We start from the raw sequence: 72089 nt of genomic DNA, 5'->3' as shown, positions 1-72089 counted from the left end.
CTGCTTGTATAATGTTTCCATGGCAGTTGTAGTTATACCAACTTCAATCATCTTTCTTGATATTTCCGAATTTTCAGATAGATTTACAAGAGCTTGAGCTGCAGGTTCTGAAATCTCCTGAAACATAGGAAAAAAATTGAGTAGCCCATACATATATTATTCTGAAATTACAGAATGAAATGGGCACCTTATTTTCAGCCAAGAGACAAGACAGTGAAGGAAACACAATCTGAGAATAGTACGTAAGAGCTTGCAATCCATCTTCAGAACCTGTCAAATCTCTCACTATATCAACAGCTCCCTTCTTTACCTGGAAAAACATAAAAATGAAATTCAATTAACAAAGTAAAGCAACAGAAGAAAGACAATAAAAGATGTGTTCTTTTTCATGGTTTTTGTTGAAAAGTGACAAGAGAAGAGAGCAATATGGAAGTTACTTGTGGAGAAGGGGAAGAAAGAAATTGAAGGAGTTCTTCTAGCTCAGTCGCCATTGGCAAAGAAAGGTTTTGAGGTTTCGACAATACGCGACCCAGGTTCAAATTCACTCAATCGAAAAGTCAGGTTTAGGGCATTACCTAGGTTCCACGTAGGTGCCATTTAGGGCATATAAATATGGTTCAAGATTTTTCGGACGGAATGGGTGGACGTCCGGCTATTTTTTATTTCGATAAAAAGTGGATATTTCTGCTTCAAACGTGTGTTTGGCGTGTTTTTAAGTTTTTCGTTATTTTAACTCTTGATCTCTCGCTAATACACTATTTACGGTTTAGCACCCAATTGAGAAGTTTTTTATATTTGAGGTGTAAAAATCACCCCCATTGGAACTATGGCATATAAATAGTTCAAGATTCGAACGATTTGAAAGTATATACAAATTTATGTTTTTTTTATTTGGGAATTTCTCAAAAACTAAAATATTGGACAAAATTCCAAAGGTTATAAATCACAAACTATGGGTTACGTGTTACAAATAGTTAGTTTTATTTGGGAAGGACTAATATGGTAGGTTACAAATATTAGTTTTCGCAATAGAACAATACTAGCTAATCTGCCTGTCTATGGCGGGCTGTATTAGGTTTACTATTATAGAGATGTCATAAGTTCTTACAATGAAATAAAAGAATACAAATATAAATCGGCATGAATAACCTGGCCATATGGTGTCCAAAAACATTAAGCCATTTTGGCTTCATATAGCCACTTTTATCATCGTCATCGACCATGATCAATACTGAATGAGCTCTTCTTATCGATCAAACACCCCAACCCCATTGTTCCTATCGACCAACAACTACGGGGATGCATTACATGATGAAGCAACGTTCTATCTTGAGAAACTCAATGCGAGTGTTCTTGGTATGGAGCATTAATAGCATTCCTATGTTGAGCAAACAATCGGTGTGAGTGTGTTTTCGGGCAGCTAGAAGATTGTTCAACATCTGCAAGACAAAACCGCCAGAGAACTTAGTTCGGATCTGAAATATTATGCCAATACCGAGCACCAAAAGCTCTTGCAATCTGAATTCTTACCTCGTGTACAAACAACACCGTTACGAAGTTACCCAAGCAAAGACGTTAAGCAATTTACGGTGATGTTATAAGTATGTTTCGTTTGCCATCGTCAACATACCTTCTATGACTACCGCAACACTTCCCTTTCTTTGGTTTGGAGAATTGCGTCTTACGTAAGGATGTGAACTTCCATCTATCGACTTACGGGTAAATCCTACTTCACAAATCCCTCTTTCATGTCGATTCAGAATGGTCCATCGGCCCCGTAAGTAGATGCTCGACCTCGTGTTACGCTCCTAAATTAGTGTCTTTATTTGATGGTAATATGTCCATTTTAGTGGGAGATTCCGTGGCATTCATATCTTCATTTTAAGCTTTACTATTCTTGTCCAGTCATATTGAAGACTCCGTGCGGGATTATCTTTAAGTCGCCATTAAGAAACTTCGGCAAATTCATAATCATCACTATTCATAGTTACCCAAGTCCTATGTTCATGTGGAGCTTCACTAATAGCGTTAGGTAATCCGGTGAGTAGTAAATTCCAAGCCATTCATACATTTCGGGGAGCATCTTGATCACCACTACTGTCCAAGTCATTGGCCACTAAGTAAGTGATTTGGAAACCCATACAATGTTTATGAGAAAACATCAAATTATTCATTGCATGACTTATTTTCTTACGTACATACTTTCTAATTTTATCTAGAATTTGATGATTCAATTAGAAGTGATAGTGTACATATACACTTACTATTTTGGAAGCCTTAAGCGATGTTCCTTAGTATTACTTTCCTCTGCTATTCCATACTGGCAATTCAGACCAACGGAAGTGAAAAAGTGACTTCTGAATAGCACATCCAATTTCTAGCTCTCATTGCACTCGAAAGTATCAAGGAACTGATCCCGAAGGCCGATAACGATGGAACAGTTTGAATGAAGATCCACTTGTGTTCAATCCATGGAGATGGAAGGTTGATCATTGAACTCGATACATTTTTCTTTTTCTCCTTTTTTTTCACTAGATGGAAGGTTGATCATTGAACTTGATACATTTTTCTTTTTCTCCTTTTTTCTTCGCTGTGCAATATCACAATTACATTGCTGCTAAAAGATATTTGCAATTACATTTACTTTTTTACTCTTATTGTATACTGGGTTCTCATTTTGCATACAATCATATGTTTTATGCAGGGAATGGAAGTGAATGGTGGTGTTTCTAAACATTTCATGGGTTTTGGAGGCGGTCTGAGATTCTGTGTTGGAACATACTTTACCAAGGTTCAAATCCTGTAAGATGTCAACTTTGTGATCGTCCTGGTCACACGACTCCATTTTGTTATTTTAGATCGATTTGAAGGTTGTTTTTGGCTTACGGTGATCCTCCAACCGCTATCACGTTCTCGCTCCATCAAATGATCCTAATTGGTACTTTGCCTCCATTTGTCACTTTTCAAATGATTGACGACATGACCCAACTCTTCATTGTATTACGTCATCCGATGCTTATCGAAAGTGCAGGGTATGAAACAAACATATAACATTATAACGATTGTCGGATGGGACAATCGTGAAGTAAATCCTTCAAATCTAACGGCTTAAGTAGAAAAGTAAAGCGGTGAAGATTTGTACATAATTTGAAATGAAATATATTTTCATTCATGTTGAACCTACCGGAAAGACTTGTTGCAATCAAGGTTGAGCCATGGTATCGCCACATTGCAAAAAAATATAAAAACAGAAGTTACTAATATCATCTCACATGGTAAAGTTGATGTACATCCAGTAAAATAATCAAGAACATATGATTTCATTCGTGCTATAAATTTCTTCTTCTAAGGTCTTCGAAGTGCATCGTTATAATACCAAACCAACTTGACTGCGATCGGATGAATCAAGCAAAAATATACATAAATCGAATTGAAAATCCAATTACTTAATTGGTCCAGGGGAAGAACTCTTGACTACAGGTGACAACAATCAGTGTCCACTTGAGGCTGATATAGTCACGTCTTTCAGCTCGAGGCTGATATAGTCACGTCTTTCAGCTCGACGTATTTTCGTTTAAGTTTTACAATTAAGTGAGTAGATCACAGCATTTCGACATTGTTTGACATGTTTAGAGATGTTAGGCTGACCTAATTTTTCGTGGGGAGGAACTCTTATATGAGGATATCATCAATTATTATTTCGATAACATCTCTATTTTGTCAAAATTGAAAACTAATCTCCAAAGGAACTCGCTAACATTGATGATTTGTATAATAGTACTAAAAATTCTCCGCTCTATATTCACAGCAATCTCAAGGATAATCAAAATGGGGATTAACAAAATGATTAATATCAAGTTTCTTTTGATGATTAATATCAAGTTTCTTTTGATGATTGACAATCTGGTACTGAGTAGAAGATCGAGATTGAGCGATCGAGAGATTCGAGAACGATGGATTTTGTTCTTCACTTTGTTGAAAGCTTAGAGAAGGTTTATGAGATTGAGAAAGAGAAGACATTGTGGGTAATTAAAAGGAAGAGGGTTTTGTTTCTGTCAAGAATACGAATGAGAAGAAGAATAATGCGCGTTACGAAGGGTTGGGTTTTCTTTTTTTTATATTTCATAATTACTAAAATAGCCCGGCCAAATAGAAATAACGGGCGTAGAATTGAAATAACGGACGTAGTTTTATTTTATTTTTTTTCAACACACATGAAAAGACAATTTTAACTTATATTAAATTAGAGAATACACCAAATTCAGGGTTAGTTTGGTAAGAAGGAGAGTAATTATTTTCTAAATAAGGACTTTTTTAAAAAATATGCTGACGTGGCTCACTGTGAGCATATTGGGAGAAACTGATATTAATATAGGTAGGATTGGAACAATGGTCCTTCGATCCCTAACTCATTCGGCTATTTACATTAAAATCAAGTAGGCTGAAAAAAGTTTTAAACACAGAGATCAAAATAACACGATTCTTTAATAAAAATAACAAAAATTTACATTTCCATTTAAATCATGTGTGGTCAAGCAAGTTCCAGTTGGAGTCCTTACAAATAATGAATTTCTTGATTTGCCTTCCAACTGACGACCGCAATTAGGTCTTCTCACATTGTGTTATTGGTACAAAATGAAAATTCACCAAGATTATTCAAATCCAAAATAAGACTGATGTTGTCCTTAAAATCAACTGACTGCTAATTTGTAAAAGTTAATATCCCCTTAAATAACAATCATGAGAGTCACAAACGTAATTCAAAAAAATACCTTACTTTGAAATATTTAACATTATAAATAGAAAAACAATTCATATCTTAAAACTAATGGAATCGTAAGAAAAAAGGAGGCATTAGAACTCTTAAAAAAAAAAAAAAAAAAAAAAAAAAAAAAAAAAAAAAAAAAAAAAAAATCTCTTAAAAAAAAATGAATTATAGGGAAATAAGGGGAATCGAATTCGATCAGAGGGTTTTCGTGGGCACTTGCACGCCTGCTCCATCTAGAAAACGTAATACATATATATTATAAAGCACAATGTAGAGAAAAAAGGTTAAAATTGCTCAATAACAATGTAATTATTTATTATAAAGCACAATTTACTTATGGAAAGTACCAATGACAATGTAGAGATGTTGTATGATAGATTGCCTCCAATAATTAATTGGATACTCTAGAAAAGTTTTTTTTCGTGAAAAAGTAATTGTATATAGAAGCTCCATAGTCCACATAGCGTGACACATTTTGCCATAATATTATTTGAGATGTCTGCCTGTATAGAATGACTTGTATGTCTACATATGTCGAGTGGGGGTTTGATAAAAAAGACCATGTATAAAGAAAACCAAAGTAGGTTAATGTGTTGAAATGTGGGGTAGGGGGGTGGGGGGGGTGTTTCCTTTCCCATTCTTAACTTACAGATTGTCAACGCATGAATAAGTTCTAGGTTGGCATTCTAAAATGGAAGGCATGTCTTACAATAAAATGATAATAAGATGTAATCGAAGGTAATAACAGCATACAGAGTAGAGTGCAACTACATCCTCAACCTAGTTTTAAATAAATACTTATTCTATTAACTATACAATTAACCATTTATCATTTATCATTACTGCCTCCTCAATATTTGTGGCAGAAAGGTTACTTTTAGTCATTGTGCCATGAATCCTTTTCACTTAGCAGCCTCTATCACCTTCAGCATATCATAGACTTGTTAATTTCAACTTACTACATAGTGTATCACGTAGATGTTAGAGATTAGCAAAATATGACAAAGAAAACAATATTTACTAAATAATAAGGACCAAACACATATATAATTTTTCATAGATCTGGTACAATTTCTAGTAGACAGTAAATGTTGTAAATAAACTTATGCAACATACTCTATAAACATTAATATAAACTACTCAAGTTTATATAAACATTTGGAAACCCTATATATTTCATAGTACAAACTACAATGGACTCAAGTAAGAGTATGTGTGTTAGGCTGAGTCCAATGGCTCCCTATCCCTTTAAAAGTAGAGCTAAAGTCAACAGATTTTACTCTCTATCATTATTTTTCTATGTATATATATAAATGATTCTACTCTCCATCTCTATTTTACTCTCTATATATAGAGAGTAAAATAGAGATGGAGAGTAGAATCATTTATATATATACATAGAAAAATAATGATAGAGAGTAAAATATGTTGACTTTAGCTCTATTTTGTTGACTTTAGCTCTACTTTATTGACTTTAACACTACTTTTAAAGGGATATGGAGCCATTGGACTCAGCCTTAGTAGCTAGTAAGGTGATATGTTGTTAAAACGTAGCATGACTTTTTTTTCCTATAACACTCAAAATCTGTTGGGAATTAATAAAGTCGGTAAGTCATGTGTGCTGTAATGGAAGACAGGAAGAGTGTAAAGGTGATAAAAAAAACCTTGCAAATATATATGCGCATATAGTAATCTCCATGTGAATGAAAGAAGAGCAAGCCCTTTACAAAAAAATTTGCACAGTCACACAAAATTAGTTACAACATTTTGTGCTTAAAGAAAAATATCTGAGAGGGAATAAAATTTAGTAAGACTAAAATGAGGAATGAAAATGAATTCCAAGCTACCGATTCTGTCGGACCAAAGAAAACCATCTCCATATTTGACGTTAAAACACCTAAGCATAGAGTGGTGTAGAATCATTTTCTTATTTTTTGAGATTTTGCAATGTAGCTATTATACAAAATGTAAGGAGCAAGACACGTTGACACCAATAAAAAAAATATCAAAGACAACAGAGAAAAACCTTGAGATGCAATGAACAATCTCCACATGTTATTCAAAACACACACTCGACATACAATACCTAGAAATTGGAGAAGACACAAAAGCCAAAAAGGAAAATCACATCTACATTATAGGATCCAATTTTTAGCAAATTAAACGATTTGATACTTATCATAGTTCCATTTCAAATTAACTATGTAAAATAATATGAAGCATAACCATTCCCTGCCTTCTGATCAACTTGTGAAAATGAGAAGCATTTAATCATTATCATTAAATTAATAATTTTAAAGTGCTATCTCTCACTTTCAACCGGTTCACATAGTTAATATGGTGATAATATATGACATTTATTACATGATTTCAAAAGAAATCAATGAGTAAAATGATTTAAAAAAGACTAACTAAAAGAAAATTTTATTTGTTATTTGTCAATCAACTTCTTTATGGTAAACCATTAACACCCAAAATCAGTGAATAGTACCATATTATGTTTTTTAAACTATTTTGATATCCAGACAACACCAAAACTCCACTTGATAACAAACTAAACACTGTAAAACAATAGAAGCTCAGTATACGCTCAATCGTAATTCCACAGAATGGGAAAATAGGAATAGAGTGCTATTGTACCATCAAAATGCATTGTACGAAAAAATAGGAACAAAGAATCTCGTGCTAATATAGAGTGAAGCATTCTATGGAAACAACATAGCAACATAATTAATGGTACTAATTATAAAATGATGAAGAACAGAAGCAATAATAGTTTGGCAATCCATTAGTATGCAGAAACAAAAATGTGTCCTAGTAGCAGTCGCTAAATTTTTTTTGCAACACATACACTTAATAAATATCGGACTGTGGATAGTCATAAGGATGTGCCATTTGGATATATTTAAAATTAGTGTTGGAAAAAGTAAATATACGGTATTACATTCGAAGACAAACAATTAAAAAAAAAATGTTCTTGAGAAAACCATGCCTTTGCGTTCTAGGGTGCAACTCCGCCCTGAATCACACAAACTATTAATTTAGTGATTGGGGACAACAGACCTGCTGAAAATGAACATCAAAACAGGGCCATATTTGAAGAACTAAAACATTGTTTTTCATTTAGGAGATGAACCGTGAGAAACAAATAATCGGGTGGGCAAATGGGTAAACTGGAAACCAACCAAACAAAAAGTAATCTAACCAGAAGAGCCTTCCCAAATGAATGCAGAATACCATTTTTTTTTTTTTTATCATCTTTCTTTTGTTTCTTCTTTAAATTTGGAGAGTATTGAAATGGTGGGTCGTTGGGGGTGAAACTTTCCAATGTGGAGAGGCAGCATTTCGATTAAACGGTTGTAAAGTATGTCCAATGACCAACATACCCTTTCCCTAAAAGCTTTCCGACAATTTAGGGGGTGAAACTTTCAGATACCCTTATGATTTAAAACTTTGGTTTAAAACCGGTAATATTGGGCCTAATTAAGAAAATCAGGTTTTCGCATTATATATAAGATATATAAACAACTAGATTCTATGAAAAGAAATCATCTGAAAGTGAGCAATCTTAAATTACGGTCAAATCACTCAACACCAATAGAAAATTGTCAACACACATTGTTAATAGTTAGATAGAGAATAATCTCTATATATCGAACAAAAAAAAAGAACAAAAAATCCTAATCATTTCGAAAGGACTTGTAGTGCAACCTTGTTGTATGCACGTTTGTCCTAATCATTTGTAAAACTCATTATTATTATCAATAAAATTTTCACTTTAAAAAAAAAAAGTTGGATAGAGAGAATAATATCCTAATAAAGACTTTAAGTTTTGGTGAACTAATAGTCAAAGGGACACAAGGATATTGTTTGACATCATAACTCACGGTCTTTCACATAGTTTTCAAGGCAATTGGTTAACGTTTCAATTGCTCCATCGAGTTGCAAGTAGAAAAAAAAAACACTCATAGATCATATATAACAAAAATAACATTACTTATAATGATTGTAAATAGAAGATGCAGATGGCACTGTATATACAAGATGATTTTATTAAAGTAAGTTAATTAAGAGTAGTCTTTTTTTTCTTCGATAAACCTACATTTCCATTACTTCAAAATTTGATTAGAGCATTGTTCTCTAAAGATGGTGGAGGAGGCATGTTACAATCTTTCATGAGTGCCCACTTGGCTAGACTATGGGCCTCTCCATTAGAATTTCTAGACAACCAATTACATTCAAGTGAGTTCAAACTAGAATTAAGACTTTTAATAGAATCCAAAATAGGTAAACTGATCCAATCGATGGTAGTTTTCACGATTGATTAATGTTATGACATTTTTGTTATCTCTCCGGATCTCCACTTTTTGTAAGTGAAGTCATTGTGCTAGTTTCAAAGTCAGTCCAACAACAATGAATTATGTTGTTTCATCACTTGAAACTTTGAATCTTGTATACCAATGTAAAAGATATGTGTTGCTTTGCGAATGAAATCTTTAGAAGAGTTTAGGTTCATAACTTTCATAACATATGGAGAACATCATAATGACGCTTGCTTTTAAAATGTGAATTTCTGAAGTTGGTGAATCTAAAGATAATTAGCTAGTCATATGTTGTTTGATAAGCTGAGAGTGATTGACTAGTTAGCTAGGGTTTATCCGGCCTGTAAAGTTTACTAAAATTCCATCGCATCATAAATTAATAAGACAATCTTGCGAAACTATATAGACTGAAGGGCTTTTTAGAATTATTTTACTACTATGTCATAGTAATGTTGAACAAACCACAAAAGTGTTGCCTACATGCAATCCTACTCCTATATATAGACTATATATTAATTTTTCTTCCACATTTTATCCACAAAAACTGCCTCTGAAAGCATCTCCATCTATCTCTCTTTTCACACTGTCTCCACCATTATCTCCAACATCAATAACACACCAAATACAACTTAGATGAGAAAGATAGAACAACAAAGCATGTGGTTGATGAGTTCAAATTGGAAAACTTTTATACTAAACTAGTGCATGGGCGTGATCTGAGTTTGTTAAGTACAAAGCAGTTCGCACAAATTTGTTGTTTATGTGGCTGTGATTACGTACGCGGATGGAAAAGTATGGATCTTCACAAAGTGCATAAAATGGTGTTGAGCAATGATAGAGATTTTGAGAAGGTGTTGGCTGAAATAAGGCATACTGCTCCATTAGTTCTTGATACTGCTTATTATCGAAGAGTCTGTAATGCTGTTATGACTTACCTTTCTCAGAGGGTTTATTTATGATATGATCAAAGGAGTAGATGTTGTGTTCTTTTGAGGGAGATTGAGCCAGAAGATATGATAGATGATATATATATTTCATTTCTTGGCCCAGTTATAGCAAATGAAGATATTCGAAAACTTGCAGCTGGAGAGATCGTTTAGACGCCAGTTTTAAAAAATCATTTTATCTTTTTAATATTTTTTGTTGACATAAATACGAAACTAGAAAACTATTTCCATAGATACATATTAACATATGTAATCGATCGTATGTCGAGTTGTTGCTTGTGATGCCTTGTGAGGAATTGAAAGTGAACTGTAAAGTATCTACTTTATAGCCTTTTTGTCACATTTTTGTAAGAACATAATAAACAAATTAATTATCATATTCTTTCCGCAATGGCAAGAGATTTACTAACTATTCATGTTTCTTTTGTTCGTATAGATGCAGCATTTACCACTAGTGAGTAGACGTTGAACGGTTTCCACATGAATTGAACACCACTTATTGTGGAAGCTGCATTATGCTTGAAAGATTGGTTTGAAGCTGAAACAGGATCACAAGATGCAAAACTAGATGAACTTGAAGATATGATGAGAGATTTGGATTTAAATTTAGATTTAGATTCTGATTGTGATCTAGACTTAGCTAGATTTAGATGTTTGATTATGTAAATGTTGTATATTATGTATTATGTTGAAGGCTGGCTACTAGACAACAATTCGAAGTTGAACGGAGTTTTGATGAAAGCAACTGATCGATTATTATCATTTTAATGCTACTTTTGATGTTTTCCTGACTTTTTTAACCTTTTATTTATTGTTTAGTCTTAACTGTTTTTATTTTTTTTATTTTCCCTCATTTATATCAATTTATTTATTAGCAATTTCCTCCTCAACTGTTGTGCAGGCGATGCAATCAAATAAAACTTGGTAATGAACCTGGTTTATGTGGAACAAATTTTAGAAATGTGGAGCGTTGTTCGGCAAATGGTTTCAAAACTTTTTTGGGAAGAAAGGTGCATTAAGAGAACCCATGTATGATCACTTCTGTGTTATTAAGCTCACATAATTTGACCTAATTAATCATTTTAACACTGTGAAGTCAGATCCTTTGCAAGATACTTGATGAAGATAATTGTTGTCATACAAACTTTGTTTTCTTAGTCCGGCCACTACCCTTAAATGTATTAATATACCTTGGTGAACTTTACATTCACTTAGACAATACATGAGAAAACATTAAACAATGGATAAAGAAATTCCGGATTACCGGCTCTACCGTCGTGCCATCCAAAATGAGAACATTCAATAAGGCAAAAATATCATCCACTAATTTATGTGGCTTGTGCCAAATCTATTTGAGTTAATGACTATTTAGTACCACGAACTTTAACTTTTTTTCTTAAATGGTACCCGAACTTTGTTTCTCGCCAATTCGTACCACGAACTTTCAATTTGTTTTAATTTAGTACCTCAAGACATTTTCCATCCAATTCCGTCCAATTTCACTAACGGCGTTAGCATTATTCACGTTAACACTATTCACATGAACAATGTTTTTCACTATTTACGTTGCCATTGCCACCCCTATCGGCGAGCACCGCCGCTGACCACCACCGCCATCGCCACCGGTCGATGCCTCAGATCCAATTTTTCCAATCGAGCGCCTTGATGCCTTGGGCACAACACGGTTCGCCCCCTACTGTCCCTGTTAATCATTATTCATGTGAACAGTGTTTTTTTAAAATAAAACACTATTCATGTGAACAGTATTTTTTCACGTGAATAGTTTTTTTTTTGTTTTTAATATTGATTTAAAAAAAACACTGTTCACATGAATAATGATTAACAAGGACAGTCGGGAGCGAACCCTGTCGTGCCCGAGGCATCAAGGTGCTCACTTGGAAAAATTGGGTCCGGGGCGGCGGTGGTCAGTGGTGGTTCTCGCCGGTAGGGGTGGCGGTGACAATGTGAATAGTGAAAAACACTGTTCATGTGAATAGTGTTAATGTGAATAGTGCTAACGCTGTTAGTGAAATTGGACGGAATTGGATGAAATTGGATAGAAAATGTCTTGAGGTACTAAATTGAAACAAATTGAAAGTTCGTGGTACGAATAAGTGAGAAATAAAGTTTGAGTACCATTTAGGAAAAAAAAGTGAAAGTTCGTGGTACTAAATAGTAATTAACTCAATCTATTTTGGTACATACTATATATATGCTAAGAAAACTAGCAAATGAGTTTATGGAAAACTCGCATCATATCACAGGCATTGTATGCACGTGATTCACATGAACGACAAGCAAGTCATCGATGTGGATGTTGCTTGCCCAAAATAAACTTTGGTAATTTAATATCACAACCTCCTCCCAGCCCCTCTCTCTCGTGTTTATTATATTGATTTTATTTACATGACATACTGTATCTTATATTTTACTTAGGGGTGTTCGTTTTTTGCTATTTATAAGTGCTTACTAAATATAAGGGGTTAAATGCATAGATGAGTAACGAACTATATATGAAATCAAACATTTATGTATAATTTTTTTTCAGCAAATTTGGGTAACGAAGTGTACCACGTTTTTCAATGTTGGGTTATGTTTCATTTCCGTCCAATTTTTCAATACGTGTCAAGTTTTTTTATACGTGTCAGATTGTCACTAGATCGCCACATAGGAAAATAAGTGACACATAATTAGAGGGGGAAAAAAAAACTTGACACGTGTGAAAAAAATGGACGGAAGTGAAACAGAACCCAACGTTGCAAAACGTGGTATACTTCATTACCAAAATTTGCTAAAAAAAAATAAAAATAAATTATATACCGATGTTTGATTTCATGTATAGTTCGTTACCCATCTATGCATTTTTTTATAAATATAAGTGTTTGCTACTTATAAGTTTATGTAAGTCAAGTTTTCCCACTTACACTTTGAGTGATGCTACACGAATCTACTTTTCAGACCTACAAATGCGACTCACTATTTGGATAGCGTTAGTATGTCTGTGTATCATTACTGATTACACACTTTTGGCACTTCTAAGTCGCAAAAACATATACCAAATTAAAAAAAAAAAAAAAAGTGGTTCACCACTTAATCTGCTGCTAAATCACCTTCGATTAATATTGGGCCAAGCCCATTGGATCAAAACTCTATGGGCCCGGATACCCAAACCCATTACTCTAGATAAAACATATTTTATATAACAACCAATGAAACAAGAAAGCAGTCTTTCCCTCCATTTCAAAAAAGAAAGAAAAGAAAATGCTCTCCACACTACAAAACCCTCGTTTCTTCATCCTCAAATCTCCATTTCCATTCAAAATTTCACCTAAAACTCAAAACCCATCCTCAAAATCCAATCTTTTTCACTTCTCCACTATCAAAAACTCCTCACCATCATCACAAATCCTCAAAACTCGTCATTCTCTACTAAACCATGAAAGAAAAGCTGTGGACATTGCAGAAGAGTATTTAAGCCGGTTGAAAATAACAGAACCGACCATTAGAAGTTTTCTACATGTGTCGGAAAATGTAGTGAAAGAAGCTGAAGGGATTGATAGGAAAGTTGAGAGAAAAGAGGAGTTGGGATGTTTAGCTGGGGTTTTAGTAGGGGTTAAGGATAATATTTGTACTTTTGATATGCCGTCTACGGGTGGTTCGAAGATTTTGGATGGGTATAGACCGGCTTTTGATGCCACGGCGGTTAAGAAAGTGAGGGAATGTGGTGGGATTGTTTTTGGGAAGACTAATTTGGATGAGTTTGGTATGGGGAGTTCCACTGAACGTTCCGGTTTTCAGGTTAGAGGTTTGAGTTTTATTGGTTTAAGTGTAGTTTGTTTTGTGTGTTTTTAGCTTTGTATTAGCTTTGGAAACTTAATGTAGTAGAATGGAAACTTGTTTTGGTAGAGAAAATGAGTAGATAGTTTAATTTAATCTGCTTTTAACGGCTCGGTTGATGTTGTGTTGCGGTTTAGTCTGCCATGTGTTGAAGAATTTAACTGCATTGTCATTGGGGACTGTACCCTTTTCTTGATCATATTGTGTTATCAAGTGTTTTTCAGGATATATTAGGGAAATGGAAGTATAGAACTGAATGGGTAGAACTAAAATCTAAGAGAATATATGTAGGCATAATTTAGGTGGTTTGTAAAAATGAGGTGAGAAATGCGCCAAAAACAAGAAAGATTGTAGTAAGCAATGGAAATTGGATAAATACATACATCTAAATTAAATTGTGGCTCTTTCTTGAGCTGCGTGGAAGGCATTAGCCTCAAATTGGTTGTTGTGTTTTGTGCAAGTTGTGTTTGCCTTGCACTCCGATAGTCCTTTGAAGCACTGGGCATAAGCAACAAGTCAATTGATTCCGTATATGCTTGTTTTCATTAAATGTGTTTAGTCTTTCAATGTAAAACTTAATATAAGCTGCTTCCTTTTTTTGTCACAATTCACCAAATGATGACTTTTTGTAGGATATCTTAGCATTTGTAAGCTGACTTGCTGTTGTTTAATAGGAAGACAAGAAAGACCTTAGTGTTTTTAGGTAAAAACCCATCCTCAAAATCCAATCTTTTTCACTTCTCCACTATAGAAAACTCCTGCTCATCACAAATCCTCAAAACTCGTCATTCTCTTCTAAATCGTGTAAGAAAAGCTGTGGACATTGCAGAAGAGTATTTAAACCGTTTGAAACTAACATAACCCCACATTAGAAGGTTTCTACATGTGTTGGAAAATGTAGTGAAAGAAGCTGAAGAGATTGATAGGAAAGTTGAGAGGAATGAGGAGTTAGGATGTTTAACTAGGGTTTTAGTTGGTGTTAAGGATAATATATGTACTTTTGATATGCTGTCTACGGGTGGTTCGAGGATTTTGGAAGGGTATAGACCGGATTTTGATGCGACAGCAGTTAAGAAAGTGAAGGAATGTGGTGGGATTGTTTTTGGGAAGACTAATTTGGATGAGTTTGGTGTGGGGAGTTTCACTGAACGTTCCGGGTTTCAGGTCAGAGGTTTGAGTTTTATTGGTTTAAGTTTAGTTTGTTTTGATTTTTGTGCTTTTAGCTTTGAATTAGCTGTGGAAACTCAATGTAGTAGTATTGAAACTTGTCTGGTATAGAAAATGTGTAGATAGTTTGATTTAACTGCTTTTAATGGCTCGGTTGATGTTGTGTCGGGGTTTAGTATGATATGTGAGGAAGAATTTATAACCTAAATGACTGCATTGTGATTGAGGATTGTACCCTTTTCTTGATCATATTGTGTTATAAAGTGTTCTTGAAGACAGATTACTGAAATGACTTCTGTATATGGTTAAATTTGTTAAATGCGTTTAGTTTTGCAATGTAAAACGTAATATAAGCGGTTACCTTTTTTTGTCACAATTCATAGATGATGACTTTTTCTAGGATATCTTAGCATTTGTAAGCTGACGTGCTGATGTTTAATAGAAAGATAAGCAAGACCTTAGTACGTAAAGGTTTCCCCACAAGAGCTCAATGAACTCAATGAAGGGTCCTAAACTCAATGACTTTTAATTAGAGATTATACTCCAAATATATATATCTGTTTTGAGAAACTCATGTTGTCTTGGTTAACAATCATTTGAAAAACGCATCAAAGCTTTGAGGAACAATGCCTCTGTGAGGCTTGAGGCGAGCAAGCCTCAAAAAAAAAAAAAGGTGAAAAAGTGCCTGGAAAAATCTAGAAAATGTAGCTGTAAATTCAGAAGAATGAAAAACAATATGCCATATTAATGAAGTTACTAAAGCATAAATGAAAAGTAATGAGACTAGGTTTTACCTTGTTGCAGATCCATCACGCTCGGATCTGTGTATGGAAACCTGAATATAAGTCTAAATACATATCCAAATTGATAGGCAAATAGCAAAATAGCATAGCACACTACTAAAACAGAATTACTAGTACTTAACTAGTCAAATAAGAATATAAGATATAGTCACAAGTCATATCAATAAGATAACTAAAGCGTTCTTGTGGACAGATTAATGGAATGGAAACATAGAACTGAATGGACATATGTGTTGTCGTGGACAAATTAATTGAATGGAAACATAGAATTGAATGGGCAGATGTAATGTATAAAAAATATCATTAGGCATAATTTAGGTGGTATGTTAAAATGAGGTTAGAAATGTGCCACAAATAAGTAAAGATCGTGAGTAAATTCTGGCAATTGGATAAATACATTATATGTAAACTAAATAGTGGCTCTTTCTTGAGCTGTGAGATAAGGCATCAGCCTCAAATTGGTTGTTGTGGCTTTGCAAGTTGCAATTTCCTTGCACCCCCATGTTTCTTTGTGGCACAATGTGTAAGAAACAAGTAAATTGACTTCTGCTTCTTTCTCTTAGATGCGTTTAGGCTTTCAATGTAAACCTTAACATAAGCGGCTTGCATTTATTTTGTTTCTTCTTGTCATAGGTGATGAATTGTTTGAGAATTTCTTTTCATTTGTAAGCCAAATTGCTGATGTTTAATAGGAAGACAAGCAAGATCTTAGTACATAAATGTTTATGTAAGAAGAATTTATTGACCTTCCTTGAGTCAATACATTTTCTACTTCCTAAACCCATTGATTATTAATTAGAGAGTTTTTTTGAAATATGTGTACTTGTTTTGGAGAACTTGTGTTGCCTTGGTTAAAAATATTGCATCCTTTTAACCTATGAAAATTAATATATGTTGCATCTTTGAGTGTGCTTTCCTCTTTGGAAAGTCTTCTTGGTCATTGCGTTAGGCTGCTATTGCGGGTTGGGGAACCAACAGTATCTGACCTAAGGGGTGCATTGGGTCGTGATTTGGTCTTATAAGTGCTAGGACCCTAGGACAAATCCCCTGCTGTTCTTTATACTTCTGAATTTGTTTTATGATAAAAATATGTTTGTTTGACTTATAGGTGACATCAAACCCTTGGGATGCAACTCGTGTTCCTGGAGGTTCATCTGGGGGTTCGGCTGCTGCTGTTTCTGCAGGGCAGTGCATGGTGTCTTTGGGAAGCGACACTGGTGGAAGTGTTAGGCAGCCAGCATCATTTTGTGGTGTTGTGGGAATAAAACCAACCTATGGACGTGTCTCAAGGTTTGGACTCATGGCGTATGCATCATCATTAGATGTAATTGGATGCTTTAGTTCTTCTGTTGTTGACACTGCAATTCTTCTTGAAGCAATTTCCGGTCACGATAGATTTGATGCTACTAGCAGTAAGCGTGTAAGTTTTCTCATTTTTTCCCGAGGTCTTTGCTTAAGAATCTGGTTAACTTTATGTTTCAGTGTATAACAATCCTTCTACAGCCTAACGTGTTTATCGAAATTTTGAGCCTGTTTTGTTAAGTCTCTGAGTATGTACAATAGATTAGATTTGAATATATGAGTGAATGGGACTGCTCTTTGTGACAGATTGTTTCATTTTTCAGAAGGTACCGAATCTTGCTTCTCAGTTAGTTCCAACAGAATCTTTGGAATCTAAACCTCTAAAGGGGCTAAGGGTTGGGGTGATCTGTGAAACCCTTGCAGATGGTGTTGATGTTGGAGTAGTATCCGCAATTCAAGCTGCTGCTGCACATTTGGAAGAGCTAGGTTCCACAGTGACTGAGGTAGGTTTTCTTCTAACAGATACCTGTCTTCTATTTAGCTAGGTAAACCTACTTAAGTGCAAGAGCTTGCACCTTTATATTCCAATAATCCGATTTATACCGCATGGCTTTCTTTGATGAAGACAGGTGTCATTACCCTCCTTTTCTCTTGGGTTACCAGCCTACTACATTTTAGCTTCATCTGAATCATCTTGAATTTATCTCGTTATGACGCTGTAAGGTGAGAATATATTTTACTTTCCATTCGCCTTGTTCGTTTTGCTATCTAGTTAATAATGTCTGTTAATTCTAAACTTTGTCTCCAGGTATGGAAACCAAGTTTCAGCCGAAGAGCTTAGTTCACTTTTATGGAGCTTCTCGAGCTAATGGGTTTGGTTCTGAGGTATAGACCTTTTCAATAAGCGATTTTGGACTTGAACGGAGGAGTTCTTAAATTTTAACTTCTGCTAGATTAGTATAATTTGGGACAGATTCTGATGCAACATTGAATGAAGCGTTCCATCCAATTCCAGTTTTTCCGCTCCTCAGTTGCTTAAAAAAGATTGATTACATTTATATATGTCTTTTGCAGGTCAAAATGAGAATTTTGATGGGAACTTATGCTCTTTCTGCTGGCTATTATGATGCATACTACAAGCGTGCACAGCAGGTATAAGTATAATAGCTACTCTTCACATACACCAGTGTATGTGATAGTTTTATGCAAATTATCTGATGTGGTGGATTATATCTGATAAGAAAGTAAGAAACTACATTTTACAATTTTCTTGATTATTTTAACTTCCAACATCTTAATAATTTCTATTTGATACAAGTCAATTGAAATGATTCTAAAAGGAAACTGGAAAAGCAGGTATCTGGCAAATTAGAAAAGGAAGAAGTATCTTTGTATTGCGTCTGAAGTGTATTGATGTGTGCACTACATTTTTGCTTGCATATGGATCTGGGTACAATTGGCTTTAATTCTGTTCTGCACTTCCTATTGGAAGAATCCCTAACACGGATTTAATCTGTTTTCCACTCTTTTCTTTATATTTGGAATATTAAATTAAGTTTTTATTTACTGGACTGGACCACTGGTTATAGAAACGATCCATTTAATTGAAGTGGCAGATATTTGATATTTGATATTTGATAATTTATATATTATTATGCTATTACTCCTTTTTCTTCTAATTGTGGACACGTCACTTCCAAGATATGATTCTATACGACTTTGTGACTATATTAGTGTTTTTAGGTAAGAACCTTGGTTCGAGAAAGCTTCAGGACAGCACTGCAGGAAAATGACGTTCTAATTTCACCAGCAGCACCATCAGCTGCTTATAAGATAGGTTTGCCATCCAACCGATCTGTTAAAGAACCTATCTGTTAAAAACTTAAAGGAGATTCATCTCTGTTATAGGGAGTTCACAGATTCTGTTTGACAGGTGAAAAGAAAGATGACCCGTTAGCAATGTATGCAGGCGATATCATGACTGTAAGCATATCTAGACTAATGAATTTCTCTTGCATTCAGTTATCAATTTGGACTTATTTTACTGGAATGCAATGAAATAATAATGGCCCTTATTTATATAGACTGAAAATATATGTAATTATATTTTTTTTTTTCTGTGCTGTTTGAAACCATCTCACATTTTTTTACCCAGTACCTATTGTACATCTTCAATATCGATGTATATAGTTTATTTCACTTTTACCTATTATTCTTACCCCATGTTGATCTTTCCTACATTGAGTCTATGAGCTTGTCGAAAATTAACAAATCTTGTCCACCGGGGAGCTTGCTTGGGCTTACTATAGCATAAGGCTATAACAGTATAAACTTTACCTTTCATTCTGACCAAGCTGCTTCTTTCACATAGCACTCAAGAAACTCACCTACATACCACTCAAGAAGCTCACATGCACTTCAATCAAGTATCCCTGGTTGTAGGTCATTTATATTAACGGGGCATCATTGTCTTCACAATTTTGTGCAGCAACCTCTTCAGTTTCATTAATGCACCCACACACACTCTTCTCCAATAAAACTGGACAAAGTGGCTTGTGAATTTGATGACTCCAGGTTTTGTCCGTGGTTTTTATGTGTTGTTGTTCTGGAAATAGGTCAATGTCAATTTGGCTGGGCTACCTGCGTTGGTTCTACCGTGTGGATTTGTTGACAGTGGACCTGCTGGTCTACCCATTGGTCTTCAAATCATTGGTGCAGCTTTTGATGAGGTATTCTGGTTGTTTTTCCTTCGTAATATGAAGGAAATTATTTGTTTGTCTTTCACACGCTGATATTCAGTCTAATGATTTAATTCGACTCAGTTAACAAATTCGTTGGAGTCCTGGAGAAACCTGATTAAATAGTAGAGTAACGATACTCCAAATGTGCATGTCAAGTGATGCATTGGATCTCCCAAAAAATGATGTATTCTGAGAATATATCGAAAACTATCGATTGATACATCAGACATGAATGCTTAATTGGAAATAAAATGAACAGTTTCAGCTTATCTGGATATCGGTGCTGCGTTACTTGTCACACAAAAACCATTATATATTGCTGATATCAAAACAAAACGATTAAAAATTGCTGATATATATTGACTTATTCAGATGTTTTGTTCGTTGTAATAACATGTGGGGAGAATTGGGGTGACGAATTAAAATCTGGACCTCTATATACCACTGATAGTTGATATAATTTGCTTTATTTTGCTTCCTGCATTTTAGCGCTTGTTGTGTTAAAACATTTTCCAACCAAGAAAGCTTAAAAGTCTTAACGACTATGCACTTGTGCCTCTTCGGCTCTTCCAATCATGGCATTGCAGGAGGGAAGCCGTAAGAGCCATATCTGAAAGTAAAAGTTAAACCTAATATTCTGTTGCAGGGAAATTTGCTCAGAGTGGGCCACATCTTTGAGCAGACTCTACAAGGCTGCAGATTCATTCCACCATCAGCGGTCTAAGGCTTTGCATGCTAGCTTACCAATTTGCCTCATTAATGTGAGTTAATACCAGTCGTTCGAGGTAATGGAAATCGATCTGTTTGTCATCTATGCTTCACTTACTCTCAAGATGATTCAAAAGAATTGAAATCAAGTTGTAGAAGGACTAGACCAAAAAGAATGAACCAGTTGTCTCACCTAAGCTCCAGATCAACGGCTCTCCACCTTGTATTGGCAGGCTGGTAATCCATGGTCTGCTTTCAGTTCACCAAAACAATGTACTTTATGCTTCCATGGACCATGTTTGAGCTTTAAGCTTCAATTTTTTTTTATGTTCGGCCACAACTTTGCACCTTGCGGTGTATTCCTATTCTTTTAATTTAAAACTCTGTTTCAAATAACAGATCAGATTGTAGAACTCTGAACTGAAATTAGTCAAAGGAATGACTTCATTTTTGTGTATGGTTCTTGGTACTTGTGCTGGACCTAGTCTCCCCCTCCCCCTTTAACAGACACATATTTATGATTCATTTAGACTGTATGAAAATTATTTTTACTACTTTGTTATTGTTAGACTGATGGTAAGACTCCCTGCCCACTAAAACTCTGATGCTGGCTCCCTCCCTGCTAGAATCTATAGTAGAATTTGCAGAAGTTCGGATATTTTTTGTTCCAAACACACCTTTATATAAATTCAGCTCACAAAGTGGAGATTTCTTATACCCGAATATATGTTCCTAACAATGTGATGGAAGGACACCTTGCCACGGGGTGAAGATTTCGCAGAGAGTCTAAGTTGTGCGTCTGTTAGGATACATGCAGTCATGAAGAGGATATATTCTAGGATGGGGGGGATCTCGAGGCTAACATGTTTCATTGCACTTAACGAGTGTAGCAATACAGGTTCGTGGCCGAAGGTGGTGTTTCGCCGGGGCTTAGATAGTAATATTCAGGTTGTTGAGTTGTATGGTAGAGTTTGATGTTTAATGCAGCACACATAGATACTATCCGTGGATTCTTAAAAGATCAATTAACGAGTCGGTTCCATCAACTTTCATTTTCAAAGGTTCGGAACCGATTGACAATTTGACACCCTTTGGTTGGACAACGTCTATGCTCTAAACTCAAAACGTAGGGTTATTAAAGTATTATTTGTTTAATCAATAATGGAAAAACATTGCAAACATGCAAACTAGAAAAAGTGTAAAGGGAAGAAATTTGAGAAAAGAATACGATCTATTTCGCGTTCATTCATAATAGAGATGAAATAAACATGAGAAACATAACGAGCACGACATCTAGCTCTTGTTTCCAACTAACTAAAAGTTTAGATTCATGATTTATGATGTGAATGTTAAATGGTAGTGATTGACTGGTCTAGAATTTGATATCAGTTGGTGCAGATGCAACAGTTAAAGGCTTGACACTTGACTCACCTGCTTTGGTAGTTGTACCTTTGGGTGTAGTGGAAGGTGCAGCTCCTATAGCCTTAGCACAATTGCCCATGAGCAAAGGTGGAAAGAAAGGGTTAAAGGGGAATAGTTTTGGCCAGCAACTGGTATTGATATCTGTGATGGCTTTGCAACAAGCGGGACCAAGTTGGCCAGCTCTGCCACTAGTAAAAGATGCAAATATTTCTGCCAAACATCCATTTATGTTTTGAAGAGACAACAAACATTGTTGGATATCTTGTCCTGGAAGTGGTGAAAATGGCAAACCCTCAAAGAAAGGGGGTAAAGGTAGTTGGGCTACTGTAGGGGAAATCATCGAGACTGCCAAACATGCCGCGACAAATAAAACCTTTGACAACATCTTTCAATATGTTTACTTTGCTTTGGCGACCTGAAAGAAATAGTTGATGGGGTGTTGAATTTATACTAATTTGAGAGTAACATAATTTACTTATTATTTCAAAACGGTTGTTTTTATACTCTTCCACATATTGACCCCCGACGTATTTATTTTCTTTCAACATAAAGTATGTATTCATTGCAAAGAAATATAAATGGTAACAGTAGACAGTCTTTAAGACTTTAACATTTACTAGAGGGAAAATTTAGTTTTTGCGTTGTGTTATGGCTGAGTCTTTAGTGCACTAGAAAGTCAAATTGTTTTATATGTGGTACACTAAGGGGTTATATCCAGCTCTTGATGTAAGGCAGTGAGGGTAAGGCCTCTCGAAACTTCAGCCTATTGACAGTGTAGCTGCTGGTCTTCCCATTGCTCTTTAAATCATTGGTGCGGCTCATGATGAGGTATTGTGGCTGTTTTACCTTCGTAATCTGATATGAGAGTTGCTTAGAGAGGCATTGCTGGAAGAAAAATGTAAGAGACACATCTGAATATCTGATACTGAAACGACCATTGTATTACCAAGGGATAAAATCATTTAATAACTAGCTCATACAAACATCCTGTATGGTACAACATACCAAAAATACAATACATCCTACCTGAGAAGAAAATAAGGATCAAAACCCTCCCAAATACAGGAACCTCCACTGGTTTTGGGGACTAAAGGATCTAGAGCAACACCATGTTTTTTCTCATGGGATTGGATTACCAACAGATACAGGTTAGAATTAAGTGATTCCTAAGAAATGGTCTGATAATCCCTTCAAGTTCAACAAGGTCTAATAAATTAGGGTTACAAATCTCAGTTTCTCTGTCAAAGAGGCACATTGAAAGCACATACAAACCAAGAAGATTGGCATATAACGGTATGAAAACGTCCTTGTGGTTACCTGGACCACCGATCCAATCAACTCCGACCTCAGCCCTTAGATAATCAGTGGCAAATGATATTAACTGCTCGTAAAATCTTGTTCTCCATTTCTGTAAGAAGATAGAGACTTCTTGCCCATCGCAAAGGCCGATTCCCCAGGACACTGATATTGGCAGCCTTTCCATATAAAAGCAACATATTTGACAAATCAACAATTTTTCTTCATGGAAATTATCAATCTCCTTGTCAAAAACTCGTCGAACAAGGTCACCTTGAGCTACATTATATGTTGCAGTATTCAGTACACATTGTGCAAGGTAATCAAAATACATTAACCAATGACCAAAGACCGAGGATAAGAACTCGAAGCTCAACTCTATTACTTTCTCCACTTGGGTAGGAACCACACCCAGATGATGACTTCTACTGGATCGATCGGAAGTAAAACACCTCTGAACATCCTCAGCAAGGATTTCTCTGAGTCCAACATCTTCATCCTCCAACAACGATATACATGTAAACCACAGATCTAGTGTTCTACATGCATACAGGTTTGCAGCTTCAGATGGCAAAAGAGAATTCTGGTCGTCAGAGGGAACTTGGGAATTAGATACAAATGAACAAACTTGCCCAGCTTCTTCAAGCAATCCTGAGGCTACCATGAAATCAGCAGCCGCCTTGCGCATGTTCACAAGCTCAGATGAGTTGTTATATTGTTTAATTAAATTAATAAAAGAGCATATGCATTCATAGATGTGGCTCATATTTCTGATTGGTCAATTTCACAAGAATTAATGGGCTTCTTTCCCTCTCCGTCAAGAAGAAGAGAATTTTTAAGCAACCTTGCAAACCTCTTAATGCATATCCCCATGCAGCATATTAGTGTTTATCTGATCTTTGTATGTCTGACAACCTTGTTGAGGGACATCAACTGATCCCAAAACTGCAATAAGGAATCACAATCCATAGAACCAACATAGACCGTCTCCAGGGACAGTTGACTGTTTGGCTTATGGAACTGCAGCAAGTTCCAAGTGAATAGATTCCGCAAGATGTAACAAGTACATCTAGGATTGTTCTCCTTACTTAAGAGCTGAATTAGCGTTGGCTGCAAATTAGTAATAGCCCACTGGTGAATACTGCCAATGTCACTGCTGGATTGGACATAGGCTCCACCAACACTCGATTTAAGAAACCGAAGAAGCCACTTTAGAGTTGCAAGTCGAACTTCATAGGATGCATCAGATATAGAGAGAATTAGCCTTTTCTGAAGTCCAGTAAGTTCCTGTGGGAGACGAAAGGCAAGGGCGCAGGTGCGCCTTGAGCAAGGCTAGTTGGAGCGCAGGTGCGCCCTAGTCGGTATTTGCAGAGATTTATCAGATTCTTATGTTTTCTATAAAGGAAAGTCTCCAATCCTTTATAGAAACATATAAACACGAATATGCACTCATGTTGTGCTATATAAACTCTCTATAACCTAAACTCTTAGCTATCTCAAGCAAAATAAAAAACCTTTCTTCTCCCGTGGACGTAGGTCGCCGCATTGGCACCGAACCACTATAAATCATTGTGTCTTGTCTATTTATTTAGGTGTTAAATTCTACATGGTATCAGAGCGGAGCTCCTAATCTCTCTCTAAATCAATCTAGATAAACACAATACATTATGTCAGATCCAAATCCAAACCCAAAGTCGGCTGTTACTACAGAGACTGATTCTAATCCTGGTTGGAAGCTGTCATCAGTTCTTTTGAATGGAACGAACTACATACCTTGGTCTAGGGCGGTTTCTCTATCGCTGGGTGGAAAGAGGAAATTGGGGTTCATTAATGGTGCAAAGGTATGTCCTGCCATTGATGATGTATGAGAATTGGGTTTCCAATGATCAGCTTGTTTGATCTTGGTTACTAAATTCTATGGAGTCTACTATTGCTGGGATTTTTACTTTCTCTGATTCTGTGAAGGAGATGTGGGATTCAATTGAAGATTTATATGGAAACCAGAATAATTCTGCCCATGTGTTTGAACTTCAACTCGCAATTGGTGCTTTGCAACAAGGTGAGAAAACTTTTACAGAATACCTTGGGAATTTGAAGAAATTGTGGGATGAGTTAAACATTTACCGTCCCCACACCACTGATGCAAAGACTATTGAAACGGGCTGAGGAGGATAAAATCTTCACAGTATTTCGTAGTCTTAAACCAGAATATGAAAATCTAGAAAGCAACATTCTAATGGAAAGCACTCTTCCAACACTTGCTGTTGTTTGTGCAACTATTCAAAGGGAGGAAACAAGAAAGAAAACCATGAACTCCGAGGTAAAGTCCTCAATCTCTGAATCTACTGTATTGTTTGCAAAAAACGATTTTAGGAAGAAGTCACAGGGATTTGAAAAGGGTAAAGGAAAAAGGGAACCATCTCACTGTGATCATTGTGGAAAGAACTGGCACACCAAGGACCGTTGTTGGGAATTATATCCACATCTTAAGAAGGAAAAGGAATTGTCCAAGAAAGAGCATGCCGCTGTGGCCGAGACATCAATGTCCAACTCAGATATTAGTCATCAGTTGAGTCAAATTCTCCAACAACTCACTAAGTCCATGTCTTCTAGCAAAAGTCAGTTTGCCTCAACTCATGTGTCAGGTAATTTACATGCCTATTTTACTATGCCAGAAAATAGTAACTCATGGATAATTGATTCTGGGGCTACTGATCATATGGCTAATTCCCCTGCCTCTGTCCATAATTTTGTGTCCAAACCTGGAAAACATAATATTTCCATAGCAAATGGTTCCACAGTTCCCGTTCTAGGTAGTGGTCAAGTGAATTTTTTTGATAAAAATCTCAAGAGTGATACTCTAGTCGTTCCGTCATTCCTTGTTCAACTTCTATCCGTTGGAAAACTTACAAATTCATTAAATTGTGATGTCATTTTTTCTCCTAACTCTGTCGTCTTTCAGGATTGAAAGTCGAAGAGGACGATTGGTGAAGGAATTTATTCTAATGGACTCTACTTGTTGAAGTCGCATAAGAAGGCGTATCAAGCTAGTGATATACTTGAGAGTCGTATTTTACATAAAAGACTTGGGCATCCATCTAGTCATGTCCTTTCAAATTTGTTTCCGCATATTTCTTTAAACTCTGATGATGTTTGTGATGTTTGTCAATTTTCTAAACAAACTCGGTTATCTTTTCCACACTCGAATTCTGTGTCAAATAAGTTGTTTGAGTTAATTCATTCTGATTTATGGGGACTGATAAGAGCCCAAAACTGTAGTTTTAACCCCTTAACAATCGTACTTTTAGACCAATTATGTGAATAATAAGTAAGAGTTAATACTGATTACGTGTTTTTATGCATTTCAGGCTTCAAAGTTCATTATGTGCGAGAAATGTGCACTTTTAGCGAGATAAAAGAGCAAAGGTCGGTTGCTAAGGAGTTTACGTGATTAAAGGCCAATTTTCAAGAAGACAAAGCCTCTGTAAAGCCCGGTCAAAAGATAAAAAGTCAAAATCCACGCGGCGTAAATAAACAACAAAAAGTGAGAACTTAGAAGACCATATCTTTGGACTCAGATCTCGGAATTGGGCCTACCTTATGTCAAAACGACCGGCTCAGAAAGAGCTTTTCAATGGTCCAAGCCTTAAGCCAATCAGAGGAGCAGAAGTGGATGAAACGTTTGTCAAAGCCAATTGCAGCTGAAGAGCCCATTTTGGACTAAAGAAATTGGGTTTTGGGCCCGATTTTCCGGCCCAAAACATGGCTCCAAGCCCATGCACGATTTTTGGATCTGAAAATATAAAAACAAAAGCTTGACTCTTTGTTAAAGGTAGGTAGTTAGGTTAGGAAGCTAATGTTAATGGAGTTTAGGGTTAGAAAAAGATAGATCTAGATCTAGTTTTGAGTTTTATCCCATTAATTAATTAGTTTTCATACCTTGTTTTAATATAGATTATTGAATCATTGTTACTTTTCATTAGATTAATAAAGTTAGTTGTTTTGATAATCTAGCTTCATTTTCCATTAAACATCTATTGCAATTCATTGATTTAGTATTTGTCACTATTAGTTTAAATCAATTCTTACATGAGTAGTTTCCTTTTAAATTCGAACAAGCAAAGTTCAACCCTTTATACCATGTCTTGTTTGATTTGCTTGGGAAATGATTGTATAATGATATTAGAAATTTCACATCACACATTATTCTCACATTGTTCTTTGTGTCGAGTAGTTGAATTCTAATTAAGTCTTGAGGGTTTAAGAGTGGAACGAATCCTGACTCTCTTATATTACTTCGTTATTGAGAGTAGAAATATTGATATAAACATGTATTTACGTAAATTGATTATTTGTGTTTACGCATAGATAGTTAGATTACGTAAAATAACTTTTATCAAATAACATCGCTGCCATCTTAATCTCGTTCAAGACAAGAATTCCATTGCTTGAATCCAAGGGGCAATCCCCTATTCTCTACCCACCCGCCCTTTTAATTTTTCATTCTTATTTCTTGAATTTTCGGAACCTATTTCACTATTCAGGGCATAGGGCTGGATTCACAGAGAAAAACACTACGGTGAAGGTATTTCTATATTTTCGAAAATTCTGAAAATTTTCATACATAATATTTAATGTGTTGTTGATTTACTGGAATATTTTCAGATTTTTCAAAGTTGGTTTACCTTGTGAAAAAAAATACGATCTTTATAGTGCTGCATTTCAGTTTTCACACCGTATGTTATTAAAAAACAGACGATTAAGGTTACTTAGGGAGTTCTAAAAATTCTATAATTTTTACAGGAGTATCTATCCTAAGTCAGGAGTTTGTAGTAAAAATTTGACAAGTTTTTGATTTGTTTTGACCTCCTAAATAGTAGAGTGTTTCCAGTGTGTTTCTGCAGTGTTGCAAACACTTAATATCTGGAACACCAGCCAATAAGGAGAGGTTGTAGAACTCCAATTGCTCTAAAGTTTTTACAGAAACAAGTAGGATCTGTCAGGAGTCTCCAGTAAAAATTTGGAAATTTTTGGCTTTGTTTTGATGGGTTAACCATTCGGTTGTTTGTATTGTGTCCGAAAACTGTTTTGCAAACTTTGCAGGGCAGTAGAGGGACTTTCATAGGTCCGATTGATCTGAAATTTTACAGGCTACTTGATAGACTTCTTAGCAAATTACTGTAAAAATTTCAAATTTTTTGGAGTACGATAAAATGCCTAAAATTTGAAAACTCTGAGGCACGACCAGCCCAAAAGGGCGCAGCATGGCTCTTGGACATTTGAAAACCCTGAGCGCAACACAAACAGAGGGCACCTGCACCATCGAAGGAAAATTCAGCGTGAACAGCCCAATTTTCACAGGTTAGTTCAAATTTCTATTTCTTCAAGTTACTCAGTGTTTCTAACTTGTTAAATACACTGAGATCGCATATACAAGACGCTATTCAAACGCATAGCAAGGAGGCATTCAGGTACTCCTTCTTCCACTCCTCGCCTCTTCTGTCAGAGGAGTTTTAATTCTAGTATAATCAGGCTTGTTTTTCATAGAAATAAATACAACACTCCTATCTAGAATTTCACACACTACACTTGCATCAATGGCTAAAGAACAAGAGACTCCTCTATCTGATTTTTATAAAGCCCTAAACGATGGCCCTAATGGGTGCATCGTTCTTGCAGACCTAGTGGGGATTTTCTAATCCCCTAATATATTTAACTTGTTACCGGGTTTTCATGGTTTAGACCACGAGAAGCCTTACCAAAGACATCATTAGGATAGACCAAGTTCTCACTACATTCCATCATCCTAGCGTAAGTCCGGATCAAGTTAAACTTAGGGTGTTTCCTTTCACCCTAGCCGACAAAGCGGCGTCTTGGTTAAGCGCCCAAACGCCAAACTCTGTGGACTCATGGGCTCAACTTGTTCAATTGTTCATGGAATAGTTTTACCCACCACTGAAGACAGATGAAATGCTTCACAGGATTCATTTCTTCCACTATAATCCTCATGAATCATTTTCATAGGCCTGGAATCATTTCACTGATCTTCTCATTGAATGTCCGCATCATAATCTTGCGAAAGACACGCTTTGTTCGTGCTTTCTTCAAGGGGCTTTCACATTATCATAAGGAGGTTCTAGATATCATGACTGGGGTAAGTTTTCTTAGTAAAGGAGCCTTGGAGGCTTATAAATTCTTAGAAGATCAATCTAAGAAGAACAACAATTAGGGAGGAAACGATTCCTCCCGGCTCCTCTCCTTCTTCTCTTGAGGTTAAACATGATCCCGAAGCTTAAAACTCTTATCGATGCCCTCACTAAAAGGTAGATGCCATCTCTGTTCAACAACAACCCACTCGGTCATGAACATTAACTCTACTTTCGTTGTAATGCATTTGTAGTCTTGAGCATTCCGACTTCTATTGTCCTCTTGTCTATGCACAAACACCACCACAACCATCACACTTCAACCCGGTTAACTAAACATTAAGGATAAGGGAACTTAGGTGACCGAGATAGAGGTTAGTACCCATAACCCATAACTATCAACATCAAGACATGAACGCTCAACAAGCTTTAATTCTAATACAACCATCTACAGACAAAGTAGTAGTGACCTTGTTGGAGAAACAAAATCAAATTATGCAACAAAACTCCAACTTGATGAAAGATCAAAGATGATCAAAACTCTAATATGATAAAACAAACGATGCAAATGATGCGATCTTTGTGCCAAAAAGTTATTGACATGTCTTCTAACCAAAATAATAACCAAACCGGCGTGTTTCCAAGTCAAGCGATTGCCTAATCCTAAGTTAACAAACACCGCCGAAATAAAAAAGTATTCATGTAATGGTAATATAAACCAAGGGGACTACTCTGTGATCACTACCCTTCGTTCAGGGGAGAGTAGTTGATAACCAAGTGACTATGCCTAAAGATCACTCGCAAACTATAAATGATACCATACCAAATCTTTGTCATAGAAATTGAAGACTACACTGTAGTAGAGGTTCCAATATGGAAACCTAGTTGGAAAGTGATAAAAGATAAAGCAACGGTTAACAAATATGTTCCCCCTCATATTAGGTATAGGGATAAAAACCGCATGAACAACTAGATTTTCTGTAGAAGGTGAAGTTAAGTCTATTGAGAGTTTTGTATATCACATTAGTGCTTCCGGCGATGTCGTTCCTACACTAGTACATATCCTTCTTATGGAAGAAGACAAAGATCACAATTTTGACTCTTTGAACATAAGCCCGAACTAGAGAAAGAATTTTCAACCCGCGCCTGACGACCATAGAAGAGATGGACTAAACCTCACAATAGGCGAGATAGATGAATTCCTCAAAGATGGAGATGAATACCATAATTATATGGATCACGAACAACCTAGATGAGGAATTCGACGAGTTTCTAAGAGCTGTGATGATCCACCCTCTCAAGCACTACCTAGAGCACCACCCTACCACCATCCACGAGTTAATCCCTCATAAAATCCAATCATTCTTCCCACCCTTTTCTTCTAACACTTATCCACATTCCAAGTATTTTCCAAAACCATTCATTTACTCACGATCATTCACTTGGACACCTTCTTATTCAACTAAGTTTCGCGTGAGAAAGTTTTGGAGCTTAATTACGTTTGGTGGTGCATTCCATGTTAACTATTTATGGAAAGATCTACAATTGTTTAGATTATTGATATATGGGAAACTGCATGTAAATACATATATATCACTTTAAGTCTAGGGAATCGACTTTAAAAGACCCATTTTAAAACAAATTTTTACAAACTGTTTTCAAAAATTTGTTTGGGGGTGGGGTGTTTGGTTTTTCCATGCTTGATCACTAAACTTCCTATTCTTATCCCCACCTCGCTCCCTTTAAGAGTAGCTAGATTTCTCATTGTTTGTTGTTTTGATGTTGTTGTTTTTTTATTATTATTTTTAGTAGATAGGATGTTACGTTGTTAAATTCCGTAGTTAACTTTGAATTTGATAGTTAAATGTTGTTTGAATTTCAATTTTAATATAATGTTGTTCTATTCAAATTATGCATGGATTTTATTGTTAATCCCACCTTCCCGAATTGTTTGAGGGTGGTATTATTTATTCTATCATGATTTGTAGAAGATCCTCCATTTTAGAGTTTGTTTTGGAGTGAAGGTTAAGAATATTGTCGTAATTGGCATACCTATGATTAGATGTGGTGGTAGGATGAAATCTAAGAGAGTTTAGAAGTTACTAGTCTAAATACAGTATAAAAGATATTAGGGTTGTTATAGAATCAAGAATATGAGTTGTTTCCGTTTTCGGGTTCGGAAATTTTATTGTTTCCAGAAATTGCCTTAAAGCTTTTTGGCAACCTACCGATTCGTTTTAACAATTCAAAACCTATAAAAACTTCATTCATTCTACACTCACAACCCACACTACACCTAACTTCCATCTCTCACCTTTCACTCCCACGTTTCCCGTTGTTCACTAGTACAAAAAAAGGTTTTTGTGACTGTTTTAAAATGTTATTTGTGACTGTTCTGTTTGTAACGGTCACAAATAGTATAAAAAGGTTTAAGTGAAGTTTCTAAAAGAGTTTTAGTCACTCCTGTATTCTAAACTGTAACAAGTATTCTTTTACCACTTGCTGTATATGCGAACAACTTATATGTGATGTGACGTTTTGAAGGGAAACAGTTACATAAGCCTTGATTTTTATGTTCTTTGTTAAGAAGCCTTCACTAACTACCCGATCTTTTACCAAAAAAACTAACTACCCAATATATCTTTTTTGGTGTTGACTCCACTTCTTTTAAACAAGAGAAAAAGAAAAAGAAAAAGAAAACAGAAAAAAGAAAAGAAAAGAACCCCCGTTTATTATTCTCCCACTTCAAAATTTGGATATGGAGGCCTCTATCTCACAGCTCTCTTACGGTTGGGTCTTTGAAACTGTTTTGGTGAATCTTACTTAAATTGGTTTTAAATGCCACTATTGGTTCTCGTCAGGGCTTCAAGTTTCAGTTGTAATTGAATTCCGTCCTGGTTGGGTAAATGGGGCGACTCCCAGTGTTGATTAATTTGTATTATTGTGGTTGGGGATTTGAAAATCCGAGTCGATGAACTCGATTGTGGTTGGGGTGGTTTCTGTGTTAAATGAACTTGATTTTGCTCACGCGGCAACCCATCTCTTCCCTTTCCCTTAATTGTGGTTGGGCCATCAAATTTCAGCTTTAGGTTGTGGCGGCTTCTTAGTTGTGAACAAATTTCATTTTGCTATGCATATTTTCTCGCCCCTTAATTTCCTATTTTATTTTATTTTATTTTTATATTTAAGGTAACCTTGAACGTGTCAAAAGAAAAGTTGATGATTTTTTATTTATATGTTTATTTTTCTTCGCGTTTTTTTTACTCTACAGAACGAATCTACAAGGAGGGATCAAACCAGATACATGCACACTCTACTTAACTCAAGCAAGGTAGATGATACGGTTTTCAAATAGTTTGTTTCCTTCTACTCTGAAGTTCTGTTTTTTTTAAGTTTATGGCTTGAAATATATGCTTTATTCACGGTATTATCTGGTTTGTGCTTAAATGATAAAAGTCTGAAGTTTGTACTGATTTAGGAGGTTCCCAAAGAACCCAAAACTGGCATAGCAACTTCATGGTTTTTTCTTTTTAAACTTCTATGTACACGCATTTTAATCAATGTGATTATGTGAAAATGCACAAGCATCGAGTTGCACTTTGATAGCCTTTGTGAACTGAACTTACTTGTAGTCCATTTGCATAACAACCTTTCATAGGGACACTTCCATGACCAGGTGTTATAAATCTTCACATGAATTAATCCAAGGTATGGGTTTGTCTTGATTTCTATTTCTATAAAAGGGCAAAATATTGAGAACTCTTAATTCAAATTCAATCTCTTGCAGTCTTTTGACATTTGTCATTGTTCCAAATATGGATGTTGAGACGAAAAAAAAGGTTGGTGCCTAGAGCATACCCATCCATGTTGAAGGGAATTCATACATCTCTTTAATAGCAGGTATCCATTCATTTCCTTGATCCTTTATGTATGTAAGATATACTACATCTTCCTACTTGCTTATATGTAGGTCAATCCGTCAATCTATTGGACTATATACTCATTAAATATTAGGAATGTTTACATGTAAACTGCATATTATGAGGTTTTCTTGATTAGAGAGTTTCTTGTTATTTAGCACTAGTAAAATAAAGGCTATTTGGAATGGATGTGAAGCTCATGACGGAACTTTATGGATGTAGAAAGAATCAGACCTCATGCAGGTTACTTTGTAATATATCCTTTGATCCTGGGTCACTTTGCAATCCTTTGATCTTGGCTTGAGAAGTAATGATTGTTAATCGTGGGGTGCAGAGTAGCATAGAGATGATGTTCTTGAATATATAGTATTGATGTCGATATCTCCATAGATTTGTCTAGTTAGCTTTTTCAGTTTTTTGGAACTGCAGACATACACGATTACGCACACAAACAGCCCACACACACACACACACACACACACACACACACACACACACACACACACACACACACATGATTACACGCGCAAACAACCACACACAAGCAATTCCCTCAAAGCTACAACAGTCCTTATATGTTTATTGGAAGAACTACTGCCTTTACTTCAGCTGAACACTTTAATTAGTAGATGTTTTATTTGGATCGTCACTCACCTGAATAGGTGCATCTGACTTCCTGTGTTGTTTGCAGTCTCTATATTAAGAGCATTGTTACATTCTCAACTGCATTTGTTTAATGTCATGTTCAATATGCCACATAACACAAAAGAAGTTATGATTGTATAGTGTAGTAGCTGTATTATTGCGTTGGTTTAATTTGCTTAAGGAAATTAGTTATTAAAGTAAATGATTATGTTTTTTTTCAAGAAGAAGAAGAACAACAATTATTATTGTACTTTTAGTGACTATCTGAAGGTATATTTTCCTTAAACTTCTCTTAGTCGTTTAAATTACTTTTTGTTTAGTCTATAAGTTGAAACTTGCACTTGTTATATTTTTAAGCTTGCAGTTTCTTCAAACCTTGATGGAATTTGCATATGTTATATGACTTGTATCAAATACCGGGGATTCTAAGTTTAACCAAGTACTCAACTGGTCACCTCACATTACATTTAATATAACTTGAGTTTTAGATGATCTATATAGAACTATACTTCCAATTCTGTGATCAGGACAGAATGTGTCATGTAAGACAATGCTATATGTTCTGCTTTGAATGCATTTAGAGGCATATTATAAATTTGAGAATGCATTCTTGCTTTGGAAATTGTAAATTGTTACATATGTATTTAAATTTGTACTACTGGTCCTTAGTCATTTCTTAATTCAGGGAACACCTTCAATTCCAGTGTTAGATATATCCTAGTTCCTATTCTATTATATTCGTTTTTCCTACTGCAAGGTGCTGAAGTCTTGTTTGCTATATCCACATTGGCATAACAATTTTTTTGCTGGGTAACATATTGGTATTCTTACAACCTCTTCAAGAGCTTATAATTTCTTTGGATTCTTCTACCACGATTCAAGGAATCGCCATGTACTTTCCACAAATGGAAGCTTATCCAAATTAAACATGTTGTAACTTCAAGACTTATATTTATTTGAATCTCCGTGACTTTAATCATGTTTCTTGGCTGGTGGTGAATTAAAGAAGTCATGAGTAATAGGCTTCTCTTAGTTGTGGGGCTTTTGACTAAGTTGCAATGCGTCTTTCTGTTGAAGACTCGTGATTATTTTTTGAAGTAGAAGCATAAGATGATCCTTTGATTACTAGCGGGGTGCTCAACGTTCCAGATTTGTATGTGTTCATTTGGTGAAGTAGAGCCCAAGCCTTGTTTTATTATTATATATTATATTGTTTTAAACATTAACGATCTTGTTTTATCTCTCTTTTAGATCGTTCTGATGGGGCATGAGAGTACTTGAAGCGAAGACAACCAGTATGTGAAAACCTTTCTTACTTACAAAAAAGTGGTTTGACTTAGGATCAACAAGTCCGAGTTTGATGAGTGACTAGGCACCATAAAGCAAGCATGGCGGGATCTTAACAGGATAAGAGCTGCCCAAGAATCTTTTTCGCAAGAAGACGCGTACACATCCTCTAGTGTAGATTAAGTTTGAATTGAGTTCAGTTTATTAGAACTGTCTCTTTATTTACGTTCAAGACTATTCACAAGTGTCTATGTGAATGTAAATGTATGTACGTATATTTATTAGCTTAAATCTTGTATATGTTTTTGCTTGTGGATTCAGATATTTGTATGGAATTATTTATTGGAATAAATTTGTTTGGAATGGAATGTGTTCTCTTACTTGGAGTATGTGAAGTTACACTAGGTGAAGCTACCTGGATGTTTGTTTGGAATATATTCACTATTTTTTTATTGTTTTTTTTAATTATTTATCACCGTTTTAATCAAAATGGCATGATTAGTTGTCTTTTTTGTGATGGTTACAAGATGATTACATTACTATTTCGTCAAAACCGTCACAAACGATATAATTATTTGTGACGCTTTTTAAGTATTTGTTACTGTTTTATATGGTGGATACAGACTTGTCTAGAGGAAATATTTGTGACGGTTTTGGGGAAAAAAAAAATGACCCCCACTCCGTCACGGTTTTGGAAAAAAAAAAAACAGTGACAAAAGACTTTTTATCACTGTTTTTAACAGTGATATAAAGCCTTTTTTCTTGTAGTGCGTTCTTCACCATTTTCACAAATCAGCACCTCAGAGCGCACCTACGCCCAAGTTGAGCGCGACTCGCGCCCAAAACACTGTAAGTCAAAAACACCGAGGCGCTGCATACGACTTCCGTAGACCGGGAAATTTCCGGTTTTCTGCGGGTTGTTCCGGGTGATTTGCAAATTTGTTCGAGGCGTAGTTTTGAGATGACATCTCCTACAATAATATCGAAAGTCTCTTTGAAGATTTGTTTCAAAGCACTACTTATGGTGCTTGGTTTTGCGAGGTGATCACACAAATATAGGAACCGCTTATGGTTCTTGCTAGCATTTGTTCTTGGACTTGCCATGCCCGCTGAAATACAAGACCCATGATGCTATTGGGTAGATAATATGCATGTCTACACTTATGACTTTTGCATGAGGCTTATGGGGCAGGCATTTTTCGTTATCGAGGACCAAGGGGAATATAACGTCGCCCCTTGGTAGTCCGGGTCCATGAACATAGGAACTGTTATGTTTTGGATCATGCTAAACATTTTAGGGAATGGCTTTTTTTTCTTACGTGAATGATGCCACTTGCAGCGTCTTCCTTGCTTTAGCCACGGGACGTATGTGCCATGACCTTCCTAGAACCTTGATGTCTAGTTTAGCACGAGCCCATAGCATAAGGCATAAGTATCTTCTTATGCCTGTTTTAGTTTGCCGTATTATGCTATGTTTCTTCCCTATTTTTTGTGCCCGTTTCACGGATTGGGTTGGGGTCGAAATTGTGAGACCCACCAATTGTATTATCCGATCTTTCCGTGCAATGACTTGGCAAGGGTGGAGGATACAACCTCATTAGGTTACACCTTACACCCCATCCGACCAAGTGGCGCTTAATATGTTAGCAATCATAGATGATAAATGGCGTGAAGCATGGCAAATTATAATGGCATGGCAGGATGCGAAGGAACCTCACTTCTTTATAGAAGAGGAGGATGACGAGTAAACGCTGGAGTGGAGGTAAGTTTTTAGTTTCAGTTAGTGTCTGCTTATTTCCCAAGTAATTTAATTATGTTAACCCCATAATGGGTGGAACTCTTATAGAGTTGCGTCAGTTTTTTATTTTTTATTTTCTATATTAGTATGTTCTAACCTTGTTTTGCAGATGTTCCAGAATTTCACGCATTTCCATGGTATTTTTCTACCCTCTTTATTTAAATGCTTTGAGGACAAAGCATGCTTCTTGTTTGGGGGGGGGCATAGAAACACGTGTAATTAAGGCATCTGTTAGGATATAGATATGTATAATATGCATTTGTTTTCAAGTTAAAAATTTCAAAAATATAAATAAATAAGTTTATGCTATACACTTAGGAATATTGGTATTGTTTTCTTTCTCTATGCTCTTAACAATCTAGAAGTCTCAACGTAGCTTTTGCATCGAATAATTGTTAGAAACTTAGGTTAATATGTAGGTAATAATCTTTGCATCTATCTATAAATATATTACATGAGTATCTATGATTGTTAGCGATAAGTTTATGAAATCTAGGCTAGAATACTTATTCTACAAATCCTGTGAGAATATAGCCTAAAGCCTTATATGAGCCGAAACATTTGAGAAATGACACAAGGGAGAAGTAAAATCGGATAGAGAAAATCACACGTCCACTTGTTTGATCACTATGCCATATCCTAAGCGAGAATTTAGGCCCTCTTTGGATCGATATAGCAGAAATTCAAACCTATGAATTATTTTCCGCTAGTAAGCCCTTTGAGCCTTTCTTTAGCCTTCCATAAACCACAATTCCTTTACCTTGTTACAAAAACAAAACAAAATAAAAAAAATTCAACTTACCCAATCTAGAATAAGTCTGAGAATAGAATGAGTGAAGAAAGAATAAGAGAAAAACCTGTGTAAACAAAAATTAGTTAGTTGCTTCAGAAAAAGAAAAGAAGTTTCCATCCAAGGAAAAGAAAAAAAAATAGAAATAAATAAAAACTCCAAAAATAGAATAAAAGGGAGTCAAAAGCCAAAGAAAAGAAAAAGAAAAATATGACTAAGGATGGAAACAAAGTATAGAAGCAAAAGAAAATAACAAAGTTTTCTCTAAGTTACATAATATGAAGACTCTATTATCTCAGACTTGTCCTTTTGAATATCTATTTCCTTCCTTCTTAAACCATCTCCTAATCCCCGCAACACCTAATAAAGACCTCTAGCTCAATTAGGAATATGTTAGTGTGATAGTAAGTGGTAGATGTGTTTGATCGACTCCGGCTTCCTTGTTTGTCATTGAGATTTAAGGTAAAGTGTAAAAGTGCACAACTGGAGGAAATAAAACTTGAGCGAAAAAAATCGAGTGGTTTTTGTCTTGACATTTATGTGAGGACCTACTTAAGGACGCTATTATGAGTTTTCAGAAACGAACCTGCTAGGCATTTCATAGTATTATTCATAGTATATATATTTGTATCTTAGATGATTGATTATTATGCATATATTAGTTTAGGTTTTTGACTTGGTTATTCTTATTCAATTGCTAGTGAGATGTATAGAGAGTTGAGACATGAATGAGGAAACAATAGTTTTATTTCTTAGTCGTTGTAGTATAGATGAAGTTTGTGAGTATCTTCACTGGAAAACTCTCACGAGGCTATAACTCGTCCACTAGGGAATTTCTAGTGGTTTAAGGCTTTATTGCATATGGTCAATGCAATCGCACTCAGCGAAACGAGAGTAGATAGAACTCCATTTTTGGTCACTTATTCTAATTTCTCATATTTGCTTGAGGACAAGCAAAATGCTGTTTGGGGGTGGTTTGATAAGAGCCCAAAACTGTAGTTTTAACCCCTTAACAATCGTACTTTTAGACCAATTATCTGAATAATAAGTAAGAGTTAATACTGATTATGTGTTTTTATGCATTTCAGGCTTCAAAGTCCATTATATGCAGAAATGTGCCACTTTAGCGAGATAAAGGAGCAAAGGTCGGTTGCTAAGGAGTTCTGTGATTAAAGGCCAATTTTCAAGAAGACAAAGCCTCTGTAAAGCCCGGTCAAAAGATAAAAAGTCAAAATCCCACGGCGGGCTTGATTCACAAAGTCGTGAGAACTTCCGAAGACCATATCTTTGGACTCAGATCTCGGAATTGGGCCTACCTTATGTCAAAACGACCGGCTTGGAAAGAGCTTTTCAATGGTCCAAGACTTGAGCCAATCAGAGGAGCAGAAGTGGATGAAACGTTTGTCGAAGCCAATTGCAGCTGAAGAGCCCATTTTGGACTAAAGAAATTGGGTTTTGGGCCCGATTTTCCGGCCTCAAAATATGGATCCAAGCCCATGCACGATTTTTGGATCTGAAAGTATAAAAACAAAAGCTTGACTCTTTGTTAAAGGTAGGTAGTTAGGTTAGGAAGCTAATGTTAATGGAGTTTAGGGTTAGAAAAAGATAGATATAGATCTAGTTTTGAGTTTTATCCCATTAATTAATTAGTTTTCATACCTTGTTTTAATATAGATTATTGAATCATTGTTACTTTTCATTAGATTAATAAAGTTAGTTGTTTTTGATAATCTAGCTTCATTTTCCATTAAACATCTATTGCAATTCATTGATTTAGTATTTGTTACTATTAGTTTAAATCAATTCTTACATGAGTAGTTTCCTTTTAAATTCGAACAAGCAAAGTTCAACCCTTTATACCATGTCTTGTTTGATTTGCTTGGGAAATGATTGTATAATGATATTAGAAATTTCACATCACACATTACTCTCACATTGTTCTTTGTGTCGAGTAGTTGAATTCTAATTAAGTCTTGAGGGTTTAAGAGTGGAACGAATCCTGACTATCTTATATTACTTCGTTATTGAGAGTAGGAATATTGATATAAACACGTATTTACGTAAATTGATTATTTGTGTTTACGCATAGATAGTTAGATTACGTAAAATAACTTTTATCAGGGACCTGCTCCCATTAATTCCTATGATGGCTATAACTATTTTGTGTTGTTCATTGATGATAAATCTCGTGCTACATGGTTATATTTATTGCAATCGAAAACTGAGGTTGTGACTGTATTCAAGGATTTCCATACTATGATTACTAACCAGTTTGGTGCTAATATCAAGATGTTTAGATCTGACAATGGCACTGAGTTTTGTAAAGGTATGTTACCTGAGTATCTTCGTAGCCAGGGGATAATTCATCAAACTAGCTGTGTTGGCACACCTCAGCAGAATGGTGTGGCTGAAAGAAAGAACAGACACCTTTTGGAGACCACTCGTGCTTTTATGTTGGGCATGAATGTTCCTAAGCACTATTGGTCGCATGGCGTCTTAACTGCTGCATATTTGATTAATCGTCTTCCCAGTCGGGTCCTTGGTTTTAAATCGCCATTGGAAGTGCTCAAAGCGGGGGCATTTGGATCTCTCTCACCGCGAGTGTTTGGGTGTATGCATTATGTGCATCGCCAAGCCATTCATCGAGATAAATTTGATGCTTTCGAGACTACGCTGATGTGTGTTTGTTGGTTATTCCACACCACGAAAGGCTACATATGTTCTGATCTGCGACAAGGAAATTAGTTGTCTCTCGTGATGTCCGCTTTGTGGAATCTAAAGCCTTCTTTCATGATTCAGCTGTGCCTGGGAATCGGTCCCAGGGGGAGTGTTTGGCAGATTTGGCACCTCTCCCAATTGTTATTACGGCTGAGTTGGCTCCTCTCCCAGTGGTTGGTGAAGGTACAGTTCCGGCCACTAAAGAATTGGGCGCTACTGAAGCAAGGGCGCAGGTGCGCTCTGGTGATCCACGACTTCCAGTAGATGGGGCGCAGGTGCCCTTTGGTGGGGTGCAGGTGCGCTCTGGTGATCCACAACTTCCAGTAGATGGGGCGCAGGTGCGCTTGCAGACTGAGCAAACTGAGCGCGGGGTGCGCTCTGGTGATTCTCCAGCCCCTCCAGCTCCTCCAGTTTCTAGACAATCTGAACGAGAGAAACGACCTCCAGTAACTCTCAAGGATTACTATAAATCTGATAGAGAAAGGCATCCTCCAGTGACTCACAGGAATTTTTATTCTTTGCATAACGTTACATATCCTCTACAGGAGTATATAACGTATGCTAATATCACTTCATCTCATCATGCTTTTCTAAGTACAGTTGATGATGTGCAAGAACCCAAGAACTTTAGAGAAGCTAACTCTCGTCCAGTATGGAGAAAGGCGATGCAAGAAGAACTTCGTGCTCTAGACGAGAATAACACGTACTTGGGATATTGTTATGTTACCGTATGGAAAGAAAACTGTTGATTGTCGGTGGGTGTTCAGAAATAAGTTCAACAGTGATGGTTCATTAGAGAGGTCTAAAGCTCGACTTGTTGCAAGGGGATTCACCCAAACGTATGGTCAGGACTATAAGGAGACTTTTGCACCAGTTGCAAAGATGAATACGTTTAGAGTTCTTGTATCTCTAGCTGTGAATCAAGACTGGAAATTATTTTAGATGGATGTGAAAAATGCATTCTTACACGGAGATCTTAAAGAAGAAGTGTATATGAGCATCCCACCTGGACATCCGAAGGAGACTAAGGTCGGATTAGCATGCAAGTTAAAAAAGGCTATCTATGGACTTAAACAATCTCCACGAGCGTGGTATGCCAAGCTCAGTTCTATTCTAGCTATGACTGGTCTTAAGCGAAGTGATGCTGATCCTTCCTTATTTGTTAAATCTAGCAGGACAAGCTTGGTTATAGTTCTTATTTATGTTGATGATATAGTACTTTCTTGGGATCGAAATTGCTTATTCAAAAAAAGGTATATTTTTGAATCAAAGAAAGTATGTGTTGGATATTTTGAGTGAAGCAGGAAAGCTGGGGGTAAAACCATCTGATTCTCCAACTGATAGTGGAGCCAAGTTGGACAACACTGGTGATCTTCTTACTGACATTGGTCAGTATTAGCGATTAGTTGGTAAACTAATATATTTAACTATTACCCGACCAGATATTTCTTATGCAGTGAGCTTGGTTAGTCGTTTTATGCATGCTCCAAGGACTCCACATATGAATGCAATTTCTAGAATACTGTAGTATCTGAAAGGGTCACCAGGCAGAGGTATTTGGATGCGGAAAAATGGGCATACATCTATTACTGCATTACAGATCTTTGATTAGGCGGGATGTCGGTTGATCGGAGGTCTACTTCCGGTTATTGTACCTTTGTGGGAGGTAATTTAGTCACTTGGAAGAGCAAGAAATAGAATGTAGTGGCTCGTTTTAGTGCAGAAGCTGAGTACAGAGCTATGACTTCCACCACCAGTGAAATCATCGGCGCAGCTCTTTCCGGAAGGATTTGTGTTTTGGGTTGCATATGCCAACTACACTTTCTTGTGTTAATCAAGCCGCTATGCACATTCACGGCAAATCCGGTGTTTCATGAGAGAACTAAGCATATCGAAATTGACTGGTCACTTTGTGCATGAAAAAGTCTGATCCAACATTGTCACTACCTCCTTTGTTGAAGTGACCAACGGCTTTGCGGAACATTTTACCAAGGGACTTCCGGCTTCCAAGTTCCATGATATTCTCTCCAAGTTGGGTTCGCTGGATATCTTCGCACCAACTTGAGGGGGAGTGTGGGAGAAGAAAGGCAAGGGCGCAGGTGCGCCTTGAGCAAGGCTAGTTGGAGCGCAGGTGCGCCCTAGTCCGTATTTGCAGAGATTTATCAGATTCTTATATTTTCTATAAAGGAAAGTCTCCAATCCTTTATAGAAACATATAAACACGAATATGCACTCATGTTGTGCTATATAAATTCTCTGTAACCTAAACTCTTAGCTATCTCAAGCAAAATAAAAAACCTTTCTTCTCTCGTGGACGTAGGTCACCACATTGGCACCGAACCACTATAAATCATTGTGTCTTGTCTATTTATTTAGGTGTTAAATTCTACACTTCCTGTTGGAATCTCTTGTATTTCAAATGACTAAGAGTGTGTATGCAAAGTGGAGGAGATGAACAAAGAGTGTTCTCTCTACTTTAGTGCATAGAAGATATTCCCACATTGGTTACTGTGTGTGTCGCACTAGTGGGTAGTGGCTTGGCCAATTGCCTAAACTTGTTTTGCTTCAGCAGCAAGTTTCGGACTTCTATTCCTAGTTGGTCTCTCTTCCTTATTTGTTTTGGAAACCGACTGTTGTGACCGATCTTACTGTAATACCAATACTAATCGATTCCCCACTAAATAGATAACTTGTATTTGAACAATAACCACTCCAATCAATAATCTAAATATTCCCTACAACCAAACTAACATGCCCAACTCGCTAAACAACTATTAACAACAGATAATAATGCAAAGCAGTAAAAGCAAACCACAACACAAAAATATACCGTGGTTCGGCCAATGGTGCCTACTTCCACAAGAGCTTGTCATTTTATAAAGTGGGAAGAAAGATTACAATCACTCCTTGAGTCTTTCACCTTACTAGATCACTCCTTTCTCTTTACAGGGTTGTATCTGTGTAGAGGTTATCTCTCAATCTTGATAGCTTTCAAGATTGGGTTTCCTCTCTGTGTGCTGTGTCTCAGCATGTGTTAGGTTTTGCCAAAAACCTGTATTGCAAAACCTCGTGGGTTCCGCAAAAATAGAATCCTGCCAAAATAGGCATGGGCGCGGGTCGCGCTCAGATTTGTTCTTCATCGGGCGCGGGTCGCGCTCTAGCTTTGGACGATGTCCAGGCGCTTCAGCGCGGGGCGCGCTCGGATTTCTTCTGTGGAGGGCGCGGTCGCGCTCTTGCCTTGAATGATGTCCAGGCGTTTGAGCAAGGGTCGCGCTCCAGAATGGCTTGCGTCGGGCGCGGGTAGCGCTTAGTCTTTTCCACATAGGCTGAACTCCTTTTCTCTCCTCTCCTCATGTTAGGGATAACCGCAACACTTACCTCTATTAAATCAGGACTGTGTGTCCATATAGAATATATACACATCCAAAGAAACACAAAACTCGCGAAACAGATATAGCCTTTTCTCCTTTTCTTCTTACTGTTAGCCGCTAGAGAGAGTTCTACTGCCGTTCTAGAGAGCAATTTGTTCGAGTGCAAGTCAGCCTGCTGTGAACCATTGAATCCTGTGAGGAAGACGTCACTGTTGCCTTTCTGCAACACTGGAAGAGGCGAAATCTTTCCTTAAGATTGTTAGATTAGTTGTATGGAAATAACATTGTGAAAATTATTATGTTATTGGAGGTATGTGAATTTATATTTTTTGCGTTATTATTACTAAATAAACAATCTATGCTCATTCTTCTAAACTTGTTGAATGATTTTTTTTTTTTTTTTTTTTTTTTTTTTAACGAAGTATTATTTAGTAGTCATTATGTGGTGCCCTACCTGGATGAATTTCCTGGCTCCGCCACTGGTTGTGACTGTTTTGTTTTGTGGAGTCAAGTTGAGGTTGGGCCATTAGGGAGGACGAGTGATTGGGGAAGAAGATGGAAGGGTCATATAAGGGCAATCTTGAAAATAATTGAAATGTTTAACCATTTTGGGTGTTTAAGTCTAATGATTTAAACAATAGGAGTTTAGTCTAAACTGGTATATAATTTGGGGAGGTTTTGTCTAATTAACTCTTAAGAAACAAGATTGCAAATAAATGAAAAATAAATAAAACTGGAACTAGATATATTGCTATGAAATTATGGGCCCAATTCAATTGTACATTAGTCCAAATTATAAATGGGCCTCGATCTGTCACATAGAAAGCTCCAAACTGAAAAGGTCCAACGCCCATCATCACTAGGGATATGTTTGTAATTTCAAGCACCCTCCCAAAACCCCAGCGGGTTTTAAACCCAAGGCCCTACACTACACAAATCCATCTTCTTTTCCTTTTCTCTACATTGTAACTTGGCTCCTTGCTCGATTGTTCGCTATTTACTTTTTAGTTTGTGTGATTAATAGGTAAGTCACTCACTGTAACTCAATTTGAAATTTCGTTTCTTTTTCATGTTTCTGTTGTTTTCGATACTTTAAATTTTGTATAATTTTGTTTAGGGTTTTATGTTTATTTTCTCAAATATATCTATTTTGACTTTTGTTAAGTAAGTCAACTCTCGTGGAATGTTGTTTTCTCGCCTTTTCCATAGTTTTCCATTTCCGTGTTCGGCTTGTTGATTAATCTGAATCTTACTTTCTTGTGTATTATTGAAATGAATTTAACTAAAGGTTGGATTAGGTTAAATTAGGGTTTACTAATATTTTCTTCTTCTCTTAAAATAGATACATTTGCTGATTAAAAGTTTTAGCACCGTTAATACATAATAGTATATGATGTTTGACTCGACTCGATAAAAAATAAAAGATGAAAAAAGTCAAGAATATAGAAACTTCTGGTTGATGATACATTGATACTAAATGTTCAAAGGATGTATTTTCCCTTTGGGACTTTTTTATTATGTGTTTCTAGTTCTGTAACTTTAATAGTCTTTTGATAGCATGAGCATTTTCCTTTAGTTATAATGGTTTTGAGTTTTGACTGTTTTATTGATGGTGTTTTGGTAAAGTCATAGACTTATTTGCTTCTATTGTGGAGAGGTTTTATATTTGCAACCCCCTTAACATTCGACTTAATTTTTTCTGCAGTGAAATTTGTTAAGGTGTGACAGCCATCGTTGTGAACAACTCTTGTCTCTGTATACCTGAGTTCCCAATGACAAGTGGTGGCCCTGGACTTGAGTCTTTGGTAGATCATAAGTAAACTCCCATCTTTCCTATTCATTGCTTGAGTGGAGTATCTTCTTTATATGTGCGTTTAGTGATAGATTTCCATGATTGTATTAATTGAACAGTATTGGTTGCTATACATGATTTCAATTATAAAATCCCACTGATGCTTTATTCTATTAATGGTTCTTTTGACACAAACTACTTGGACATGCTTATGTACACATGCACACAACCATCGTTTTTAACTTCCTGTTTTTTTTTGTGCAGACAAATTTCCATTATAACAAATGATGGGCGCAATATAGTGGTAAGTAAAACTAAGCTGGAGTTAGGCTTTGTATAAAAAGACTTGTGATAGTGCTTTACTAGTGTCGTCTGTATGCAGGGAGTGATGAAAGGTTTTGACCAAGCAACAAATAGTATTCTTGATGAGTCTCATGAACGTGTTTACTCCACAAAGGTTCGTCCAGTTCCTTTAGAAAGTTTCATACTTCAATGAGTTACAGATTGGGTCTTTTGTTTAATGGCTTCATCAGAAGTCATTCATTACCCTGTTAGTTTCTTGAGTGCCTGACTGGCTGACTTGTGTTTGAGTCGACAAGGTCTTCCATTGTTCTTGGTAGCTCACAGTTTTGTCTATTCTTTCTTATGTACAGGAAGGCGTCCAACAACTTGTATTAGGATTGCACATCATAAGGGGGCGATAACATCTAAATGTCCAGTGATAACAGTGTAATTGTACAATTATACGTCACTCACGTGTAACAATGAGTAAATAAATAGATTATATCATGATTGCATGTTATTTTAACCTATTGTGAACCCTTCTACTCATTATTTTCCCTTTTGATACAATTAGAAAAATTGAGTATTTGGAGATTGAAATTTAGTAGCATTGGGTTTACTTAAAAATGATAATGTTATTGGTGTTGGAGTTATGAGATTTGGGTTGTGATCAGTGGCAGATCTATTAATGGACCAGGTAGGGCCTGTGCCCCCCCTCAACTTTGGACCCAAAAAAAATTAGTAGTGCTGTTATTTGAGCAACCCGGCCACAAGCCCACAAATACACATCTCTCTCTCGAGTCTCTCCTTCTCTCTCAGTTTCGATTCCCTCCAAATCAGTTTCAATTCTTTCCAAATCAATTTTGATTCCCTCCAAATCAGTTGGGGTCCATGGTTGTTATTTAGTAATTCTAGTTTTAGGGAGATACCTTCTTTCTAGTGAGGGTCCAGTCTTCAATTGCAGGTTTGGGTAAAATAACAACACCTCTATCTCGATCTCTCCTTCTCTCTCTGTCTCAGAACTCAGAACTTCTCATTACCAACCAATATTAATTAACCATCAATCCATTATTGCACTCAGAATTTCATGAGTCAGAACCAACTAATTTTCACTTCGGTATGTTATGTATTTTTCATATCTTATTTATGTTTTATTATTTTCTTATTGACAAATAATACTATTCTGTGGATATTTGTTGAAAAACATGTTTCCACCTTTCTAATTGATTGATAACATACACGTTTCGCCTATATTCGGTTAGCCTTTAAGGAATAAATAATTTTTGTTGTAGTGATATGTAATTGATTTTTGTGTAGATATGGAGAAATTCCTCATAAGAAAGCCTATTCTTGATCAATCACTTGTGGTTGCGGTAGTAGAAGATACTCCCACTAATCAAGTGCAACCTACGCTAAAGCGAAACCGTGTGGAGAATGATCATACAAATCTTCCTGCTGATCTGGGGTTACATCCTCGAATTTTAGATTATCCTCTTAATGAGCAAGAGTTTGTTCGTCGATCATATCTACTAAAGGGCCTTTTCAGCCCCGTGAGCACAAGTTTCCATTAACACCTATATACAATAAACTACAAAGATTCATTGCTTCCTGGTTCAATGATGGTGGTGATTGGTTAGAGTATAGCATACATGATGATGCTATTTTTTTGCTTACATTGTTATATTTTTCGACCGGACCACGGGGAGCAAGGAGGGGGAGATTCCTTTGTAGTTAGAGGATTTAAAAATTGGAAAAACAGAAAGGTCGCATTACAGAGTCATGTTGGGGGGCCTAATAGTGCCCACAATCATGCATATAGGCAAGGGCAAGCTTTACTAAATCAGAAGCAACAGGTTCGAACTCTTTTATCTAGACAGTCAGACAAGGTTCGTAGTGCATACAAAATTCATTTGCAAACAGTGGTTGATTGTTCTCGATTTCTTTTACGACAAGGATTAGCCTTCACAGGTCATGATGAATCCCTTACCTCAAGTAATCCAGGGAACTTTCTAGGGATGTTGAAATTTGCAGAGAATCACAATGATGTTATTAAGGATGCGATAAGAAATTCTCCTGGGAATCTTTATTTGACTTCGCCTGATATTCAGAGAGATATTGTCAATTCAGCAGCAGTAGAAACTATAAATGCCATCCTTAAAGATCTTGGAGATTCTTTTTTCTCAGTTTTGGTTGATGAATCTCGAGACATATCAAATGGCTGTTGTTTTGCGCTTTGTAAAGAAAGATGGATGTTTGGTTGAACGTTTTCTTGGCATTGTGCACGTTGAAGAAACTAGTGCTTTATCACTCAAAGTAGCTCTTGATTCACTTTTCAGCAAACAAGGATTATGTATAACAAGATTGCGTGGTCAAGGTTATGACGGAGCTAGTAATATGCAAGGTCAGTTTAACAGTCTTAAAGCCCTCACCATGAAGGAAAACGGATCTGCTTTTTATGTTCATTGCTTTGCCCATCAACTTCAGTTGGCATTGGTTATTGTTGCTAAAAACATTACCTATGTTGCTTTGCTCTTTAACTTAGTTTCTAGTGCCATGAATACTTGTGCAGCCTCGTGCAAATGTTGAGAAATTCTTATGGATAGCTACAATACAAAAGTTCTTGAAGCAGTAGAAAATGGTGAACTTCCTACTCGATAGGGTCTCAATCAAGATATTAGTTTGAAACGACATGGATACACACGTTGGTGGTCGTATTATGCTACTCATGTCCGCTTTCTTGTCCTTTTTCCTTCAGTACGTTATTGAAGTTCTTGAGCGCGTGGTGGAAGATGGTCTAAATCCAAAACAAAGAGGAGAATCATTGGCTTTACTGGTATCATTGCAATCTTTTGATTTCATTTTCTTATTATATTTGATTAAAAAGATTCTTGGAATTACTAATGATTTGTCAAAAGCATTGCAAAGAAGTGATCAAGACATTGTCAATGCAATGACACTTGTTAAAGTGTCCAAACAACGATTGCAAACTATGAGAGATGATGGATGGGATCTTCTTATAACCGCGGTATCTTCTTTTTGCATTAAGAATATCATCACCATCCTTAACATGGAAGACAAGTTTGTAGCAAGAGGGCAATCTCGACGTAATGCTGAAGAGACAACAAACCTTCATTATTATCGCGTGGGTTTATTCTACAAATGTATAGACTGGCAGCTTCTTGAGTTAAACAGTCGGTTTGATAAAGTGAATACAGAACTGCTTCTTTGTGTAGCATGCTTTAATCCAAGTAATTTGTTTGTTGCATTTGATAAGAAAGGTTTGATACGTCTTGTTGAATTTTATCCAAGTGATTTTCCCCCTGAAACTCTTATGATACTTCATGATCAGCTAGATAACTATATTATCAATGTGCGCTCTAGTTATGGATTTTCAGAATTAAATGGAGTTAGTGATTTTGTTAGGAAGATGGTATAGACAAAGAAAAGTATTGTCTATCTATTAGTGTTTTTGATGATGACATTGTCATTAATCTTGCCTGTTGCTACTGCTACTGTGGAGAGAGCATTTTCTGCTATGCACATCATAAAAAACCGATTGCGCAACCGAATGGGAGATGGTTGGCTGAATGATTGTTTGGTTACATACATCGAAAAAGACATTTTTGATTGTGTTGATGATGAAGCAATCCTTCAACGCTTCCAAAAGATGGGTCGTTCAGCTTCAAGGCATCCTTCTACTCGCCGAGGGTAATTGTGAAAATTATTATGTTATTGGAGGTATGTGAATTGATATTTTTTGCGTTTATATTATTACTAAATAAACAATCTATGCTCATTCTTCTAATCTTGTCGATTGTTGTTGTTGTTGTTGTTTGTTGTTGTTGTTTTTTTTTTTGAAGTATTATTTAGTAGTCATTATGTGGTGCCCTACCTGGATGAATTTCCTGGCTCCGCCACTGGTTGTGATTGTTTTGTGGAGTCAAGTTGAGGTTGGGCCATTAGGGAGAACGAGTGACTGGGGAAGAAGATGGAAGGGTCAAATAAGGGTAATCTTGAAAATAATTGAAATGTCTAACCATTTTGGGTGTTTAAGTCTAATGATTTAAACAATAGGAGGTTTAGTCTAAACTGGTATATAATTTGGGGGGTTTTGTCTATTTAACTCTTAAAAAACTAGATTGCAAATAAATGAAAAATAAATAAAACTGGAACTAGATATATTGCTATGAAATTATGGGCCCAATTCAATCGTATGTTAGTCCAAATTGTAAATGGGGATCGATCTGTCACATAGAAAGCCCCAAACTGAAAAGGTCCAACGTCCATCTTCACTAGGGATATGTTTGTAATTTCAAGCACCCTCCCAAAACCCCAACGGGTTTTAAACCCAAGGCCCTACACTACACAAATTCATCTTCTTTTCCTTTTCTCTACATTGTAACTTGGCTCCTTGCTCGATCGTTCGCTATTTACTTTTTGGTTCGTGTGATTAACAGGTAAGTCACTCACTGTAACTCAATTTGAAATTTCGTTTCTTTTTCATGTTTCAGTTGTTTTCGATACTTTAAATTTTGTATAATTTTGTTTAGGGTTTTATTTTTATTTTCTCAAATATATATATTTTGACTTTTGTTAAGTAAGTCAACTCTCGTGGAATGTTGTTTTCTCGCCTTTTCCATAGTTTTCCATTTTCGTGTTTGGGTTGTTGATTAATCTGAATCTTACTTTCTTGTGTATTATTGAAATGAATTTAACTGAAGGTTGGATTAGGTTAAATTAGGGTTTACTAATATTTTATTCTTCTTTTAAAATAGATACATTTGCTGATTAAAAGTTTTAGCACCGTTAATACATAATAGGATATGATGTTTGACTTGACTCGATAAAAAATATAAGATGAAAAAAGTAAAGATTATAGAAACTTCTGGTTGATGATACATTGATACTAAATGTTCAGAGGCTGTATTTTCCCTTTGGGACTTTTTTTATTATGTGTTTCTAGTTCTGTAACTTTAATAGTCTTTTGACGGCATGAGCATTTTCCTTTAGTTATAATGGTTTTGAGTTTTGACTGTTTTATTGATGGTGTTTTGGTAAAGTCATAGAATTATTTGCTTCTATTGTGGAGAGGTTTTATATTTGCAACCCCCTTAACATTCGACTTAATTTTTCCTGTAGTGAAATTTGTTAAGGTGCGACAGCCATCATTGTAAACAACTCTTGTCTCTATATACCTAAGTTCCCAATGACAAGTGGTGGCCCTGGACTTGAGTCTTTGGTAGATCGTAAGTAAACTCCCACCTTTTGTATTCATTTCTTGATTGGAGTATCTTCTTTATTTGTGTGGTTAGTGATAGATTTCCATGATTGTATTAATTGAATAGGATTGGTCGCTATACATGATTTCAGTTATAAAATCCCACTGATGCTTTATTATATTAATGGTTCTTTTGACACAAACTACTTGGACATGCTTATGTACACATGCACTTAACCATTGTTTTTAATTTCCTATTTTTTTGTGTGCAGAACAAATTTCCATTATAACAAATGATGGGCGCAATATAGTGGTAAGTAAAACTAAGCTGGAGTTAGGCTTTGTATAAAAAGACTTGTGATAGTGCTTTACTAGTGTTGTCTGCATGCAGGGAGTGGTGAAAGGTATTGACCAAGCAACAAACATTATTCTTGATGAGTCTCATGAACGTGTTTACTCCACAAAGGTTCGTCCAGTTCCTTTATAAAGTTTCATACTTCAATGAGTTACAGATTGGGTCTTTTGTTTAATGGCTTCATCAGAAGTCATTCATTACCCTGTTAGTTTCTTGAGTGCCCGGTGGCTGACTTGTGTTTGAGTCGACAAGGTCTTCCATTGTTCTTGGTAGCTCACAGTTTTGTCTGTTCTTTCTTATGTACAGGAAGGTGTCCGACAACTTGTATTAGGATTGTACATCATAAGGGGTGATAACATGTAAATGTCCAGTGATAACAGTGTAATTGTACAATTATATGTCACTCATGTGTAACAGTGAGTAAGTAAATAGTTTATATCATGATTGCATGTTATTTTAACACCGTAAATTGTTTCTTGCCACCAATTTCGCACGACAAAGGCAAAAGTTTTTTCGTTGGTTTTTAATTAAAAAAGGGGTTATTTAGACTCCTATTGTTTAAATTATTAGATTTATAAATACTCATTCTGATTGAAGTTTTACTTAATTCTAAAACTGCCTCTATTATTTTTTTTCTCGGTCACTCTCCTACTACATTTTTTTTCTTACATTACTACCATATATCTATACAAAATTATAATCCAAATATAAAGAATTGGAAATGATACCTATATGGTAAACTATTCAAACTATATTGTGAACCCTTCTACTCATTATTTTCCCTTTTGATACAATTAGAAAAATTAAGTATTTGGAGATTGAAATTGAGTATCATTGGGTTTACTTAAAAATGATAATGTTATTGGTGTTGGAGTTATGAGATTTGGGTTGTGATCAGTGGCGGATCTATTAATGGACCAGGTACGGCCTGCCCCCCTCCCCTCAACTTTGGACTAAAAAAAAATTACTAGTGTTGTTATTTGAGCAACTCGACCACAAGCCCACAAATACACATCTCTCTCTCGAGTCTCTCCTTCTCTCTCAGTTTCGATTCCCTCCAAATCAGTTTCAATTCTCTCCAAATCAGTTTCGATTCCCTCCAAATCAGTTGGGGTCCATGGTTGTTGTTTAGTAATTCCAGTTTTGGGGAGATACCTTCTTTCTAGCGAGGGTCCAGTCTTAAATTGCATGTTTGGGTCAAATAACAACACCTCTCTCTTGATCACTCTTTCTCTCTCTGTCTCAGAACTCAGAACTTCTCGTTATCAACCAATACTAATTAACCATCAATCCATTATTGTACTCAGAATTTCAGAAGTCATAACCAACTAATTTTCACTTCTGTATGTTCTGTATTTTTCATTTCTTACTTATGTTTTATTATTTTCTTATGAACAAATAATACGATTCTGTGGATATTTGTTGAAAAACATGTTTCCACCTTTCTAATTGATTGATAACATACACATTTCGTCTATATTCGGTTAGCCTTTAAGGAATAAATAATTTTTGTTGTAGTGATATGTAATTGATTTTTGTGTAGATATGGAGAAATTCCTCATAAGGAAGCCTATTCTTGATCAATCACCTGTGGTTGTAGTAGTAGAAGATACTCCCCCTAATCAAGTGCAACCTATACTAAAGCGAAACCGTGTGGAGAATGATCATACAAATCTTCCTGCCGATCCGGGGTTACATCGTCGAATTTCAGATTATCCTCCTAATGAGCAAGAGTTTGTTCATCGATCATATCTACTAAAGGGTCCTTTTCAGCCCCGTGAGCACAAGTTTCCATTAACACCTATATACAATAAACTACGAAAATTCAATGCTTCCTGGTTCAATGAGGTGGTGATTGGTTAGAGTATAGCATACATGATGATTCTATTTTTTGCTCACATTGTTATCTTTTTCGACCGGACCACGGGGAGCAAGGAGGGGGAGATTCCTTTGTAGTTAGAGGATTTAAAAATTGGAAAAATAGAAAGGTCGCATTACAAAGTCATGTTGGGGGGCCTAATAGTGCTCACAATCATGCATATAGGCAAGGGCAAGCTTTACTAAATCAGAAGCAATAAGTTCGAACTCTTTTATCTAGACAGTCAGACAAGGTTCGAAATGCATACAGAATTCATTTGCAAATAGTGGTTGATTCTTCTCGATTTCTTTCACGACAAGGATTAGCCTACAGAGGTCATGATGAATCCCCTACCTCAAGTAATCCAGGGAACTTTCTAGGGATGTTGAAATTTGCAGAGAATCACAATGATGTCATTAAGGATGCGATAAGAAATTCTCCTGGGAATCTCTGTTTGACTTCGCCTGATATTCAGAGAGATATTGTCAATTCAGCTGCAGTAGAAACTACAAACGCCATCCTTAAAGAGCTTGGAGATTCTTTTTTCTCAGTTTTGGTTGATGAATCTCGAACATATCAATTAAAGAGCAAATGGCTGTTGTTTTGCGCTTTGTAAAGAAAGATGGATGTTTGGTTGAACGTTTTCTTGGCATTGTGCACGTTGAAGATACTAGTGCCTTATCACTAAAAGTAGCTCTTGATTCACTTTTCAGCAAACAAGGATTATGTATATCAAGATTGCGTGGTCAAGGTTGTGACGAAGCTAGTAATATGCAAGGTCAGTTCAACGGTCTTAAAGCCTTCATCATGAAAGAAAACGGATCTGCTTTTTATGTTCATTACTTTGCCCATCAACTTCAATTTGCATTGGTTGTTGTTGCTAAAAACATTACCCATGTTGCTTTGTTCTTTAACTTGGTTTCTAGTGCCATGAATATTTGTGCAACCTTGATAACATGTAAAATGATAGTTTTACCTATGCGTAAGCGATGAAACTCAAATGTAAGTAAAACTACAAACTATTTACGTGCTAGGTTATCAAAGTTTTTCTACACTTTCGATGCTATTGCTCTAAGTGGAGTAGAGAATTCGTTCCACTCCTAGTTCTTTAGAATTAGCGTTAACTAAGATTATCGGTTCTACCAAAGTCGTAAGAGTAATGATTATGCAACTATGCTAACAACGATGAATTGACATAATCAAAATGTTCTAAATATTACGATGGCAATTCAAATTCTAAGGTTTGAATCTAGATAAAGAATTAGGGGAATTTGATTCCACCTTGAATTCAACTTAATAAACTAGCATAAATTGTTGTAATCTAATTCTTCCATTCTTATGATAAGAATTGGTCGTTCTAATTCCTAATCATTCATGGCAATCTTTACCAAATAATGACTAGCATGTGAGGAAGTTCAACCCATTCTCATGGCGAATCAACTACCTTCTAGAGTGGAATAGAATCTTACAACTATTTTTACACTACACAATTAAGTTTTCATCAAGGCTTCCTCAAACCCCTCTAATGGAGGTTTAGCCTTGATTCATAAAACTATCATTTCTATATGAGTTAAAACAAGACATGATATAAAGATTATAATTTTACTTATTTGAACTAAAAGGGAAATCTAATCATGCAAGATTGAATTGAACTAGTACTGATTAATAATTAAATCTATGAATTGAAACTAAAATGATATAATGGAATGAAACTAGATTTATGAATAACTAACTAACTTTATTGATCTAATGAATAAATAACAATACTGATTCAAAACTGAATTAAAAACAAGGTATAAATCTAATTAATGGAGTCTAAACTAATTTATTTTCTAATCTAGGTATAGCTTATAAATAATTTCCATTCTTGTTCTAACAACTAATAAAATTGACAACTAACTAGATTAATCTATAAAAACTAATTTAATGAATTAAAACTAATTCTATATTACAAAACTAAATTTTTATGAACTGGAACTAGGTTTTTTCTAGATAGCTCAAGAGCTAAGCTTTTGTCTCTTGATATAGAAGCGCTAGATCCACAAATTCGTGCATGGGCTGAGGGGCCATGTTTTAGGCCGAAAAATTGAGCCCAAAACCCAATTTGTTGAATCAAAGACTTCCTATTTTGGTCGTGTTACTGTAGTGCGCATTTTCACTAACTTATATTGCTTTGATTGAGTCAAGCTCTAGACCGTTGGAAAGAGATTTTTGAGCTAGTCATTTTGATATAAAATGGGCCCAAATCTGAGGTCTGATCCCAAAGATATGACCTTTTGAATTTCTGTTGACTTTTCTTCAACTTTCTAATCTGGTTTGACTTTCACTTAACAGCTTTGACTTGGGCTTTTTAAGGGCTTTTTCTCTATGAAACTTGGATTTTCTTCATAGAACTTTCATAGCAATCACCTTTAGCTCCTTTTAGCGCCTAATTAGTAACGAATTTACCTTTATTCAACTCCGAAGCCTGAAATACTCAAAAGCATGTAATTAGTGATAAACCTATATTATTAATCACATAATTGGTCTAACAACAATATTGTTAAGGGGTTAAAACTACAGTTTTGGGCTCTTATCAAACCACCCCCAAACAGTATTTTGCTTGTCCTCAAGCAAATATGAGAAATTAGAATAAGTGACCAAAAATGGAGTTATAACTAGTCTCGTTTCGCCGAGTGTGATTGCATTGACCATATGCAACAAGGCCTTAAACCACTAGGAATTCCCTAGTGGACGAGTTATAGTCTCGTGAGAGTTTTTCAGTAAAGGTACTCACAAACTTCATCTATACTACAATGAATAAGAAATGCAACTATTGTTTCCTTATTTATTCTCAAAATATCTATACGTCTCACTAGCAATGAACACAGAATAGTCAAGTCGAAACCTAAGCTAATATATGCATAATAATCAATCATCTACAAATAAACATATGTATAATGAACAATACTATGAAATGCACTAACAGGTCCATTTCTGAAAACTTGGAATAACGTCCTTAAGTAGGTCCTCACATAAATGTCAAGACAAAAACCACTCTGATTTTTCTCGCTCAAGTTTCACTACTCCAGTGTGCAGTGGGCACACTTTACCTTACAATCTCAATGACACACAAGGAAGCTGGAGTTGATCAAACACATCTGCCACTTACTATCACACTAACCTATTCCTAATTGAGCTAGAGGTCTTTATTAGGTGTTGCGGGGATTAGGAGATGGTTTAAGAAGGAAAGAAATGGATATTCAAAAAGGACAAGTCTGAGATAATAGAGTCTTCATATTATGTAACTAGAGAAAACTTTGTTCTTTACTTTTGTTTCCATCCTTAGCCATATTTTTCTTTTTCTTTGGCTTTTGACTATTTTGATTCTTTTTGGAGTTCTAACTCTTTATTTTCTTTTATTTTTATATATATATTTTTTATTTAGATGAAAACTTTCTTTTCTTATTTGAAGCGACTAACAAATTCTTGATTTCAAAGGTCTTTCTCTTTTCTATTCTTCATCTCTATTCTCAGACTCATTCAAAGAATGGGTACGTTGATTTTTTTTTTTTTTTTTTTGTAAAAGGTTAAAGAAATTGTAGTTTATGAAAGGCTAAAGAAAGGCTCAAAGTGGCGACTAGCGGAACATAATTTCATAAGGTTTGAATTTCTGGCTATATCGATCCAAAGAGGGCCTAAATTCTCGCTTAGGATATGGTATAGTGATCAAGCAAGTGGACGTGTGATTTCTCTATCCGAATTTTACTTCTCCCTTGTGTCATTTCTCAAACGTTTCACTCATATAAGACTTTAGGCTATATTCTCACAGTATTTGTAGAATAAGTACTCTAGCCTAGATTTCAGAAACTTATTGCCAAACAATCATAGATACTCATGTAATATATTTATAGATAGTTGCAAATATTATTATCTACATATTAACCTAAGTTTCTAAAAACTATTTTAATGCAAAAGCTATGTGAAACTTCTAGATTATTAAGACCATAGAGAAAGAAACAATACCAATATTCCTAAGTGTATAACATAACTTTTTATTTATATTTTTGAATTTTCTAATTTTTATAAGATAAATAATACGTAATATACAACGTAATATGTGCTTAAACATTTACATTGTGTTTCTATACCACCCCCAAACAATTTGGGAGAAGGGGGTTCATGAAACAATTCAATAGCACAATTAAATAATGTAACTAACTAATTTTTACAATTTTTAATATTTTATAAATAAAAGTGCGTAATTTACATCCTAAAAGTGCCTAATTTTTGCAAATGTTTCTATCCCACCCCCAAACAATCGAACGCTTTGTCCTCAAAGTGTAAAGATATAAGAAAATAATTTACCATAGAAATGTGGTAAAAATTAGCATGACCTGTAACAGAAATATTATAAAAATAATATGATAACAAGAAGCACAATAAAACTGTTACGTACTAACTAACACAAATTCTACTGGAGTAAACATGACAGGCAAAGGGTGACAAAAAGATTTGAAATGAAACACCAAAATACGCCACCCCCAAACAAAATTTGAAAACTCTTTTTGAAGTTTGAAATTTTTTGTGGCCTATACTCAATTAAGGTGGTATTTTACAAAAAATTATATGGGTCTTTTAAAGTCAGATTCCCCTAGACTTAATGTGGGGTTATTTTAAGTCAGATTCCCCTAGACTGTGCACACTCCCAAACAAACAAGAAACTGGGGTAGCACAAAATAGATGATGCATGGTCAACTATAAACTAGTAGTCGAAAGAGTTTGGGGTCTAGCCATAAAAACATGATACTAAATGTACCCTCAAACAGAATGAAGTTGTATAATTGGAAGCAATCCTGTAGAAGAACAAAAGAAAACTTATACAACCCATCAAAGAACATCTGCAAACCATCATGTTGTAGATGTGTTAAAAAGTTGGAATGACCCAAATGAATTAGCGATACTTTAGGTGAGAAAGGAATGAAGTGTGAATCCTGATGTCTTTCATGAGGCTCAGATGAGGGAAAATATGACAAACTAGGTTTCTCACTACACTCGGTCAAAACTTGGCTCTCAACTGCAGGAATGGTGTACTCATGGGATTGTGTGCTAGGCAAACACTCTTCACCGTGAGGGTTAAAAAAATTATAGAGGGTCTCTGAGGCAATTGGCTCTAGTGCAAAGTCGAGGATCCTCTTAAATGGTTGGTGAATAGATGGCTTAGTTAGGGTAGATGGTTGGATTGTAGGAGGTTGTGACTCAGGTGGATGGCGGTTGGTTGGTGGTTCATCAGTTGGTGGATCCTCACACGCTCTTAAGAACTCTACATCTCTCTTGGCTGAATCCACAGGGTTGTGGTTTGTGGCTTTATCTTTAAGAAAGTCATCTATTCCTTCCATTGTTATTTCCTTAGCTGCCAAACTAAATTGAGATTCACATTGCTCTAAAGATGTAACTTCCTCTTTTTCTTGTACATTAGCTTGTTCATGCCTTAGATTAAAATTGTTAATCTCTATTTTCTCACCCTCTTCCTCTAAAACACTATAGGTATCCTCAATGGCAGCATTTGAATATGTCGAGGAATCATCCAGCCGAGTGCGGTTAGCAAACTCAAAGGCCTGGACATGCTCAACAGGAGGGTCCATATTAAGAGAATGCCAATAGTTATCAAATTCTTCCTCCGTCACATCTTTATAAATATCTTCTAATATGTCATCCTTACATTCATCTTCAGATGGATCAATGGGAGGTTCCTCGGTGGCATCTCTCAATTTGGAGTGGTCATCCAACACATGTCCTAAAAGAGTCGTCTTTAAGAATTTCCTCATCCGGTGGGGTGTGGAGTCAACATAATGGTTAATGGGAGGGTCATGGGAAGGTAATGATTCATGAAATTCAGGGTAGGTCTTAACTAGGTCGAATGGTGTGGTTATGGGAATAGGTTATTCTAGTTGTGTGTCAATCTCTGGCAAGGTTGAAAGTTCTTTGTTAGGTGAGGAGATCATGGAAATCAACTGGGCTATGTTCTGAAGCATAGTTAGGTTCTGAAGCATAGTTTGAGAAATTTGGTCTGGGAAGGGTGGCGAACTAGATGGGTGGGTGATTTCTGGCATGGTGGAAGGGTCTGGCTGGTATGGTGTGTGATAGTCATAGTTATTGGTGTTTGAGTGACTTTGGTTGATATCGTACTGTGATGGGTTAGGTTGAGGCTGAATAAATATGGGACATGAATGGGCGGTGTGGTCTGGATCTGAACAAATTGTACATGGAAAAGTGTTTGGTTCGTTGTACACACTCATTACGGAACTAGAATTATACGACACTAGTTGACTCCATGTACTATTTGGATGACTAGAAAACTCTTGATTGTATGGGTCTCTATAAAAATTGAGGCTCATAATTATTATTATATCTTATAGTAGGCTCAAACTTTTGATAGGATGGGCAATGAGAATCCCAGGACTACCACAGCATGGACATGGTGAAGGGTTTGCATAAGAATCACATGATTGGTCATCTACATTTTGATATGCCATAATTGTTACTATATATATATTCTAGGACAATTAATATGCAAACGAAACTCTAACTATAAATTTCTAGATAGGCTTGTGGTATACTAGATAGGTGTGTGTGTTGACGTTGATGATTGATTACGTTAGACGTTTTTCTTCGACCTGACCTTAATCTCATGCAAGGCTAAGACCAATCTTAACTAAACACGACAATACTCAAAACAATCCTAATATGTTAGTATAAACCTCTAACAGGAGATGCGAGGAGTGGAAGAAAGAAGTACCTGAATGCCTCCTTGCTTCGCTTATAAATAGCGTCTTGTATACGCGAGCTCAGTATGTGTAACAAGTTAGAAACACTAAATAACTTGAAGTAATGGAAATTTGAACTAACCTGTGCAAATTGGGCGGTTCAGAAGAGAGCGCGGGGTGCGCTCTAAAATAGCCTTGGGAGGGCGCAGGGTGCGTTCGTGTCTGACGCGAGGTCCAGGCACTTTGGGCGTGGGGTACACTCTGGTTAAGCCTTGGGAGGGCGCGGGGTGCGCTCGTGTCTGACTCGAGGTCTAGGCACTTTGGGCACGGGGTGCGCTCTGGTTAAGCCTTGGGAGGGCGCGGGGTGTGCTCGTGTCTGACTCGAGGTCCAGGCACTTTGGGCGTAGGGTGCGCTCTGGCCTTAGCTGATGTCCAGTGATTTGGGCGCGGGGTGCACTCCAACTGATAGGGTTATATACTAAAAGCATTGCTTTTGTATTAACTCTAATTCTTTATATTTTGAATGAGAATCATATGGGCAAATGTTATGCATATTATATATGTTATTAGTTATATGTATGTGTCTAATACTTTATGTTGTAGATGATATGGTGTGAACACACAGAAGATCATATCATCAGTACCTTATAAAGTACAAGTAATCGTCACAACCTAGATAGATTTGGACAAACCATTAGTACGGTTGTAGTATAATCTGGTATTAGAATATCTTGACTATATGATTACACTAGTACACTTTGAGTGTATTGAACAGGACCAAGTGAGGTTGTTTCTCTTTATACTGACTATGTAAGAGAACAAACGCCTATGTTATTATGGATGCTTGTCCTCTTAATTCAGATATAATAACGGGCACTTACGTGCATTGTACATTGCTTTAAATTATTAATGAGTGAGATTTATTTGTGATCAACAAACTCGATGGATTTGGTAATGACATTGTATGTAAGGTGTGCTGTTGATTATAGAAGGAATCCGTGTCCTGCAAGAAGTCGGGTTGATGATGTCCCCTTGAGGAGCTCAAAAAGATTGTCATGTAAACCCGCAGGTGGATTTATTCCGACATGACAATGAGGTTGAGTGGTACTACTCAAAGACATAAGAAGTTGATTAATGTAGTTGTCAGTAACTTGACTTAATCAACGGACATTCGATATCTTAAACACGGGGAGATCAACGAGCATATAATATGGAGCCCATAAACGCTGACACGTAATTTGGGATTAGGGCGGTAGTGCAACAATGGCCTTTAGTGGAATAAGCCATTTGTTGACGGACTTGGGCCGTGTGTTCTGGGCTAACATGGGAAGCCCAAGCCCGTCAGGAGGCCCAACCCTAATTTCTCCTCATGGTCCCTGTTGTAGCCTATAAATAGAATACTCTTTCTCTCTAGCCGAAATTAACCTATTCACTATTCACCTGGATTAGAAAAAGAGGCAAGGAAAGATAGATCCAAAATTGGATCTAGCTTTGTGAGAAAGAAGGGGGTTGGTAGATCATTGTCCACACAACGTCCAATCTATTCTAAAGGAATACTACAAAAGACCAAGGGGTTGATCTCGGATTTCATAAATCTTGGATTCTCAGAGATTACATCTAAGCCGATTCTCAAAGGTATGTTTTCTATCCAAAACTGTGAACAACATTAATTCCGTTGTGGGTGGGTTTTCGCGGTTTTTAGAAATTTGTATTATGAAATAATGGTTCCTACACCAACTTTGCCTACCAAGGGTGCAGGGTGCGCCGTGTATTCCTGCGAAGAAAAATTCAGTTCTGAAGCAAACAACCACAGTTAGAATCAAACAAGGGTGGATGGGTTTAATGGGACTTTGGGAAGACTAACAATACTAACGAAAACAAATCTAAAGGGAACTAAGATGGCAGCGGCGCCATTTGATAACATGTAAAATGATAGTTTTACCTACGCATAAGCGTTGAAACTCAAATGTAAGTAAAACTACAAACTATTTACGTGCTAGGTTATCAAAGTTTTTCTACACTCTCGATGCTATTGCACTAAGTGGAGTAGAGAATTCGTTCCACTCCTAGTTCTTTAGAATTAGCGTTAACTAAGATGATCAATTCTACCAAAGTCGTGAGAGTAATGATTATGCAACTATGCTAACAACAATGAAATGACGTAATCAAAATGTTCTAAATACTTGATAAGTGCTCAAAAAATGCAATTTAACCCTCGATTATGCCTCTTGTTTAGCCATTTTAGTGGACTAATAATGTTTGTAAGTTATGTTTTAAGATCTACAGGTGAAAAAGAGAGTTTTGTAGAATGTTAGAGAAAAAGGGGTAAAATGGAGCAATTCGGAGCATTAAGGATCACATGGGAAGCCCGTGGATAATCATGGAGAAGGCCAATGAATTGAAGCTATTAAAGATGCGACTTGGACCTATTTTAAAGCCTATTTGGAAGCCCAAGGGCAAAGGATTCGTTGCTTGGACCAAAGTCCGTAAAAGAGGAAAAGAGGATAAAAGGATAGAAGCGGAAGAGACAAAATAGGCTTTTGGCGTGGGACGATGGATCGGCGTCGAGGCGCATTGATTAAGTTTGGGACGATGAATAGTGCGCCTAAATGCATGAATCGACATTAATCGTAGCCAATTCCTTCGGTTTTGAAGGCGAAGTTGGACTCGAAGAAGTCTATTTGTATTAGGAAACAAATGACGGTTTGGAATGCTTCTAGAGCTCATTGTAACCCCTATAAATAGAGGACCTAAGTGCCTCATGTAAATAGCCAATTCACTTATAATCTTGTCTCTTAACTTGAGGCGAGAGAGAGATTAATAATAAAAATCGGTTTTAACTAATCGAAGTCTTAATAAATTAGTCTTTCTAGTCTTATGTCCTTGACTCTTCTTCTTCTCGTTCTTCGTGTTTTTCCTTCTTTATGGAAGGCTAATCTTCTCCTTCAAGGGAGGAGATGAGCCCGATGCTTAAGGTTTAATGATTCTTCCGGTTCATGGTGTTCTTCAATCAGGTTAGTTTTTTTATGTTTTTAGTTATTAGTTCCATTGCCCACACCTGGGGGATGGAAGTATAGATTAGGGTTTATGTTTTGCAATATTAATATCATGCTAGTGTTCTTTACTTTTCTTCTAGTAGTATAGTTCTTTAGAGTTAGGGAAGTATTCTTTGTGTTGCCTTAGAAGGGGTTGCTTCAGGGGAGCTGCCTAGGGAAGTATTCTTTTTGTGTTTGCCTTAAGTGGTGATTCATTGAATGGCGCCTATTAGGAAGTACTCTTTGATGTTGCTCTTGGTAATACATTGAATGGCTGCCCGAGCTTACATAAAAGGAAAGAAGATATTAATAGCATAAACATAGGAACAACCTTAAGTAGAGTTAATTGTTAACGATGTTTTAGATCAAGAGGGCATCGACACTTGCTCGATTGCCTAATTGTAGTCTACTTGTAAGAACAACCATGAAGCAGAAGGTCATAGATTAAAAGTATTGATGGATTCTAATCTCTTGAATTCCCTCTCTTATAAATTCCCAATAGTTTAGTTAATTTAGTTTAGCATTAGAATCTAAATCTCTATAATCATAGTTTTTAATCCCTTAAACCCCCTTTCTAGTCCTGTCCTTCACATAACATACACTTAAAAGTGGAACGATACCCTACTCATCCTTTACTTATTGAGGGATAATTAGGTTTTGATACGCTTCTATTTGTTCAACGATCATCATCTATCTACAGCATCCATACACCATCTACACACACAAAAAGAGGCAAGGTCAAATGGCGCCGCTGTTGGGGATATAATTAATTGTAGCCCTGGAAGGAGTGTCAAATGGCGCCGCTGCCGTTTTAAGTTGTTTATGTTTAACATTTTCTTTCAAGATTAGAAGTTTGGATCTTGAGGTAATTTTTAGCCGCATCATCTATCCTTTTAAGAAAGAGAGAAGCTTGAAGGACATCTCGAAGACAAGATCTACCATCCAGGTTAGTCGAATCTTCATTATTTTTATTGCTTTCTTAGTATAGTTGCATCATAGTTTAGTTTTATTGCTTTCTAGTATAATTGCATTTAGGACCTTTTCAACAATTGAAGTTGTAAGCCAACACAGCGAAACATCAAACTTTAGTATTTTTTGTCTGAATCTTGACAAACGGACTATCGTCTGTGGGCCGTGGTACTTAAGCAATCCAAGCGATTCACCATAACCCTAGAAGAGACAGCTTTAGACAACGGGCGAGATACTAGCTGCAAAGCCCAACCTAGTTGAAGGAAAGTAGTTTTACATTTTAGTATAATTTAGAATAGTTGCATATTATTCAAGCATTGTAGGATAGTTTTTTCGTCATTTTCGCATAGCATTTTCTAGTGTATGCCCCGTCGTCCATATCATCGTCCGGTAAGAACACAACAGTGGACAAGGTTTAACAACTGACTCACAAGAATACTAGATGAGATTGATACAATGGCCGTAAGCAATGATGGAGGTCTTTTGGACACCAATAATCCTGAAACTATCCCACCCATGCAAGCACAACAGAGGAAGAAGCTGAGGGATTTCTATTCGCCAATCATTGGAGACCCACCTAGCAGTATTGTTTTTCCAGAAACAGAAGCTAATCAGTTTGAACTTAGAGCATCAATAATCTCTATGCTTCCAAAGTTCAATGGTTTAGATAATGTTCAACCTTATGTTCACATGAACAAATTTCTATCAGTCCTCAGAACTTTCAAGAATCAGAATATCAGGGATGAGAGTATCAAGTTAATTCTTTTTCTACTCTCACTCGAAGGTAAATCATCCGAATGGTTAACTGCACAACCAATCAATTCAATCAACAACTGGGAGAAGTTGAGAACAAAGTTTATGAACAAGTTCTACCCTTGGAGAAGGCAGATGCCATGCGCCAAGCCATCGCAATTTCAAAGGGAAGGTGACTGAAGAATATCATCAAAGTTGGGAGAAATTCAATAATCTGCTAGTCTCATGTCCACATCATGGTTATGATAAGAGCACACTGGCTCATTTTTTCTTTCGAGGACTTTCTACTATGAACAAGCAGATGATACAGTTAATGCATCAAGGTAAGTTTACATCATTGGATGGAGAGGAAGCCTACAACTTTCTCGAGAATTTAGCTGAAGACACTCAACAATGGAGTACTAGCAACGAGGACGTAGCTAGAGTGGAGGGGGTGCCGAAGAAATTTGGCAACCAAATTCAAGAAGACCCAAATCAAGCAATGCTATCAATTATGGCAAGCCTATCAACAGGACTTGAAAATCTGAACAAGAAGTTTGATCAGTTCTCCATGAATCCTCCAAAAGCAAACAATTTCCAAGCTAAACCTCAGCCATCCAAGCCTTGTTATACCATTTGTGAGCTATGTTCTGATGAAGGCCACACTACTGAAGAGTGTTCATACTATCTGGATACTAATGCAGAGGCATGTAGTATCAACTCTTTAGGAAGAAATAACCAATTCAATCAGGGACAGAATTATTGGAAGCCACAAAATACAATTCAGAGGAATTTTCCTCAAGGATTCCAGAATCAGTCAAATCAGTTCCAGAATAACCAGTATAAATTGCAAAACCGCCAGCAACCATACAGAAATCAACAGTCATACCAGAACCAACAATACCAAGCCAACACAAACAGAGAGTTACTACCAGATCTTATGAGTAGATATATTGCCCCTACGCCTCAGTCGAGCAAAGCAGTTATCCCACCATTGTCAATGAGCTGAAACAGACAAATCAAAGAACCCAGAAGTTGGAGAATAACTTTAGTGTCATTCAAGGCCAGATAGGGCAAACCGCTGCCGCCTTGACGGAAAGATCGAAAGGAACATTACCAAGCCACCCGGAGCCAAATCCGAAAGGAAGAGGTGTCCTGCAGGTGGATAACCTGGAGATTACTTATTAACAAGTTAATGCTATCACCACTCTGAGGTCAGGCCAGAAAGTTGATAACAAGATTGTCTATGAACCAGGAAAAGATTCTGTGGAGCCTAAGGTAACTTATGTCCCCACCATCCCACCCAGTTCTAACATTCTAGATATATCTAGTGTTGTGCCACCCACTGAAGTAACTGTTGAGAGAGAAGCTGAAGGAACTACTATGAAAGTAAGTAAGAAGAAGCCATCACGAGTGACTCCACTGTCCACTCCACTATCCGCTACCAAAAGCCAACCGCCGAAAAGAAGAGAACCGATATTGAAGAATCCACCAGCACCGTTTCCTTCAAAACTAGTGAATACCAGAAAGGATGACCAGTACAAGGAGATTTGCAATGTATTTCAAAATTTGCATATTAATATCCCATTTTTGACTGCCATCAAGCAAGTTCCCTCGTATGCCAAATTCGTGAAAGATCTAGTGAAAAAGAAGACCAACATTCCAAAAGAAGCTTTTATCGCTCAAAGATGTTCATCGTACCTACAGAATCAAGCGGTTGTGAAACTGAAAGATCCTGGAAGTCCAACTGTTACATGCAGAATTGGAGATTCTTTGGAGGAACAAGCTTTATTAGATTTGGGTGCCAGTGTGAATCTTCTACCATATTTCGTCTACGAGAAGTTAGGCTTGAAGGATCTAAAACCGACTGATGTTACTTTATAGTTGGCAGATAGATCAGTGAAGATACCTAGAGGACTAATTGAAGACGTCATAGTCAAGATCAAAGATTTCTATTATCCGGTTGATTTCATAGTACTCGACACAGAACCTACATCTGGTAGGCAGATACCAATCATTTTAGGCAGACCATTCTTGGCCACTGCAAATGCACTCATCAACTGTCGAAATGGTAATATGACGTTATCCTTTGGTAATATGAAAGTCCAAACCAATATTTTCCATACGTTACAGCAACGACAGGAGGTGTGTGCTATGAACGAGGTTTGTATGATTGAAGCGTTAGCACAGGATTATCTGACTCATTCATATCCTGCTGACAAGTTGTTGAACGCCCGACGGATTTCGTGACCGCGGAGGAACTTAGTGTTGAGGCAATGCCTGATAGACCATATAAAGAGCTTAAGAAGGAGCCGCCTAAGCTAGAATTGAAGCCTTTGCCGTCTACACTTAAGTATGTTTTCTTGGGAGATTTGGGAACCTACCTAGTAGTCATAGCATCAGATTTGACTGAGGAGCAGGAATCCAGGTTAGTAGCACTTTTAAAGGAGCACAAGTCAGCTATAGGTTGGACAATTGATGATATCAAGGGGATCAGCCCTATGATAGTTCAACATATGATTCATCTAGAAGAGGATTCCAAGACTTCTAAGCAAGAGGTTGTCAAACTCCTTGACGCAGACATTATCTACCCTATTTCTGATAGTTAATGGGTTAGTCCAGTTCAACTTGTGCCAAAGAAGTCCGGAACCACAGTGATCGAGAACGAGAACAATGAGTTTATTCCAACCAAGATTCAGACTGGATGGAAAGTTTGCATTGATTACAGGAAGTTGAATAGCGCATCGAGGAAAGATCATTTTCCATTGCCTTTCATCAATCAGATATTAGAAAGATTAGCTGGACAAGCTTACTACTGCTTTCTTGATGGTTACTCAGGATACTTTCAGATCCATATTCACCCTGAGGACCAAGAGAAGACATTCACATGTTCTTTTGAGGATTATCTGCATCATCTCTCCTTAGTCCTTAAACGTTGTTGCGATACCAACTTAGTTCTGAACTGGGAAAAGTGTCACTTCATGGTAAAGGAAGGGATACTGCTGGAAGGAATTCTAGTAGATCGAGCGAAAATGTTTCCAAGAAGTAAGCATGTTATCGAAAGATCAGTTTTGAGATGGAAACCTAAGTATTCCCCACCTGTTAGTTTATGGGATTTACTCCCTGTTGACCTTCAAAGGAAGATTATTTCTATGGCTCGTGTAGGGTTGGTAAAAGTCCATTTGCACATAAGAGGAGAGTCGCGTAAGCTAGGTTCTTTGTAAGAATTGCCATTTGAAACTTGTCCCGGGTTACATCCATTAAGAGAAAATTGTTGGTACAAGGTATACTTTTGTCAATCACATCTTTGAGAGAGATCGGAAGAATTCCTACAAAGTGGAACCTAGTGGGTGGGGAGTACTAGTCTTGAGGATCGACTATAAAGGACTCAAAAGTCTTGAGGATCGACTTTAAAAGACTCACATTATGTCTTGGGGATCGGCGTAAAAAGACCTAAAAATTTGTTTATTGAATTAATTTCGATATTCGCATCAATGGTAATATCCTACCTTTTTCTCATCCATTTCATTTACTTCTTTATACATTGAGGTCAATGCATGCATAAGTAGGGGGAGGGTGTACTTGAGAAATGAATTTCGAAAATTAGTTTTCAAAAAAACAAAAATATTTTTGGTTTCTATATCAGTAGCATGAGAAAAATGAATTTTAATGATGAATTTGGGATATATATTCTATACTGCTTAGTGTTGAGTTTGATAGATAGTTAATATTATTGATTTCATTACCGCTTATACTATTTATTATGCTCGGACATAGTTTTTGTTGATAGAATCCTTTATCAAGGCACCACCATAGTACTTGGTCAGTTTTGTGTACTTTTGCTAGAAGAGAGATTTAAACCCCTAGTAAACTGGAAGTAGAATTTTTAGACTTAGCCTGTGAGACTTGAGCTTTATACCCATTTTTTGGAGAGTTCTTATGAGAAAAATCTGAGTCTTAGTGACTCAACATCTTTCAGTTCTTTATGTCGTTGTAATAGTCTCATTATTCGTTGATTTGGTTAATCATGAAGTGACATCAACTGGGGAGATAGCCATTAGGTCTTGTAGTCTATTCACAATAGAGTATCATATTGATAAGTCAAGTAGTGAACCCATTCAGCCTTTATCCCACCTAGTAGGACCATCATATTAAACCTTTTTGAGCCTTACAATAAGTCATTTTCTTCCAAAACCCTTTATCCTTTACCCAACTCTAGACAAGGAGTATAGCCAAAATCTTTATCAGCCATACCCATATGTTTCTGAGAATATGAGGGGCACAAGGAGGAAGAAAGATCACAAAAGGAAGATTACAAGGAAATATCAGAGAGATACAATGAAGACCATCATTCTGTTCAAAGTGAAAGAAGTTAGTGGAAAATAAGCATATCCAGTACTAATCAAGGATATACCACTGAGCTTTAACTAAAAAAAAAAAAAAAAAAAAAAAAAAAAAGTTGAACAGAATGGATGGAAAAGCTAAGACAAAGGAAGAATTTTCTCTGCAATACCGAATTTAAAGAAATCTTCCAAAGAATGAAAGCAAAACCTTTAGTGTTTTTCAGAAAAAACCTTAGAATCATTTTTACCTTTCCTTCATAAACCAATACCCAAGCCAAGTTACAACCCATGACTTATCACTACAGTATGGTACAAAGTCTAGAATAGGTGAGAGGATGCTAAAGTAAAGGACCCGACACTTCATATGTGCTTGACATTCTTTCCATTAGACTACTTTTATTCAGAAGTCTGTTTTTCAAGGTAGTATGTGGGATGTTCGTATGCATTATTCTTTTCCCCACATACATGAGGTAAAATAGTAGACCATCTTCTGAGAGATTCTTTTATGAGAGTATGACCGGTGAGGATTGAAAGTCGAGATTATCTACCTACGGTAAACTAGGGATTCTGTTTTTGGATAGGAGAGTATAGGAGATTGACTAAGTACACACATAAGCCTTGATTGAGAATTTTGTCAATTTTTACTATCTCCCATCATAATCTATGAGTCTTTGCAGCAATGTAGTTAGCAATGGATACCGTCTGTTGGAGTAAGCACTAAGTGGGTAAGGAATTTCTCTCTCTGAAAAATACTATCATTCTTGAACATGCTATTGATTGATTTTGTGGGTATATCACTTGAAAACCATCACGAGACTATAACTCGTCCTTTTTGAGGAACTTAAAGGTTTAAAGCCTTGTTGCATATGGTAAATGCAATCGCGATGCCTGCGAAAGTGAGTTAGGATTTTATTTTTGTTATTAGGATGTGATTTTGATCACTTATCTATTTTTTATCTTATTTGCTAAGAGACTAGCAAAATGCTAGTTAGGAGTTGTGATAAGTGCTCAAAAAGTGTAATTTAACCCTCGATTATGCCTCTTGTTTAGCCATCTTAGTGGACTAATAATGTTTGTAAGTTATGTTTTAAGATCTACAAGTGAAAAAGAGAGTTTTGTAGAATATTAGAGAAAAAGGGGTAAAATGGAGCAATTCGGAGCATTAAGAATCACATGGGAAGCCCGTGGACAATCATGGAGAAGGCCAAGGAATTGAAGCTATTAAAGATGCGACTTGGACCTATTTTAAAGCCTATTTGGAAGCCCAAGGCCAAATGATTCGTTGCTTGGACCAAAGCCCGCAAAAGAGGATAAAAGGATAGAGCAGAAGAGACAAAATAGCCTTACGCGTCTGGATGCTCGATCCATGCGTCTGGGACGCATGGATTGAGCGTCTAGACACATATGAATCGACACTGTAGCCAATTCCTTCTCAATTTTGAAGACGAAGTTGGACTCTGAAAGAAGTCTATTTGTATTAGGAAACAAATGACGGTTTGGAATGCTTCTAGAGCTCATTGTAACCCCTATAAATAGAGGACCTAAGTGCCTCATGTAAATGGCCAATTCACTTATAATCTTGTCTCCAGAACTTGAGGCAGAGAGAGATTAATAATAAAAGATCGGTTTTAACTAGCTGAGTTTTAATAAATTAGTCTTTCTAGTCTTATGTTCTTCGACTCTTCTTCTTCTCGTTCTTCGTGTTCTTCCTTCTTTATGGAAGGCTAATCTTCTCCTTCAAGGGAGGAGATGAAGCCAGTGCTTAAGGTTTAATGATTCTTCTGGTTCATGGTGTTCTTCAATCATGTTAGTTCTTTATGTTTTTAGTTATTAGTTCCATTGCCCACACCAGGGGATGGAAGTATATAATAGGGTTTATGTTTTGCAATATTAATATCATGCTAGTGTTATTTACTTTTCTTCTAGTAGTATAGTTCTTTAGAGTTAGGGAAGTATTCTTTGTGTTGCCTTAGAAGGGGTAGCTCAGGGAGTGGCTGCCTAGGGGAAGTATTCTTTGTGTTTTCCTTAAGTGGTGATTCATTGAATGGCCGTCCTATTAGGAAGTACTCCTTGATGTTGCTCTTGGTAATACATTGAATGGCTGCCCGAGCTTACATAAAAGGAAAGAAGATATTAATAGCATAAACATAGGAACAACCTTAAGTAAAGTTAATTGTTAACGATGTTTCGTCCAAGAGGGCATTGGCACTTGCTCGATTGCCTAATTGTAGTCTACTTGTAAGAACAACCATGAAGCAGAAAGTCATAGATTAAAAGTATTGGTAGATTCTAATCTCTTGAATTCTCTCTCTTATAAATTCCCAATAGTTTAGTTAATTTAGTTTAGCATTAGAATCTAAATCTCTATAATCATAGTTTTTAATCCCTTAAACCCCCTTTCTAGTCCTGTCCTTCACATAACATACACTTAAAAGTGGAACGATACCCTACTCATCCTTTACTTATTGAGGGATAATTAGGTTTTGATACGCTTCTATTTGTTCAACGATCATCATCTATCTACATCATCCATACACCATCTACACACACAAAAAGAGGCAAGGTCAAATGGCGCCGCTGTTGGGGATATAATTAATTGTAGCCCTGGAAAGAGTGTCAAATGGCGCCGCTGTAGTTTTAAGTTGTTTATGTTTAACATTTTCTTTCAAGATTAGAAGTTGTTTATGTTTAACATTTTCTAGGTCTAGCTTATAAATAATATTTATTCTTGTTCTAACAACTAATAAAGTTGACAACTAACTAGATTAATC

At 36.3% G+C, this 72089-nt stretch overlaps 5 protein-coding genes and 1 pseudogene across 6 annotated transcripts in view; 5 read left to right on the top strand and 1 right to left on the bottom strand.

Moving 5' to 3' along the window:
* LOC147480417 (uncharacterized) overlaps window positions 1–572 on the bottom strand; it is a 9473-nt gene extending 8901 nt beyond the window's left edge. Inside the window, exons 1-3 of one of the 2 annotated variants that reach the window (XM_086581202.1) lie at window positions 438–572; window positions 188–310; window positions 1–117 (exon numbers count right to left, since the gene is read on the bottom strand). The exon at window positions 1–117 is cut by the window's left edge and continues 84 nt beyond it. In XM_086581202.1, the coding sequence (XP_086437328.1) occupies window positions 1–117; window positions 188–310; window positions 438–491 (294 nt within the window). In that variant the 5' untranslated portion in view covers window positions 492–572. The remainder of the gene's footprint in view (window positions 118–187; window positions 311–437) is intronic. The other variant, XM_086581201.1, reaches the window with a different exon arrangement.
* Window positions 573–13249: 12677 nt separating this feature from the next.
* On the top strand, window positions 13250–21052 carry LOC147480416 (glutamyl-tRNA(Gln) amidotransferase subunit A, chloroplastic/mitochondrial-like). The gene is given in 12 exon segments (XM_086581200.1): window positions 13250–13835; window positions 16953–17264; window positions 17470–17649; window positions 17776–17839; window positions 17842–17869; window positions 17955–17994; window positions 17996–18031; window positions 18221–18298; window positions 18890–18983; window positions 19080–19129; window positions 19762–19875; window positions 20534–21052. Coding segments are annotated over 12 exon segments (1611 nt in total). The 5' UTR covers window positions 13250–13298; the 3' UTR covers window positions 20612–21052.
* A 19136-nt stretch (window positions 21053–40188) lies between these two features.
* Window positions 40189–41366, top strand: LOC147480415 (uncharacterized). The gene is made up of 2 exons (XM_086578652.1): window positions 40189–40510; window positions 40681–41366. The coding sequence occupies exons 1-2, from the start codon at window positions 40189–40191 to the stop codon at window positions 41364–41366; spliced, it is 1008 nt and encodes a 335-aa protein (XP_086434778.1).
* Window positions 41367–47623: 6257 nt separating this feature from the next.
* Window positions 47624–48648, top strand: LOC147480414 (uncharacterized; annotated as a pseudogene).
* Window positions 48649–48751: 103 nt separating this feature from the next.
* On the top strand, window positions 48752–49498 carry LOC147480413 (uncharacterized). The gene has a single exon (XM_086578651.1). It carries the CDS (start codon window positions 48752–48754, stop codon window positions 49496–49498), a length of 747 nt encoding a protein of 248 aa, XP_086434777.1.
* Window positions 49499–51199: 1701 nt separating this feature from the next.
* On the top strand, window positions 51200–59502 carry LOC147480412 (sm-like protein LSM8). Its single transcript, XM_086578650.1, has 5 exons — window positions 51200–51308; window positions 51553–51593; window positions 51672–51746; window positions 51942–51994; window positions 59454–59502. The coding sequence occupies exons 1-5, from the start codon at window positions 51269–51271 to the stop codon at window positions 59500–59502; spliced, it is 258 nt and encodes an 85-aa protein (XP_086434776.1). The 5' UTR covers window positions 51200–51268.
* Window positions 59503–72089: the final 12587 nt, after the last annotated feature.

Source organism: Coptis chinensis, chromosome 8 (assembly GCF_015680905.1).
Source record: "Coptis chinensis isolate HL-2020 chromosome 8, ASM1568090v1, whole genome shotgun sequence".
Classification (NCBI taxonomy): Eukaryota; Viridiplantae; Streptophyta; class Magnoliopsida; order Ranunculales; family Ranunculaceae; genus Coptis; species Coptis chinensis.
This window is presented reverse-complemented; position numbering and strand designations above follow the sequence as displayed.

What these genes read in the sequence shown, in the direction of transcription:
- LOC147480413 (XM_086578651.1), top strand. Translation starts at nt 48,752, where the DNA reads ATGGATACACACGTTGGTGGTCGTATTATGCTACTCATGTCCGCTTTC.
- LOC147480415 (XM_086578652.1), top strand. Translation starts at nt 40,189, where the DNA reads ATGTTTAGATCTGACAATGGCACTGAGTTTTGTAAAGGTATGTTACCT. An exon ending in CTCACCGCGAGTGTTTGGGT is followed by an intron (nt 40,511 to 40,680) that starts GTATGCATTATG and finishes TGGAATCTAAAG; the next exon opens with CCTTCTTTCATGATTCAGCT.
- LOC147480412 (XM_086578650.1), top strand. Translation starts at nt 51,269, where the DNA reads ATGACAAGTGGTGGCCCTGGACTTGAGTCTTTGGTAGATC. An exon ending in ACTTGAGTCTTTGGTAGATC is followed by an intron (nt 51,309 to 51,552) that starts GTAAGTAAACTC and finishes TTTTGTGTGCAG; the next exon opens with AACAAATTTCCATTATAACA. An exon ending in ATGATGGGCGCAATATAGTG is followed by an intron (nt 51,594 to 51,671) that starts GTAAGTAAAACT and finishes GTCTGCATGCAG; the next exon opens with GGAGTGGTGAAAGGTATTGA.